The following is a 72,089-nucleotide window of genomic DNA, read 5'->3' on the forward strand; positions in this document are numbered from 1 at the left end:
TCACCTCGTCTAGTCAGACCAGCTTTTAAAATTTACGTGTTTTTTTTATGATAGGGGCGAAAAGCGAGAACGTCCGTGGGTTCGAGATTTCAGCGCACGTTAAAGATCACCATGTGGTCAAAATTAATTTGGAGCCCTCAGCTACGGCACACCTCATCGCCTGTTTAGCGTCGGTGCGTTAAACCTCATAATCAATAAAAATTTACAGGGTTAAAGTTACTTGAATTATACTTCGCGAAACAGCTAAACCGTCTAGTAAATGTGTATGAATATTGGCTGAAGTTTCGCGAGTGATTACACAGTGTGTCCACTGTTCTTGCCGCCTGCAATACCGACCTGTTACTAATAAAGGTTCAGGATGGCGGAAAGGTCTGGGGGACGTCGAGGTAGAACTCAGGTCGATAATTTGGGAAGCCGAGCGCACGCGCGGCGACTACGACTTTGGAGGGATTCCACCGACAAGCCCCGAAGATAACTCTAAGGATAGTGCTTTCGTTTTGAGGCTAGAATAGGTTGCTTGAAACGAAGAGATTCGTGAGGAAGTTGTCATGACCTCAGATTTAAGGCCGCAGATTTAAGGCCGCAAAATGACCGCAGATTTAAGGCCTGCGGAATAGAAATAGAAACAATTCCAATATTGCATTGAAATATGTTCGCATGCATCCAGATTTGTATGCGGTAAATATTCGGCTTCCCAATGCGCTATTGTTTAAAGGTCATACAAACAAAGTGCACTAAAATACTCTAGGAACAACTGCAGAAGATTTGACAGCTGGTGGAAGAAAAGCAAATAGGGGAATATAACATAGGACAGCTACCGCCTGTAACGGGCAACATTCTGCCGCTAAGAGTAGCACGAAAATGTAAAGAGTAGTATAAACGAGATACCGTTTACGTGCTCGGTACGATGACACATGCCATCCCCCCTACATAAAGTGGGTATCAATCAATCAATCAATCAATCAATCAATCAATCAATCAATCAATCAATCAATCAATCAATCAATCAATCAATCAATCAATCAATCATCAGTCAATCAATCAACCAATCAATCATCAGTCAATCAATCAGTCAGTCAGTCAGTCAGTGAATCAATCGTTCAATCAGTCAACCAATGGGTCGATCAATGAGTAAAACCGGTTCCTATTGAGCCAAGTTTTGAAGCAGTTGAGGCACGCAACTGGCTGGCTGAAAGCAATGACGAAGTGCAGCTGCAGGAGTGGCAGCTGCAGGAAATGTAGTTCATTCATGCCGCCTCGTCGCCGACGCGGCGGTGAGACAACGAAAGCGCTCTCGTGCCGCGAACTGTGTACATCGCCATGGGGCCATTTCGGAATATCGGAAAGAAGGAAATAGCTGTAACTCCGAACGCAAGAATCAACGTCAAGCGAATATGTTGGAGCGGGAGGGAGAAAGGTCCCTTGAAGCCGAGCCCAAGTGACGGCGTCGAGACGGCGGTGACACAGCGGCCAGAAAAATTCAGCAAAAAGGTGACCTAAGCGCACACGTATGGTCGTACCATCGTGTCACCAAAATAGCTTCGCTGTTTAGGCACATTCACTGGGTGGAGTGAAAGATGGATTTTTTGTGCCCTTTTGGCCTACAGGACGTCCCGCCCGCCAGCCGCTCAAAACTCCGTTCCCTTCCTGACATCCAGTCTCCCTCCGTCCTTAATGACGATCACCGCAGAAGTAACTCTGATAAGTAAAAACGCTTTCAACCACAACAAGCATGAGAGGGCAGTCAAGATGATAAACAAGCAAGCAGCAAACGGAGCGCGGCTTAGTTATTTATTATTCCGAAGAAAAGGAGCGGAAGGAAACCAAATGGGGACTGTCTCCACAAAGGACAGAAAGGTATGCGCAAAAAAAATCTAATAACCATTTACCTTTTCTTCAGTCTCAAAAAAACTTACCGAATTACGAAAAGAAACAAGATTTTCACTTTGAACTCCAAAACCGTTGTCCAGATTGGCCAACTCAAGGCAAATGTTTCTGCAGCTAAGTCTGAAATGGGAGGTGGGATTACAGGATGCTCTAAAAGCAGGTCTAAGCGCTTCGGAACGGAAATAAGGGCTATTTCTCGCACTTCCCTAAAGGCAAAGGTAGAACGCTCGAAAGGGCATGCAGGCGTTATTGAAAGGAAACGACGGAGCCATGTTTTTCTAGAGAAAAGCTCGATTCATTCTGAGCCGCCCCTCCAATTTGTTCTTACTTTTTCTATCTCCCCATTTCTTTCCCTTTCTTTTCGCCCCCGCCCCCGTAGGGCTTCGTGTGCGGAGTGGCTAGTCATATTCTCACACTTGCCTGTGCTGTAGGCACTATTTTCTTATCGCCTTCGGTGTTATAACTTTCTTTATCGTCCATCACCTCGTAGGTATTTCGCGATTTATTTATTTATTTATTTATTTATTTATTTATTTATTTATTTATTTATTTATTTATTTATTTATTTATTTATTTATTTATTTATTTATTTATTTATTTATTTATTATACCCTCAAGGCCATGGGCATTGAAGAGGGGAGTGGGTTTAACAAGATGTACAAATCATAAAAGCAGTGCATGTGTTCAAATACAAAAACATAGATTATCCTGATTATACAATGCTAGCTAATGCTAGATGAAACAGATGATTATCGCGTATGGAAACAACATCGGCGGGAAGGTGGTTCCAGTCTCGGGATGTTTTGGGAATGAAAGACTCAGCAAAATATTTTGTGTTAGATGAATCAACTCCAACTTTATGATTATGGTCAATTCGACGTGATATGTACTGAGGCTGTGAAAGCAGTTCAGCATGGAGAGAAGCATGGTAATAAACTTTATGAAACAAAGTTAGGCGAAAAATGCGACGTCGTGACGCCAAAGATGGGAGGCCAATACTACTTTTCATTGTCGTTACACTTGCAGTCCTGTTATAATTTGATAGAATGAAACGGCCTGAATTATTCTGAACAAGTTCAAGTGCGGTAAGTAAATTGTCATGACACGGATCCCATACTGGCGTGGCGTACTCTAGTTTTGATCTGATCAGTGTTTTGTATAGAAGAAGTTTTAACGAAGACGGGGCCGAGGAAAAGTTCCGCCGCAAATATCCTAGCATACGGTTTGCCTTGTTAATAATGTATTCGATGTGTTGCGTCCAAGTTAAACTGTTAGTAATATGAACACCTAGGTACTTATAAGAGGAAACGATTTCAAGTGGTATTTTGTTCAGGTAATATACAGGCATACAACTAGTAGTTCTTGAAACACGCATTACTTTACATTTAGTGACATTAAGTTCCATTAACCATTCTTTGCACCAGTTACTGACGCTAGTTAGATCTGATTGGAGAGAGTAGGAGTCGTAATCAGTAGTTATTTCCCGAAAAATAACGCAGTTGTCGGCAAACAAATGAACACTAGAGGATATAAGAGAAGGCAGGTCGTTAATGTAAATAAGGAACAAAAGAGGGCCAAGAACAGATCCTTGGGGGACCCCAGAGGAAACCTGGCTGAGTGAAGAGTTATGATTATCGGCTGAAACAAATTGCGAGCGATTATTGAGGAAAAATTCAATCCACTCCATAATGATGTCATCAAGTGGCAGTCGATTCATGGGACTCCCCCTGCAGTTCTAAGTTGCGAAACCGCATAACGGGCACCAACGTTCAATGCTTAAAACAGGAGGTTTAGCCTACAAAAATACTTAGCTTGAACACTTTACTTAACTTAAAAATACTTAACTAACACGTGAACATCGCTTCAAACTTGTGATTTCCGCATTCGGCCGCATCTTGGCCAACTTCTTAATGCTTCTGCGGCTCGGATCCAGGATTTCATGGCGACCTCCCACGCAGAAAAACTCAACGTGGGAAAGCCACCTTACAAGGACAAGCTTATTGCCAAACCAAATGCATATATCCGCTCGTGTGGGAGCGGGAACTCTCCTCTAGGAAGTGAGATTGAAAAAGGCAGCAGCAAAAGAAAATGCATGACCCCGTTCGCGTCCGAACTATGTGCGCTGTGAATGTATGAGTAAATGTGTGGCATAGGCCGCGCCTTATAAGACGGCCAAGCGCGTAGTGTAGGGAAACGAGTTTTGCGGTGTATGGGCAATTGGAACGCGGTCATCGCCATAGTTGCACTCCGTTCAAGAGAAGATGTTTGACCTTAAGCTGATACGTGTCATCATTTAACGTGCATTTGGAGGAGATTAGTTATCATTGAGAGACACCATATTCGAGATCAGTATTGCCAAATAAAAGTTTGTGCGTAAGACCGCCGTAAGCGCGACAAGGAAAATTTCCTCGCACGTTTCAGCTAATTATTTTGTCGGCGTTATGTCGTGTGGCAAAAAGCTTCGCTGGTCATTCATGGTAGGAGGGCCGCAATGGCGCCTTTATTCTTTATTTACCTCTCATCCTGCGTTGGTACCTCTACAATAGTGAGAATTTTTATAAGAAGCTGTTTCTTTGCAATCTCCATGACAACCTGCTGCTGCTCTTGTTAAAAGAAAAACGCCCCACTTTGAATGAAGTTCGGCAAAAGATCAAGAAGACTGACATTGGCCGTAAGTATGGCAGTGCGCAGTCGAATTTGGCGACCATCATCAAACATTCCAACAAAAGTGAAGCCGTTCTGGATAGGGATATTGGCACCGGTGACCTGAAACGAATTCGCGCTGATTCTTCTGCCGAGGTAAAGAGGCGCTCCTCAAATGGTTTGTAGATGCCCGAACGATGAATGTCCCTCGGAGTGGGCTAATCCTGCTACAAAAGGCCAGTAGTTCGGGTATCGGTCTTGGTCTCGACAACTTCAAGGCGGGCAACGGATGTCTGCAGTGCTTCGGAGAACGGCATGACATCATATACAAGAGCATTGAGGGTGACGCTGCGTCCGTCGACGAGGATGGTCTCCGGCATTGGGCGGAGCGTAAGATGGCCGCATCTTTAAGACATACGCTCACAGGGACATATACAACGCTGATGAAAGGGGGCTGTTTTTTCAGTTTCTGCCAGCGAAATCTCTCGCTGCGAAGACGGACAAGTGTGTGGGAGGAAAAAAACAGAACAGCAAGAAACACATCACGGTGTTGGTGTGCGCCAACATGGACGGCTCAGACAAGCCGAAGGACCCCTTTGTCATTGGCACGCCTAAGAAACGGCGCGGCTGTGCGAAAATGCTGCCACTTCCAGTAGCGTTTTCGCACAACTGCTAGGCATGGATGACAAGGGAGGTCTTGTGCAAGTGGCTGGCTGACTTCTACGAGAAGATCTGAGCGGAGAAGCGCAAAGTTCTCCTGTTGGTAGACAATTGCAGTGCAAACTATGTCAACGCACATTTAAGCGTTGTCGAAGTCTGTCCTTTTCCTTCCTCCAAACGCAACCACTAAGCTACAGCCGATGTGCCAGGGAGTAATACAAAAACATCGAAATACCCTATCACCGCCGTTTCATCTAGCTCTCCCCATTGCCATACGGACCGATTACAACTCAGCAGACCTGAAGGCAATATTTTTTGCAGGCGGGGCCTGGAGGGACGTGCAGTCGCGCACGATACCTCGCTGCTTCCGCGAAGCCGGTTTCTGGCTGTGCGGCAGCGCGGTCGGAGATGAAGCAGCAGTGGCGAAGTAGATGGTGCCGCGGCTTCCATGAGCCTAGTACAGCTTTGGGAGTCTGCTAGCGCTGCAAACGTTGTACCACGTGGCTTTAACTGCATGGATTTCGCCCTCGCAGACGAAGACGCAGTCTCAACTGAGGAACTCTCCATCGATGAACTGGCCAGCGGTGTTTCTGAAAAGGAAGCAATCGTCGATGGCAGCGCCTCGGACGCCGAAGGCGACGCCGGTGACGTACCTCAGCCAGTGACATCCTGAGCAGTTGTTGCAGCCTTTTAGATGTTGCATATGTACTTGAGTGGAGAAATGGGCATCGGATCACATTTGGACATTCTTGAGGCCGCTGTTCTGAAACGCGATCACGAAACGGGTGCAGGGTAGCTTCGACCACTTGTTTGAGAAAGTGTAAATAAAATTTTCCGCTCGTTCTACTTAAAACTCGCACACTTTTAAAGTCAAGATATAGCGAAAAAGCGGTTATAGCGAAGCAATGTCCTATTCCCGCCGATATCGTAATAACCGCGATACAATGTATTGGTTAATTTTTGGTATCTTGTTGAAAGCGAGAATTTATTCCCGTTCATAATATCGTTCCGTGCTTATGAGCTTAAGGGAGCTTTTTGTTTGGGACGTTAAGGAAGGGATATGCATGATGGGTAGAAAGGTGAAGGAGGTAGGGGAACGGAGGGAAGGAGGAGTAGGGGCAAGAGCAAATACTAGAGTCATAGGGAAGGGAAACGGGGGACAAACGAGACCTCAGCCAGGTCTAGAATGGCAGGAAGGAAGGGGTTAATCGAGGGTAGAGGAGGAGTATTGGATGTGGAGAGAGGGGGTGGGAGGAGCTGGTAGGGACGGTGGTATTGAGTAAGGGGTAGTAAAGGCAGCACAAAAGATGGACACGGAAAGGGGATTAGTGAGAGATATAGCAAACAGGACGAACGTGAAGAGAAAAAAAACGGAGAGGGGAGACACTGTTATTTGATAGGGGTGGCCAGAAGCTGTCGTCTTTACACGCTCTTTGCAGAAAATAAACAAATGCGTTCCCAATTTTCGAAATTCCACGTGATGGTAATGCTCTCATATTTCACCACGATAGCGCGACCGTGCTTTCATGCACGCCCTCCTTTTTGAAACACAGGGCAGTGGGACAACGAGGAGTGAAATTTCTGGTGAATTTTTGTTCTCAACACCGCTTCAACAATGCGTGTGGAGTAAAGTAAAACAAAAAAACCAATATAAGGCTTTCTAGCCCTGGTAACACTATTTTGATTTCATATCAAAAACTTTGAATTGATATGAGGGGGCCCTGTTGACATTTTGATTTCACGTCAAGAACTTTCTTTCGATTATAAAGGGCGCAGCTATTCTTTTTATTGCTTCCGGGAACTCTCTGAAGGGTGAAACAAATAATCTCGCTTATTTATTTATTTATTTATTTATTTATTTATTTATTTATTTTTTTATTTATTTATTTATTTATTTATTTATATTTAAAATAGATCAACATTCGACGACATTTTTATAACGCCTCAATGCTCCGATACACGTTACCACAATGACTCTGAGCCTTGTAACAAAACAAATGTTAATAACTACAGAATGTCAGAGTTAGAACGCGGCACACACGCGGAGTTAAAAAATACGAGAAGAATCTAGTGGTATTTATCGTACTATTCTGTCGTTATAAAACTCCTTGCTTGAGCGGGTGGCAGTAAGCAGAAGCACACCCACAGGGTATTTACTTCATTTTCATTCTGTGACGCAGACGGGATTGATGTGCTGAAGAGCAGGGGTTTTTAAAGATAATGTTGCTCAAAACATGGAGCGGCTGTCCCTTAGATGACACCAGCGCCTTTTTTATTCAAAAGGACCTCGATCACATACGCTGAAAGCCCCGGCGTGTTGAACTTCTGTGATGCAAAGAGAGAACAAAAACGTTGATTAAACTGCCCATTTCTAAACACTGCCCGAAGCTTTCTATTTCATATTTAGACACGTGGCCATCCGGTTGAAAAATGAGCCCTCCATATTCAACAAACCGTAAACCTAAAAAAATGAAAGAACAGAAACTCATCAAAACACTGTCCCAATATCGACAAATTTCTTCAAGCCAACGGCGAAACACACGAGGTTAATTATGGCTCTGGTCGTAAATCGCACAACAAAAAAAAAGTAGTGCCGAGTGCCGTATATGTGGATGACAAAGTACCTCGGCGTACGGAAAAGAGCAAGGTTGACTTTTCGTAATTACGTTAGAAACTCACGCCCGCCCGAACAGAAAGCCAGCAGTCACCCACTCCAAAGAGGCCCGAAGGACATCCTTGAGAAAAAGGCTTCAATGACTTTCTTGAGCAAGGTCTTAGGGAACTTTGCGTATTAGTGTGCAGAAAGCGCTAAATGTTCTTTATAGTGGAATATCTTGGGCACGGAACTTCTGGATCAAAAAGATTGTTTTGTTCTTCTGGCTCGTCTTGCGTTTGGCTAGCCATATTTGTTTTATCTTCATTTTATTTGCACCACATAACCTAATTTCTTATCGATCTGTTCGTATCCGCCGGTTCTAATTAGTCGTATACGCATCGTTAGCCACAGTAAATGTGGCTACTTATACGTTGGGAAAAATGGCACATTCGCTTCTCTTTCCAGTCCTTGCTATTTTGAACGTGACATTACCTGAATCCTCATATTTCTTTCTACCTGTCTTCTAGGTGGCGTATTTGCATTATCGAAGTGCAAAAGAATTTTCAGCTCTTTTTTTTAATTTAAGTTATTATTATCAAATTATTATTGTATTATGTAGGCCAATATTTTTGGGTCGTGTCTAAGAGATATAAAAGGGCCGACGGATGGTAGTAAAAATATCTGTTGTTTCAGAGAATTATCACGAACATAATGCCAACAAGTTGGTATTTGCATTGCTTCGAGCTGCCAAAGCTGTCTTGCTTACGTGGTTCCGTAGGCCTCCGGCACTACCCAGGGGACGCTATATTGAAGGAGGCTAAATCGGTCCCCTAGGTAGTCTGCGCTTCCGCGTTCACCACGCATTTTAGGCTTTGTTGACCAAGGCTCATGATGAGCGCTGCGCTCTCCATATTCGAATGGCTTGGGCTTTATCCCATCACATGGCGAAGGCCATTGTATAGGCACTCCATCTGGCACAGAATAGTGTAGAAGCCTGCATCCTGGTTTAGTGTTAACACAGCCATATTATTTTGCACGCCTTGGGTCAACTACTTTTTTTGTGTTTTTAAACACTAGATACCAACTGCATACATCGCGGACAGAGTAACTCTGCCCATTTTGTTGACTTTGTCAGTCAGTGATGCAGTAATTTATATCTGTTGCGCCGCACTCTAAACCGTTAGTAGGATGACTCATGAGAGTGTGTATACAATCACGGCAGCAGAAAGTTTCACGTCCGTAGACATTCTCATGAAAATATGCGTAGCTTCAACGTGTGACCGTGTGGACGCTTGGGACCTTAAATGCTGCTATAAAGAGGACATGAATTAGTACACGTTCTAAATGCTGCGTGCGGCTCTCTGGGAAGCCGCACTTGCACTCTAAGAAAAAAACCATGCACCCCTCCGTGTAACGACGACCATGGTTGAACGGGAAGCTTTCTCGTGATCGATTGTTTGGTTGGTCAATCCCCAACTGCAAGTTTGAGCTACTCTAGAGGTACGCACCCATTTTCTAGAATACCCACAAAAACTCTCGGGTGTGCGAGAGAAAGGGAGAGATAAACGTTTATTAGGAAAAAAGGAGGTGTCACGATTGTCCTAGGTGTAGTGCCTTCCTTCCAGTGCCCCAGACTCTTCTGCTCTTCTTCGGTCTTCAAGAATCAAGTCCTTCTGAATCCCAGATTCGGAGCTGGCCAGTGCTTCCTCCCATAGCGCTGACGTATGCGTGATGGTGATTACTAAAGGCGAGATGATAAGGCAGGCCCAGATTGCATGAAATAAGCTGGAAGGGTTCCCGCATTTATTGCATGCGTCTGTGTGTGTTTGAGGGAACATTTTCGACAGCCGGGATTTGTTAGGGCAAGTGTTCGTCTGGATTTGCCTCAGCGTTTGAGCTTCTGCGCCAGAAAGGTTCTTGTCCGGGTTGGGAAAAAGGGCTCGTTTACCTCTTCGGACAGTGAGGAATTCGTCAAAGCCACTTGGGAGGGGCTGCAGAAGGCTAGGACTGTTAGCCGCGCGGTTTATAAGATCTCGCACATCCTGGCCGACCTTATCGTTTCCCTCCAGCTGCTCGTGTCCTGGAGTCCATACAATGCGGTGGAACTGATTCGACATTTTTGCCTATAGTTTTTTTAAGACGCTTGTGAATGCTTCCATTTATAATATTTTGCATAACCTTTTGGGATCTGTGACTACTTGAAGGCTTTCGTTCTTGTGCTGCCTATACCTCATTGCCAGGAGGAGAGCACCAGTTTTGGCTTCTTCGGCAGTGTCTTTTAGCGTGAGGCAGTATTTGATGGCTCCTTCGGTATCGAGTATAACGATGGAGGCATTTTTCCCGCTGTGGAAAGCAGCGTCGGTGTAGATGACATTTTTTATTGTTCTGAAGTTGTTTCCGTGGGAGGGCTACTCGTGCTATTCTTCTCTCTTTGTGCAGGTAGGGGTCCATGTTTCGAGGTGGGGGGAGCACTTTTAGTCTTGTTCGTACTTCTCTGCTCATGTCCACTCTGTCAATAATCGAGTGTACGTGCGCGCGGGAAACCCCACTCTTTGCCGGATAGCCCTGCCAGCTTTTGTTTTTTGTGTGAAACTCTGCAGGCTTAACGTTTGGGTTTTGGGGGGCACGGCCAGCTTGGCGTTCAGTGCGAAATTTTTTCCGGGGGCAGCCGTTCCCGATGTTAAGCCCCATGATGTGACGTTAGGCCTAACGCCCTCAACCTCAAAACGGGAAATTAGGCCTATCATTTTTGGCTAACCGCCTTATGGCACACAGAGCGACACCATTTTCATCCCGCGTCGGCCAGTGGGTAAGGGCTGTCGATGTTCTCCTGACAACATGACGTCAGGATCATTCACGGCCCCCAGTCGCGCGCCTGCGTCGCCTCCTGCCCATGCTGCACATTAACCTTTAGCGGAGGGGTCGCAGCGGAGGGGTCGCCAAGCTTCGCAGGGAATTGTTTCAATAGTGCTACACGTCACCCGCGATCACCGTCATCATCAGAGAAAATTGGCTTTCCTGCAGGGCGTATTCGCGTTACAACCGCGAGTAGTGAGAACACTACACCTTCGCTGTAATAATGCGAGCCTTGCGATGCGAGTGCAATCAAAAATGTTCAGCCCCTTGGATAGCTTCCCACGCAGTGTGCTGTCTCTGTTAATGATTGCAGCTTGCACGAAATCGTTCTCCGCAAAATTAGCACAGAAAGCATCAACTGAGTGCAAATTATTGCTGTTGAATTCATACCTTCTCGTGAATCACGCGCATAACGCCGACGGTACCATGACTGCATTGATTTGTAGGCCAAGGTCCGTCGGTAGCGCCCGCTGTGTGCAACCATCCACATCCCCTTGTTGCATAATCCACCGTCAGAGGTGCGGCTTCCAGATATATCCAAGGGAGACAGCAGGGCCCATCCATTCCTTTTCTAATTGTTCTATAGCAAGCCACACGAAAGAAGAAGGGATTTCCGAGCAACAAGCGGGTGGCTGTACTCACGATATTGGCGCGCCCGCAGACTGGCTGTGCGGTTTACCGGAGAAAATATCAAAGCCACTTTCCAAAGAAAACCGTTGTTAAATTGCGAAGCTTTCTCCCATACAAAATGTGGGAATGTAAAAGTACAAAATCCTCGACCATGTCGGAATGGCGCAATCGGATAGACGTCGTCCTCGTTACGAGAAGGACCCAGGTTATATTCCTATCACGGGAAGAGTTTTTTTTTTAATGCAGAGCATTTCAGTAACTCACGATGTCACCCGCGTTGACGTCCGTAGTCCGCACCATCGTTGTCCCTACTATATAAAAAAATGCTATCCGGCGCCCGGTTTCGATCCCTCGACCCTGCGGGCGGAACGCAATGTACATGGTGCTCCACCCACTGCGCCACAAAGCCTACACAGATCTGGACTCTACGAACGCGCCTTATATCGTTGACTCATTCAAATTACTGCTGACGACCGCTCTCTCGTCAGCAGTTGCCACAAGTGCAACAACATTAACGTAACGCCAACTACTTAACGTCGTGCGCCCCCGGAAAAGCTCTGCATTTGATCGTGCCCCTCGCGAGGGGGATGTTTTACTGCGTCTTCTCTCGGTCGCGGGACCCGTGGCGCCATCTGGCGGAGGCGCGCCACAACTCGTAGCACTTTCTTTGAAAAAGCGGCTCGAAAGCGCGGCAAATATGAAATAGGGATGACGCGCTTTCGAGGCAATCCGCCGACGCGGCTGCTTTGTGTACAGACTCGGCGGCGAGCGTCCCGAGATACTTTTTTCTTGAGGCGCTCAATGTGCCTTTCCTTATTGTCTTCATCGTTGTGTGAAACTCATTATGCAAAATTCACCTTCCTGCAGCGCTTTTGGGCGCGACGTCGGACGCAACGAGTGATTCGTAGGAAAGCTTTGCTTTAACATAAATCGGATGCTTTTGGGCTTTGTTTGACGATGAAAGCAGGCTGTTGGACTACTTTGCCATTTTGATACCGATTAAACTGCGTAAGCTTCTTTAAAAGGCAATAAAGCGTCGCAGTGAAGGCAAATATGCGTAGCCAGTCTGCTTTTCTACCACACACGGTGGCACAGCACGAGATAACGGTACATACCGCAAAACTCTCACCACACGACACCACAGGAAACTCGTGCCGTGGAACGCACCCCTGACTATTGCCACCGCTGCAGGAAATTCAAAGAGCATTTAAACAAAGTGCGAAAAGTGGAAGAGTTAATCAAATTGTTGTGCGCGGCGAGCGACACCTGCGTTACCATGGCAGAATTGGCAATGCTTGCTTATGAACACGATAGTCTTTCTTGGCCTACTTAAAACCAGAAATTTTGATCTGTCTGTCTGTCTGTCTGTCTGTCTGTCTCTCTGTCTGTCTGTCTGTCTGTCTGTCTGTCTGTCTGTCTGTCTGTCTGTCTGTCTGTCTGTCTGTCTGTCTGTCTGTCCGTCTGTCTGTCTGTCTGTCTGTCTGTCCGTCTGTGACTCGATTCCGCCACCCGGCCAAAGTAAAATGGATAGTGCGGAATAGTCTTATATGTTCACATTTGCTAAGCCCGGTTTATATATTCATGCTTCTCAACTTTATTGAACAAGAACAAGGCATTACGCAAATATAAGACAGGAAATTAGTACACAAAGGATATTTACAGTGTTTCTGTATTAAAATATTTATGGATGCTTGGTTTTTCGATAGCAAATGATATAAGAATCCGTCCTTTCACTATTGCTATTCAACTAAGCTATGAAAGATCTGCCGCCGCTTCTCGCCGCAATCCCAAATTTACGCCATGCACTTTACGCTGACCTCACCTTGTGGGTCCCCGCCGGCTGCACCGGCGCTCAACAAGACGCACTTCACGAAGCAATGTACGTCACTAAGACATACCTCCGAGCTCGTGAACTGGAATGCGTCCCAGAGAAGACCGCCCTCCTCACGCTTTGTGCCCGCATATACAAAAAACGAACAGACCAAATCCCCAATCCGGAATTTCGATCAACAACCTCGCAGTACCCACAGTCCCCCACCTCCGCATACTCGGTCTCAACACACCCAAAAATGGAAGCGGCTCTGAAACCTTACCTGCATTAAAACGCACCCTTACACAACTGCCGCACCTCGTGCGACGCATCGCCCACCGCCGCTACATCCTTCAGGAGAAGGACACTCTGAGAATAACGCAAGCAATACTGACCAGTCGTCTCAATTACGGCACACCATACCTGGCTCTCAAATCCGTCGAAAAAAAAACAACTAAATTCTTCTTTCCGCCAAGCCGACAAACTCGCCCTTGGCCTACCCCCCTCAACATACACGCGCAAGTTGCTCCAACTAGGGGTACACAACACTTTGGAAGAATTGCACGAGGCTCATCGCTGTTCCCAAATCACCCGTCTCAAGCTGACACATACTGGACGAGACCTCCTGACACGCCTCGGATACCCGGTACCGCGCAAAAAAGACCAGCCCCAACATGTCCCCCTCCACATCCGTCAACACATTCGTGTAGCTCCCGTGCCGCGGAATATGCACCCCTTTACAACAAAGCACGCCGCAAAGCACGGGTCGATGCATTTACGAATAAGCACGCAGGGAACCCTACGACACGCTACGCGGACGCCGCACGCTACACCCGCAAAACCGCCCACGCAGTCAGGGTTATAGACCACCAGGGAACCGAGGCCACAGCCGCCACGATATCCACCACCTCTACAAACGCCACTGAGGAAATCGCCATCGCCCTAGCAGCCACAACAAATAGCGAATACGTTACAACCATTACGTACTCGCAAGTAGCATGCCGCAGCTACCAGCTCGGCCGCATATCACCATTCGCCCTCAAGATCCTGAATGCCGACATTTCATATCGTTTGGGCTCCTGGACACGAGTATCCCGACGGAAATTTAGCGACTTTAGCGACAAATAACTAGCGAGGCATCAGTGCGGTGACAGCGAATTTACAGGAATGGTCCAGCTCGGCAGACCGCGGGTGGTCGCGGCGGCGGCCGGTGTCACGTGATCGATAGCCTGCAGATCTCGGCGGCGCCCCAACTTCGGAGTCAGAGCAGTCGGAGGCGCTCCGAATCGGAGGACGGCGCTCTGAGACGACCACCCGAACATACTCTGAGCACTTGACTTCGACCACCTGCACGCGGAGCCAGTTTTCAGAGTGCTTCAGAGGGCTCTAAAGCGTCCACCCGTATACACCATTAGAGATGGTTTTGTTTTTTCGTAGTAGCATTTATTTTCTAAACATGAAGTCTTAAAACCGGAGTAAAGTTATCAGATGAATTCCAAAAGGGGCGCGTCACAGCTTTTTTTCTTTTTTTTGTGACACAGCCTAACAGTGCAACCACATTCAAAGGTTTCTGTGCGGCGGTTGGAAAATATAAGTAGGCTATAAATGAGGACAGAAATACATCATATTTTTGTACGCTCGCGAGTGAGAGAGACAGGAAGGAGAGAAGGCTGTTTAACAAAGTTCTAGGCTAGCTGGGCAAGTATTAAAGAGGATAGCCTTTCTGGGGTTCCTTAAACGAAGAAATTTTGGTCTGTCTGTCTGTGACTCGATTCAGCCACCCGGCCAAACTGAAATAGAGTCTGGGTAATAATAGCCTTGTATACCCACAGGTCAATCTAAACGTTCAAGTCCGGTGTCAGTGATCGTACTTGTCGATAAACATTGTTGAACAAAAACAAGATATTACGCAAATAAAAGGCATAAAATCAATACATGTGTGATATTTGCAGTGATTTTCAGTGAAAAATTTATGGATGCTTAAATTTTGCGATAGGAAATGAAACACTACATCAAAAGCAGAAAACTCGCCTGCTGTTACCAGCGCTACCTCCTGGCGGCATTTGATAAATCAAACTGTAATTACAACGAAAGGTTACCCTAGATGGGATCCAAGTTCCGCTTTGAACGCTCGTGCAGCAGGGCATCGTGTTTCTATAAATGCTGTAGTAGGGTGTCTCAATTAACATCCGTCTCCGCCGTGCGGAAGCGCTGGTATCGAGATACCCGACTTGGAGCGGTAGAAGGCGGTAAATTTAGATTGAATTGAGCAAACCTCTTGCGTGTTATCTTGGGAGGAATGAGACATTAAAGGAACAGCCTCAGAGGTGAGCGGGAAAAATAAGGGGGACCTTTACTTGGCAGGGGTGCCAGTCGACTATCGTCTTTCGGCGACATTTACGAAAGGAGCACATGCGACCATTTTTATTTAGAAGGACCTTTTCCTGTCGCTAGGCATATACGTGTATAGAGTAGTACGCTACTTTTTTATGGTTACCACTGTGCGGTACCCACCTTATGTGAACGCAAATAGCCAGTGCCTTACCATTTATGTTAAAACGCCCATTTTGCGTTAAGCTTCCGATCTTGAGATACACAACCTTGCTGTAGTCTGCGCCCACGCACGGCTTCGCATCTCGTCAGCCATTTGACGGCTAAAGGACACATTTCTCCAGGTATTCTCGGTCTGGTAAAAAAAAAACAGATATTAGGCAAATTATTATTTCTGCTGAAATAATTAAAAATACATCATCGCCATCACGACCATTATCATCATCATTATCATCAGCCTACTCGTTCCATTTCATTTTGCATTGGAAGAGAATATTCTATCCCCGACGCCGTTTTACTGTGCAGGGTAACGCTCGATACGCCCCCACGCACTTCAGACCGGTTTTAGGCGGCGTTTTAACTACAATATAATAATGAGGTCCTCACTTATTTCACCAACCGATTTTGCCCTGGCCAATTCCGCCTTGTGCTTACGAGGCAAAACCCTTGAGGGCATCATCATCATCATCATCACCACTATACTGCGCGCTTTCACCCTCCATTCTTATGTTGTGGCGACAGGCAGGTTTTCCTGCTAGCCAGCTAAAATTTTACACATAGCTCATTTTTCTTCCTGAATCTACTTTCATATTATACATATTTAAAAAATTCTGTTGGGTATTTCCTTTTCTAAATTTGGGATCTAAAATAATATTGGTCACATCCTCATTAGGCACAAAACGTCTTGGCCAATCCCCCGCGTGGGTATGTGCCATGGTGGGAGGCAACCAACCAACCAACCACCGCTGCATTTTTTTAGTTCCCGTGTTCCACCGCCGCCGAACGCACGAGCCCCGCCGTGCAGCGCTCCTGACGTCTAGCACTAATACAAGCGCCATACGCTTTGCCTTCCAGCGTTCGAAGCAACAGAGCGACATCACTTTGTGAGGAAGAAGGCTACACGTGGCACGTAAGCGTTCTAGTAGTTCGGTCAGAGGCTGAGGTATTCCTTACAGGATGGTGATGTTCATTCAGTCTTTTCGCTGTGGTGACGCAGCGTTCTCGTTCTCTGGACACCAAGAGCGGCGAGTGCAGTGGAGGCAGCGATGAGTGGCCGTGGATGGCACGACGGCGCTTCCGTTGTTCCGGTCGCGGGCCCGAAAACCGAGGCGTCGCGTGCGTACCCGGGGCTGGACAAAGATCACAGATTCCTGAGGACAGTCGCACAGAACCAGATGCAGCGGCTGCGTCAGGTGAGCGGAAAGAAAAGCATGCTCAGGATTGTGCAGCCACCATCCAAGAGCTGGGCGCGGTGTAGAGCAGTTGAGAGCAATGCGAGAAGGCTCGTGCTGGCTGGAGGAATACACTCCGAGCCGTGAAGTTCTTAATTTGCATTATGAGGTGCCTTCGCCTTTTGTAGCGGGAGGAAGTTGGGTGTGAGGTTAGCTCTGGAAGACAATAATAGGGATCGTATTCACGTAGATTATCGCGGTTGGGGGGCCTTGTCGTTATTGTAGTAATTATTGGGCGCAGTAGTACATTTACCGGATTGAAGGGCGAGTTGAAGTCATCGAACGTGAAAGTGATATCGGGTACTTTCTTACTGCAGCCCTCTAAAAAAAACGAATTCAAGCGTGTTTCGTGGCTCCTAATTATCAAATGAATGTATAATAGCCCGCCTTATTAGTATGGCTTTCTGAATTTTTGCCGCATGACTGGGCTGTAAGCAGCGAAAAGGTCTAAGCTACATAACCTACCCTGGCAATGCAGAAGATACGCAACGCCTAGTGTGGCCCGGCACTGTATTATTGTATGCTGTTCGGCGCTTGAGAAAAAAAATCAAATGTGATGATGCATGCATGTAATGTATATTCACTTTGGACTCAGCCAAGCGGCTGTCTCGAGATTTAACGGTTGAAGACGCCACTCTGAGTTCAATCAATCAATCAATCAATCAATCAATCAATCAATCAATCAATCAATCAATCAATCAATCAATCAATCAATCAATCAATCAATCAATCAATTAATTCCACGGTGTTTTACTATTCACTGTAAAAAAATATAAAGTCATATATTCTGTTGTTCCCTCTGGCACGATTCGAATTCCGCCTCCCAGGACTTATTTGGATTCGTTGATTTATTATGACGTTTAAATCGCCCATTCTGCGGATGGGGTGAGGCGCGCCGTAGTGTATGTCTCCGGATTAATTTTGAACCTCTGGGCGTCTTTAAAGTGAGCCGAAGTCTCGAACACATGGACGTTTTCTGTCGTGCCCTGTTTAGTGCACCATTCAGTTATCAATCCCGCACACATGCTCCGTGCAGTAATGTCCCAGCACAAATGTAGTGGTCGCTACACTGTGGTGGTCGCTCCACCAACGAATCCACGACTGCCTCCTTGTTTCTACCTGTCACGGCGCCTTCCCTCTTAGAATTCCCACAAAGTCACCTATACATGCACTCTTAGCATTTTGGTTTTACGCCTTGACGGGAACGGGAGCGTAGAGTTGGGGAAAATTTCGCTTAACCTGCTTCACAGTATTCGCTGTAGGGGCTGTTCGGTATAAGACAGAGAGAAAAGGAAGTAAATCAGCCGTCGAGCATAGTTACCCCCGTAAGTTTTAAAATAAATAAAAAAAACTGATAAAAATGTCAAAAGGTGGGATTCGACCCCCAGGCTATTGCGTGAAAAGCTTGTGCTGTACCACTGGGGTGGGCTTTGAAGTTTTGTGGAAGCAGCTTGTTAAACAGCAATGCACGTGTGTTTGATCAACTCTTGTAGTGGAAGTTCAGGCGTTTTAACTGTTGTGTGTTCTGAGGGGTAGGGTCCAGGCTTCATTTTGGGCCGATTACGGTACTGGTTTTTCGTTTGTGTTTTCCGCAATAATATGATGTTTTATTCAACAGAACATATCACACTCTGAAAAATTACAAAATCCTAGGGATTTAAATGGGCTTACGCTCCTAATATACTCGGTTCAGCAACGAGCGTAAGTTTAAAGTGCACTGGTAGTCTTTATTTGTGTGTTTATTGTTTTGTTATGTTATTTGTTCAGGCATTTTATTAATCAATTATAATTAATTAATTAATTAATTAATTAATTAATAATTAATTTAGTTATCTATTTATTATTTCAGTACCCCTCACAGCCCCCGGAAGAGGGTAATATTTTCGGGGGAGGGCGACTGAGACATATAGCCGTAACACAAGTACATTCAGGTAGCGCAAACAAGCAGGAAAAGCTAGAAAGAAGAAAAAAATGAAGGAATCTTAAAAGGGACAAAAAACAAAGGAGGGGAAAAGAATAGAATTCATTAGAGCATGTAGCACTAAGAGGGGCGACGTACAAAAAAGCGCAGGGAGCAGACAATGATGTACAGGCCATCAGGACTAAGAACAAAACCAATCGATACGAAAAACCGTATGCCTTTAAGTTCGGGACACTGCCGTAAATTAATTTCCGAAGCTTTTCTGCGTCAATTTCAGTTGCTATGCGTAATGGTAAGTCGCCCGAATAGATTGTCGTCAATCGATTAGGTGTGAAGTATAGTTTTTCAGAGCCAGTCATTTTCATCTCATTGTTTTCAGCGCTGTTCTTGATAACAGTACTTTGCTTGCGTGCACGTTTATAGCAGCGTGCAAAGTAGTTCCAGTTCGCGCACTGATCTTCTACAGCAGCAATGTAGCTGGTGACTTCGCCTATAGGAACTATCGTTCAACTCAGCTTCGTAAACGCTCTCTAGCGGGAACAGAACGGTCGAGCCGCGTGTTAGGCACATGTATCCACTGTCGTCATTTATTATCTTCGTCAAATGTTCAAATGTTCGATTGTGAAATGTCTGCGTCCCGGCTGTTCTGATGCTTTGACGAAAGGGGTTATAATAAATGCTTTGCGAAAGTTTAAAAAAAGGGGTAATTTTTTGTTATTCTTTTTTCGAAAGCACGAAGAGGACGAAGCGAGAAACCCTAGAAGAGAAAAGATCTGCGTGCGGGAGTTCGTTAAACCAGCCAATGCAACAATTGCCATCCACAGGTCACCAGGTAAGTCAGATTATCGAGCGATTTTTTCCGTGGGTCGTGAACGCCGTCGTATTCGCAAGAAAAACTTGCTGGCTCCTGCATTTCGGAACCTTGAAAACATTTAAATTCGCACTGACCTAAATTGACGTTTTGTGGTGTTTACAACAATTTATGGGCGTACATTTCACAAGAATGCTTTTGGAAATGACAGAAAACGTTTTTAGAAACAAATAAAAAGTCATGGCAATTCTGTAGAAATATATTAGAATACCTAAATTGTCACAAACACTGTGCTCCTTTCCGTGACGCACAAAAACCGTGCCGCTACATTGCGAGATTGTTAATTGAGATCCTAAACTTTCAGTCTCGCGATGCCGGAAACATTCGGCATGTCAGTACATGATAGAAATGAAGGGGACTGAGGTGGCGTGGCTTTTAATAGCGCAAATGAACTTAAATGAAAGTGAATGCTTGGGCAAAAGTTTAAATATAATTTGATCTTTGATGAGAAGTATGCTTCACCTAGGCTGTAAGACGGGTTGGAGTGTTAATCTCATCTATTGGCCTGTCTCCGGAATGTCGTTCGAAAGGCGGTTCTTGTTTTCGCATTCATCGAAAGAGCAAACAGCATAGCTGAAAAACTCAACGCTCGATTTTATTTACAGCTCAAGGGGGAGTGGGGTTGCGGCATCAAAGGTGATAAGGTTATGCCCTAATTAGAGACCACGCTTTTGTTAAGCCCCGCTATTATTTTTTGCAATGTATAGTACGTCTACAACCACTTTGTGAAAAAAAGTGGGCGGGGCGATTGCAGACATACCCCACTATGTATATTTGGAGCGGGCTATGCTGGGCATAATTGCAAAGCCTAGTCGAATAGTAGAGTACACCTAACCGAAGGAGCTATGGGGACGGAGTGAGCCAGCTTACAATGTCTGCCGCGCCGCTACGGCTTCCTGCACTCGCGCACATTATTTCCGTCTCTTTCTGGTGGAAACCCTGGCGAAAAAGCTATGGCAGACTTTTTTTTTTGTCTTCGCTCATACCGCGCTCCTTGTGCATGGCATTTCTCACCACCGCTTCGGCCTTCAAGGAACCGACACATTTCGCCTGTAAAAGCCATCCTTCTCAGACGGATGGCATAGGGTGCTCCATGCCAAATGCCAACCCCTAACCGCACGGGGACTGTTAAATATGCCATAAAGACGAAATACAAGCTTGCTGTATTCGGAAGAGTTAGTGTTTTATAGTGACATCAGGCCTTATCTGGCAGGAAACGATATTTTATTCATTGAGAAAATAAAGAATTTCAGCCAAAATTTTAACTATCCCGGCGCATCGTGTATTTCGTGACGTCGACAATTACGTATCCAGGATAGGTTTATAAAACAATAGTACGTTCACTGCTAAGGCCACGGCCGAAATAGATTTTTTGGTAGGCTGGTTACCATCTGCCTTTCTAAATTCTATAACAGTACCGTTGGTTTGAATTGTGTAACAGTAAATATGTCCGCACACATTTATTTTTCCTAACCGCGCTTGTACCTGGCCTATTGTTACGGTTGATAGTAATTGTCTCCTGAAATATTGTGTATCACTCGACAGGAAGGGTCACTTAAGTGGTAATGTCAGTTATGGCGGTTGGCCAGTGTCGTGTCAGATAAGACAAACGCGCTGGACGGCTGTTCAGCATCGGCCGGCGTAGTGCACGCCGCACGCACCGGTGCTTCAATGTTTACGCACTCATTCGCAGACCTCATTGCCTAGCCGGACATTCTTACTTATATATAAATACTTGTGCACTAAATTCAAGCGCCAATAGCTCCTTCCGCGTGTCATAATCCCCGGTTAACTTACTTAATTTGCGTTAGATTTTGTCGGCCTGAGCCAGTCGCAAAAAAAAAAAAAAAAACTGCCCATGATACATCGTATGTTCAGTTCGGAAAAGTAGCCATAGTCGCATGCGGATTCCCTATTTTCCTCATTATGCAGCTTATTCGCGCTACGTCAGCGCTAAAAGTTGGGTTAGTGTTATTTCAAGAATCAATTTTTCTAATGGACCAAACTTGCGCTTTGTCTTCAAAGCCCATTTACACTCAACTTAGCCGTTCGCCACCCCTCTAATGCAGAAATCAGGAATCTAACAAAACTCAACACACACAGTAGTTATAATTGTATACACCGCGAGACGAAGGCTTCTTTCAATTACTTTCATCAAGTTCGAAGTTTGTCATTCGGAGCATTGGGCCGAATCTTTTACTGGGAATGTGAAAGCGCTTGTGGCTCATAGCCTTTTCTATCTCAAAAAACAAACTGCGCGCAAATTAACGGGGACAAGAACACATCAAGACAACAAAAGCGCAGACTCGCAACTAGTTTATTATTTCCCACATCAAAGCTTAAAATGCCCAAGCGCCGAATTGACGCGTTCCACATGCGCCACTGTTCTCGTCGCACTCAGCCGCACGTACAAAAAAAAAACCGTAACAACAAAACCACGAAACAAGCATTGGGGCGCAAACTTTTTGGGGCGCAAACCACAAACTTTTCTAGTTTTGTTACGGTTTTTTTTTGTACGTGCAGCTGAGTGCGCCGAGAATTGTGACGCATGTGGGGCGTGTCGATTCGGCACTTGGGCATTTAAGGCTTTGTTGTGAGTAATAATAAACTAGTTGCGAGTGTGCGCTTGTACTGCCTTAATGTGTTCTTGTCTCCGTTAATTTGCGCGCAGTTTGTTTTTTGAGATGCATCATTGCCAGCTCGCCCCACTTTCAACACTTTTATAGCTTTTTCTAACATGTTTGTCCCATCTAGCGCTCCCCTAATTAGTATCCAATGAAGGTAACCCTTTTGCATGAAGAATTACTCCGCACTTGGAAATTTGATGTTACGCCGGACCTGCACTGAATATTCAATACATGCAAGGACACAATAAAAACACCAACCGCCCCCCCCCCCCCTCCCGCCCCTCCAGGCTTGTCCAGCTCCGTGGAACCGTAAATCAATAGCTAGGCGAATCTGTCAAACGAAATGTCCCAGCCCTGCTTGCCTAACCCCTGTAGCGGCCCGCCGTTGTCGTTTCGCTTGGTGTTACAATCGCCGAAACTCAGGATCAGATGGCCGAGAACGCGAATGTTCACGGACGGTCCCGCTCCCGTTGTCGTTCGTTCACGGCTGCTTGAACTTCGGCGGAGCTGACCAAGCTCTGCCTATCCATGGCGCAGTTAGTCACGGCTTGAAACGGCGAGCGCAGCGAGCTATCCTGATTTTCCCTCCTTCGGAGGGACGGCACGCCTGTGATTGGCTGGTAGTATGGCGTGATCCGACGGCCCACTTGTGGGAGCGGGCGACCGCCGGCAGCGTCGGGAAGGGAAGAGAGGGGGTGAGGAGAGATTTTTGCCGTACAACGCCAACAACAACACCGATGCCGACACGAGTCAGCCGATACAAGCTTCGCTTTGAAATTAACAGCCAACGGAGTGGTGCGCGCACCATTAATAAGTATCCCTGGAGGGCATCCGAAATACATGGCAAGAAATTCAATCGGCACACCTCGTTTTTACACCGGTTCAATCTAACCCCCACGTAAAAACCGTAGGTCCTCTAAATCAGACACTACACAGCGCCCAACCACGACCAAGCATCCTGCCTATCATAGGCTATTAGGCAATAACTTTGAGTTGCTCTCATCTCAGGAAATATTCACCCCACTTACAACAAGCTGCGCCAAACAGTCAGGGGCCGCAACATTCAGAGACACCGTCACCATCTTCCATGTACCCGCCACACGTGCACAATGCCATACCCCATGAACAACGACGTGCCGCCAGCGTCGTGAATACCCACTGAACCAAGCTAACTGCAGTGACTACGAACACCAGTTTTAATGTCACCACCATGCGCACGTCTCGTACTTTATATAGCTTCTTTATATAACTTGGTTATATTTTAGGATCTTAAACACTTATTCCTTTATGGTTCATTCCTCGGATATGTAGGCCCCCACGGGATTTCAGTTTCAATCTCATTTGGATAGCGCAAGGTTATCGTTTTCTTGGTGTGTCTTTCATAACTCTTGAGAGGTTCATCTACACCGACAACATAGTACATATTATTGCAAGAAGGAACAAGAAGACTTGGCGTATAGCCCAAGATAGGATCCTAGATGCAGAAGAAGCAGGGCGCCGCATGGAGCCGGTATCGGTGCTGTCACGGCCATGGCCACCATCTTTGTGGCCATAGAGATAATATACTCTAGACGGAAAGCGCGCCGCTGAGCCAATGCATTGGAACCGTACGACACACAGTGGCAGACATGATAGAACGATTTGAAGGTTGCCAGCTGAATTTTTGCTTACTAAAAACGGCAAAAGTGATGGGTTGTAATATGGCAACGGGCTACTGTGGCGTTTCCGCGTCCGGCTAGCGAAGCATGCCGGGATTAATTGTAACATGGCGGACCGCTGGCCAGGCGGATTTTGTGTAGGCGGCGTCGACAGCATTGCGTAGTTTATCTCCTGTGGGTAGGTAACCGACGTGTTTTCGGTTTAGCATGTGACTTATATCTACTGAGACTATTTGAGCAAGATGTGGCAACGCTCGCACAACACTTGCGCGCAAGTTCGAATGCGACTAATCGCATTCAGCTGATCCGTACTGATCCGTACTGGAGCGCACAGAAAAAATGAATCTCCGTCATGATCTCGGTGCATTTTTGCGCTGTGCTGCTTTGTTTGCCATTCTGTGACATTTTGCGAGTCGCTCAATGCTTTTCAAACGAAGTGCAGTGAAGAACTGTGGCTTTGTAGCTGAATCTAAAAGCTTTATTGACACACACAAAAAAAGAAAAGCGTTATCGCATGGGCCAACGCTGATATTGCCGGTGAGTCGCGTCCCTTCGAAGCATAGGAACGAAAGAGCGCGGTCGATCGCAGGCCAACGGAGTGTCAGAATGCATTCCAAGGGAGTATGCGAAATACAGTCAGCGGCGTGTCCCGTTTTTCTTTCCGTCTGTATTCCTCAAATTCTAGCTGCTTTCCGCCACTTGAAAGGGAAAGCTTGCGGGACTGAATGGGCAGTATTGAATGGGCAGTAATTTGCCGCACAAAGCACGCGAGGAGAGAACATTGACTTGTTGACTTATTGTGATTGATTAAAAAAGAAACCGCATTTAGTTACTTATTTTTTCGTTCTACCTTCACGAACGTTTGCGCGAAAGTTCGAAGCACGGAGAGCTGTAAGAAGTTCCATGAATAAAACAACTGGAACCGAACGATTACAAAAGTTCTTTTTATTTCTCTTCCAACGGGAACAATCGCTGGCTGCCACTCCGTAGCCTGTAGTGAACTTGCGGTAGTCAAGGTCAGATCGGAATCGCTGTTCCGGCGTCAGTTCAGGGGCAATAGACAGAGTGCTTAACGTGAAGAAACGAATGACGGCCTCGCAAGCGCCCGGGGAGGCACTTGCTCAGCGCGTGCATCCGAGTTGTACCAGTTGTACGCGTTTTGCACGCGCGCAGATCTGAGCTGGATACTGCACACACACACACACACTGCTCAAGTCAGGCGCAAGGGCCTCGCCACTTCCTGGCACACTTAAAGAAAATCGAAACCAAAACTGAGCTACGCACTAACTTTTAGGGGTGAAGCTCCTAAAGCCATGGGTCTGTCCACCCCTTGTGTCTCGTGGTACGTGACCGCCGCATGCTTTCGGAGATGTCGCAAAGTGGGCCGCGTTGCACTCGCAAGAACCGGCTGCAACCAGCAGCGCAAACTCGGCACCGGGAGCGCGAGCTTGTCTGTGTTCGCCAACGGAGACGCGAGCGCACGTGCACTGCAAGGGGGAGATCACGCAAGAGATCACGCCACGAACGCAGGCAGTCGTTCTCGGAGATCTAACGAGACGCAAGGACCTTTGCTCGTTTCCTCTCGTCTTGTTCGGGCACAAGTTCGCCCTAAATAAAAGTTCTTTCTTTACCGTTGTGTCCCATCCTACGTGACAAATTGGGGTGGAGGTGTGGGGTAGTCCTCGATGGCGCGGGGTCTTTTACCAGGTCTGGGCCTGGGAGCATTGAGTCCGAAAATAAAAGTTGATTTGTACAATGTACGCACACAGTCTTACGTCTTTCTTAATGATGTAATGGGCGAACTTTCACGGGAGTGTTACGGTTACCAATGATCTCCCCCTTTCGAGCTTCGCCCCACTTATCATCATTCATTCCGTGGATATGGCGTGATTTTTTTTGTTCACTAATTAGAGCCTAATTACACTAAAAGTTCTTTGTAGACCTAATTTTAATTACTGAGGCAATTATTTGTAACTGTTTTGCTTCTGTTCTTTGTTTTAGTTAAATAATTAGCGAACAGCGTTTTACAAAACTGAATGCAATTGATCTGGCAACCATGGGAATTGTGTCATGTCAGCGCCCACGATTCGTACGGTCTCGGAGCTCGCTTTACCCCCCTGTTTGGAGCTTGCCCTGCTCATGCCAGTTTCGTAAAAGACGTATTCGCACCAGGCCAAGGATCGGCTGATATGAAAGTATGCCCTCTGTCCGCAAGCTGTCGGTGCTTATGGCTACAGCACGCCAATGAGAACTTGCTAGCGCGTCACCCTCATGAAAATGTTTACCGAGATTTAGTAAACTTGTTATAGACATTGCTCAAAAGAATCCTATAAACATTTTGTCAACATTCTATAGAATATTTCTATTGAGTTTCCATTACAAATTGGCCACCGCGTTGCAATTAAAAGTCTATAGAGCCAAGTCAGTAGGCCTTATCGGTTCTGAATGTAGTTTCTGATGAGTTTCTTATGGGGTTTTTATAAAATATATTCGATAGGTTTTTTATGCAATTCTTACTGAGTACAGTATCAACAGCCTGTTGCGTGGAAATCAGGTTTGAATACAGTTTTTGACGGATTTTTATTAAATTTGTGGCAATTAATTTTTTATAAAATTCCTATTGAGTATAGTCGTAACATCGTGTTGCGTGTAAATAAAGTTTGAATAGACTTTTTGATGAGTTTTTATTCAATTTGCCAGGACATTAGCTTTCTTAAAATTATTATTGAACATGGTCGTATCAACCTGTTGCGTTTGAGTTAGTTTTGAATACAGTTTCTGTCGGGTTTCTATTAAATTTATCTCAGTTAGATTTCTATAAAATTCTTATTGTGCCCAGTCATCACAACCTGTTGCATATGAGCTAGGTCTGAACAGAATGTCTGGTGAGTTTTTATTAAATTTATCTCTATTACCTTTCTATAAAATTTTTATTGAGTGTAGTCGTAATATCCTGTTGCCTGTGAGTCAGGTTTTCTGGCAAGTTTTAGCAGAGGAGCTTTGCAGGGGCTCGAACTCTCAGTCGGTGATGTCCGCCATCCAAGGCGCCACCGCTCCCAAGTGCTCCCAAGACGAAGTGACGGGACGTCCATCGCGCGATCTCGATTGATGAGGCGGGGCAGGCGGCGCTATAGCACCCCACATATATGCACCGATAAGCTACCAGACCTCCGTGGGTAGGCTATAGAAACGCAATACAGAGTCTATTGAAACTCAACATAATGAAGGTAATAAGATTCTTGCTGCGTGTTCGTTATAAAAAGTTTATTGCCTGTCTAATGACCACAGTCCACACATTCGGAGTTCAAACGACTTTATAGAAAGGCAATACAAAGTTTGTTAAAACTCAATATAGTGAAGGCAATAAAATTCATGTTGCATTTTTGCAATAAAAAGTTCATTGATTTTATATTGGCCGCATTTTTAAGATGGGAGATTTGGTTCACTCTATAAAAACGCAATACGAAGTGTATTAAAACTCCATGTCTTGAAAGCAATAAAATGTTGGTTGAGGTTTTGCAATACAAAGTTTGTTGACTTTTTAACGAGCACAGTCTATAAACGATGAGTTTTAATTGACTTTTTATTGACTCAATAGAAACACAATAGGGGGTCTATTAAAACTCAACGTCCATTTTCATGAGGGCAGTGTCAGTCTCCGGGCGTTCTGCGAACTCTCTCGTCGACCAATGAACATTACAGCGCAAAAATAGTGAATTCAGTATAAAAAATATCGGTCAAAAACGGAAAAATCAAATTAAAAAAAAAAACCTGCACTGTCGGGGATTCCAAATTGCGGCTTGCAAAACAACATACCTAGCGCTCCAGACCACTCGGCTCAGGAGCCAGCGCTGCCAGTATAATTATAGTAAATGCAAAGTACGTAATATATGGCCAGTTTGCATTTTTATTTAGTTTGAGCATTTCAACCAGCTTAAATGATTATTTCTTGTATAGCGCTCGTGTAGTAAGCGTCCTGCAAGTTTCCACAATAACTCATGTCTAGCGACTGCATTTCTTAGGCCGAAAAACATTTGCAGATATGTGGTCGTGCTGCTGACCGCTGTGTTTGTTCACCCAGATTAAAAAAGTGCTTTCTGCACCCTGGTTTTACGCTGCACGGTGAAAGTCTTGGTTGATTTTATTTCCTTAGTACTTATTTTAACTTCGATTACTGTTCTCCCGCTTCAATTGGCCTTTGATGTTTCTCTAGCGCACCAGTCAGCGAAGCGTGGCATGTGCGCTTGTGTGGAGCTACTAGGACATAGGGCTTGATACAGATTACAAACTAACAAACTAAAACCAGCCAGGCGGATATCGTGTCGTGGCTTAGTTTGAGCTGAGCGAACGAACTGCGATGACCCGCTTGCGGCCGACGGAGTAGACGCTGGGGCGACTGATTCTGTGGGAGGATCGGCGAGCTGGGCAATAGCGCAGTGAAGCCAACCCATCTAGTTGTGATGTCATGCGAAACGTCATAGAAATCGGCAAGGAGGATGCAGAGAGCAGGACTGCATTTTCGAATAGATTTTCTACGGGAGAAAGTCGCGTAAAAGCAGCGAGAGTGGTCGAAACACGGCCTAGAGACTCCAGACTACAATTTTCGCTAGTTATCCCGCAATGTTTAAAAATCTATTCCATGTCCCTATAAAGGGGCCTGAAGAAAAGAAACTATACTGTTTAATTTTTGATGGTTATTTATTTATTCACTTAATACTGCAGGCCTATCGTGTAGCGGAAGCTGAAGGGGCATAAAACAGTTTAATATGGACAACAAAGTTCGCAATATGGAAAGCAAAAAATATTTAGGGCACAAACAAAAGTGAAACAACCCCCTAAACCAAATAATATAGCAGATTTACAGTATACGTTAAAATAAAATATGGCCGCTAGAGTCGATACTATTGATTAATAATGCTGGAACTATGTTCTATTTGGTTACAGTCTACGGGAAAAGAATGATTTGAAAACGTTGGTTCTAGCACTGAAGTGCGTTAAGGATTCGATAGGCCGCTGTCGTGTTCTGTGAACCGTGAGGGTTTGTATGCATCGTTGCGGATTCGTTCACAATGTATTGTTTCGATAAGATGAAGAAATTTTAATCTCTGCCTTTCCCGTCTAATTTCTCAGATTGGGATGATATGGTCTCTCATTATATGGGTTGGCGAATCGCTCGAACGATATTTCGGGAAAATGAACCGAACAGCCTTACGCTGCATCATCTCAAGTGCGTGTATGTTACATTTTGTACGTTAGTGTCTATTATTGCGGCAACCCGGAGGATTACCGCCAGAAATTTCACGGTAGTCGCCTCTACTTGGCTAAGCACGCCACCTGGAGATTCTGTGACATAAATATTCCCGGAAAAGTGGTTCGTACATGAACTTCGTGGCGGTGTAGTATAGAACCTTATCTCATACGAGAAGGCTGATATTCTAGCCCGGGAGAGGGAAGCGTTCTTTTAGCTTCCGGAATTTCTGAAGTTTTCGCTCATCGTGATTTTTATATGCTTTGTTTCATTCTGTTTATTATAATATCAAGCGATCGACGTGCAGGAGTTGTAGAATGGGTTCTATTACGTTTAATATAGGTCGTATTCTGTGTCGTTGAGCTGGGTTAGGCTAGATTCTTTGCAGATCGGTTGGATTTGGGTAGGCTATGATACGTTCAGTAGGGCATAATACTTTGCGTAGAATAGGTTAAGGTACGTTAGGTTAGGTTCTGTCAGGTTGCGTTCAAAGGTAACATTATTAATCGAATATCAGGCGAGTCAGCATTTTTTTTTTAAACGCCGTGACTATTTCGCGTGTGTGAATATCATGGCTGTCGCGAGATTCACGCACCCATTATGTATAAGAATGCCAGTTTTCGGATATCTTCTCCAATTTTGGTCTCACAATAGGCCAGCATTTTTACACTTAGAGGAGCATTTTAAACTTCAGCTTCAAAGTACCGAGTTTACGAAACCGGGATTGGTGAAACAAGTTTCAGCAGCTCAGTCAAGTATACTGCAGTCCCGAAAGACGTGTTAACCCACAAAAGATAAAAGTACCAAAAAATATGCCAATGTATCGCGCTTCATGACGAGAGCAGTGACACAAAGAATAAATTATAGAAACAGAGATATCAGTACGCTTACTTCTCGGAATCTTTCACATACCACGAACAAATGAGACTAGACGCGCCACTTTCACACCACAGTCTGTGTGTCTTGGCGTTGGCTATGGTTCGCGGCGCGCAATCACACTAACAATTAAGTCAAGTCGCTATAGCATCCTAAGGTTGCGGCGTGAAGGTGGCTTGTGGAAGACTGCTGTTACATCGGTTTTTCCCAAAATTACAGTATTTTTGGAATTCGGATAAGTGTTGGTGTCATTGTAAGTGGGATAAAGCAGATTGGTTTATGAACCCCAAACTTGTAGTTGCCCTAACTGTCCTGTTTCAAGCTAAATGGGACTGGGCGCTGTCTGTGCCAATCTCTTATAATAGAAGTTCCAAAGCCTCTTTTCGAAAAAAGGAGAGACCTATCCAGTATCACCCGTACTGCACTCTTACTGTGCTGCCTTGCGGCTCACTTTCATATCTTACATTAGGGGTGACTTTAAGCACAGCCTGGCGTCTAGCGTATCAGGGCCCCGCCTCGTGTATTGAACAGCTGAAAGAAACGCTTAAGTGGGTGCCAGCTTACTGGTAGGCGGGCGGGAACTTCAAATCTTGGCCTGCAAAGGTGACCCACAATTACTATGATAAATAGAAAGACCGGGGTGATGCAATTGCAATCTGTAGAGATGTTATTTCAGATCGCGAACGTATAGATGCTCGAGCAGTGCTATCTGTGTGCTGTGATATTTTTAGCTGGTTCCTGCACTTTGTCCTTTATTGTACCCACCTCTGCGAGTTGATTGGCTTTCAGTTTCTGTTGAGAAAAATGGCCAGGATTACCCCGTCACGAAGGGCTCATGTTTCGTTATGGATTGCTGCCGTGTTTCAGGTGTCATGAAGCCGCCAAAAGCAGAACCCAGGGGGACCTTGTTTTTACCTGCTAAAAGTAAATGGTATGCAGATGATGACTTCACACCGTCGTCATTCACACCACTTCACACCACTCAGCATAAAAATGAGGAATCATTGGAAGAAAAGGCGCTGCAAGGTGAGTCCGGGCTTTTCGGCAATACTTGTCTTGGGACCTTCTTGCATTATGGCGTGTGAAAGTTTCTCAAAATTTATCCGCCTTGCGTTAGCTGATTCCGGCAAAATTCGCAGACGCGAGGTGCAATTTCAAGGCAGTGCGTATGCTTGTAGCCCATAAGGCACTGGAAAAGAACGGTAAACTTTGCAATAAACACGGCAGTGAGTATTACAGTGGTCCACTAATCGGTCTTGTTAAAATGCTACAGGGAGAAGAGTCATAGAGAAACCTCCAATTAGGTATCTCTTTGACACGCGTCCTGTTTTGCAGCTAATAGCGCACAAAGAACGGCGATGTTAAAACGTAAGCCCAAGAATAATTATTTTGTAGAACATGACCACAATCAAAAGCGACAGGGCGCCAGTGCGAGAACCACGCTTAATTTTTGCAATGCACTTTAGTTGTTTTTCTTAGAGTCGTAAACCATTTCCTAGAGAAGTGCTATTCTGAAAAGAACAAAGAGCTGAGCAATAACGACATATAAAACAGAAAACCGCGACAAGTAATAGCACACAAAACACTAGAGAATACCTAGGTCGGCATTGCTCCTAATGTGCGTCTTTGTTCCATTTCGCCTGCTTCTTACAATCTCTGCAGCCTTAGCAGCGTTAACATGGAACCCGTTTGCGTGATTGACAAACCAGGTCGCGTAGACACACCGCCACTAGCGCCATTTCCAAGTTCGCCCTACGACACTCCTATTCTCTCGATCTAATGCTAAACGGAGTTGCCTGTTCGGCCTCAGTTGCCTAAGGGTAGAGTCAATGGTTTGCACCCTAAAGGCGAGGGTTCGAGTCCGAGTGATTTTTTCACACATCAAACCCGCAACGCTTTTTCTGCAAGATGTTCTCTTAGTTCAATTCGACACATTCTTTTAAAAATTAAGTAAAGGCTGGTGCAATTTGTGCCTGTTAAGCGCTAAAAAGAGGCATACCGGCAATGTGTCTGGGCGGCCAAGTTTCTCAAATGCTCTATATAAGCAACGCGAGCGGCTTCAGGGCAACTTTTACGGCAGGACGAGGTAATCAGCGGGCAATTTTTTTTAAAGAGAAGCCTTTTCTCCTCTTTTCGGCCGTTCAAATGGCCGGTTCTGGCTGCCGTTCTCATGGCCGAACGCCCCGCATGCGCCCAGTGGGTCCCTATTCGCCCGCCGCTCCTGTGGCGAGAAGAACCATCCTGAGGTCCTGACGAAACCATCTGATAGCATGCTGATCCTCGCGGTAGTTCACACGGCGGAACTTTTGCCACCTTCTGCGTTGCCGCGCGCTTAGTGGTTGCGTGCTGGCAAAGAATGCAATAGGAATACGTGGATAGGCGCCAGTACAATTACTCGGAAACGTTCCGCGGAGCCCTGGACATGCAGGTATGAAATAAGTGCCACCCATACGAGGAACGTGTACGTTAACAGCGAAACGAGGCGCAGACCGCAAATGCATGCTGGGCATGCTCTTTGGAAAACGTGAATCAAGGCAGCAGCGCAAGGCGGCAGTCTAAGACGACGAACTTCATGACAGCTAGGTCCAGATGCGACGAGCGAACAAAAATGCCACCGGTTTTTCCTTCCCAACCCTGTTTCACCATGAAGCGCATACAATCATTTCGAACGGCGCTACTTAAAATCCGTTGCGCTGCTCAGAACAGTGACATCAATTACGATGTAAACATCGCTGCAAGCTTCACTTAAAGTTGATTCGCACGCATACGGGGAAAGAGCATTTTTTTTTCTTTCCATTTCTAGTGCCACGAAAAATGACTCGCGTATATGCCTTTGTTTGCCCCCATCGTTCCAAAGACGCAGTTGGAAGAGAAAGTGCGATTTTTGAAAGGCTAAGCGAGTTGACGTTGTTGGTCTCGTGCGCAGAGTTCGGCTGCATGCGCACCGATCAAGTGAGCAAGCTCATTGCGGCGATTTGTCTTCAAGCAATGAATGGCGGTGAGGAGACCGAGGCAGCCTTGAACCGCTGCATCATCATCTGTCAGGTGAGGAAACCATACAAACCACATTAGCCCATCAAACGTACACTGCGCACGTATCGCCAATTTAAGGAACCTCTTGATACGAGGCATACCTACGCCTACTAAAGTGATTGCGGAACGAGGGAGAGAAAATGCTTATTCAGAATTGCTCGGGATTTGCACTGGAATATCCTTATGCGTAATTTGGATACTTAGGGAAAGCTACTGAGGGGATTAACCGGGTATAAATTCAATATTTTCTGTGCCATTCCTTTTGTCTGCTATAGAAGTGCGAGAGCTCTTAGGCGAGCCACAATGCATCTGAAAAAAGGAGCATCTAAAGCGGAAGCCTTTTCGGCTGAATACGGCGCACTTCAAAAAATATTTGGCCCATCGCTCTACCAGTATTGCATTAATCAAGGTCATGCACCAATGTGCATATATATATATATATATATATATATATATATATATATATATATATATATATATATATATATTTATATATATATATATATATATATATATATATATATATATATATATATATATATATATATATATATATATATATATATACACACAGGTGCTGGGTGCTTTTTGTGTCTGCGTGAGTGCATGCATCGTACCGATGTCTCAGGGGTGCGACTCGTATGGGGAAGATACCAGGTTCAAATCCGCGTACCGCGAAGCACCTACCGGTTTATTTTATGGGTAAGGGCGTTACCGAGTACGTTGCGGCTCTTGAAAGAAGATTTACACCAGGAAAGCTGCCTGTAGCCTTGCAAAGGACCCCTAATCTTTGTCTTTCTGGTCGCCAACTCACCCCTGTATATTATGGCTGCTGGAAAATGCAACCTTGCGTGTGTGTGTATATGCATGTGTGCATGCGTGTCTGTACATGTGCTTCCGAGCCTCTGAATTATACATCACAATAAATCTCAAAAAAAGACATATGCAGAGCCCGTTTGCCTAGACGCGATAAGTCGGGAGTGGGGTTTTCATTGCAACATAAGCGCTTCCTAGTAAATAAGCCGTTTGCTGAAGTCGGAACAAGCGCGTGGATAACTTGGCTTTTCCGTCGGCACATCCGGCAACAGACTTATTTTCCGTGGCTGATATCGATTTATTGCAGTCAACAGTCGCCATCTTATTGTAAGCGGGAACTTTTGCGTATGGGCAAACAGGTTCAGGATTTCTTACTATACTATACCAACGACTGGAATCAACCCACATTTTCACGATTCCAAAGGACGATGCAGTTGTCTTCAAGGGAAAGAAGTTTATTTGAGCGAACTTGTGCTTCCCTTGCGACTCAAAAAATACACAGGCGGCGAAGTAGCAGTCAGCAGAGTGACGTGCGCAGGCGAGCGTCGGCGATAGTAATACTGCGGCGTCTGCTCTGCAGGCTTTTTATCTTCCGGCGGGCGTGTTTTTCGAACCGTCGATTCATATCCAGAACATTGCAGATCAAGGAAGATTAGCCTACGCTTGTGACGTTAGGGCGAATTAGTCTCCTTATCTGAATGAGATAACCCGTGCGGCATAACAATAAAGAATGGAACACGAACTTCGCATGGGACACAGATAACAGAGATTCTGCCAGTCGTTACCTGGAATTCACTGTAGCGGAGTCCCGAACTCAGCAGCGTCGGTCACGGCATGACTGGAACGGTGGACTCCGCCGCAGTAGCCCCGCCATGCATCGGCAGAAAGAAAACGGACAGGAGCGTCTTCCGAATGGTGAGACAGCGGAACCTAGCCATCCTGACGCGCTAGCTCGCGGCTACACCATCGCGCGTCAGAAGCTCAGACACCGAAACAATTCGGCATCTGAGCTTAGTGATTCCCATTTATGACCCGCCGTGGTGGCTCAGACGCTAAGCGGTTGTGCGGCTGGGCACGAGGACGCGGGTTCGATTCCCGGCATCGGCGGCCCCTTTTCTGATTGCGACGAAAAGCAAAAATGCCCGTGCGTACGAGATTTCGGCGCACGTTTAAGATCCTCAGGTGGTCCAAATTAATCCGGAGCTCTCCACTACGGCGCCCCTCACCACCTGCATGGTGTCGGCGCGTTCAACTTTACAATCAATCAATAAATCAATCAATCCATTCCCAGTTATGCCGATTAAACCTAGTTAGTTTAGCGAGTTTGAGAATTGCATGAAAGCTGAGGGAACTTTTATAATGGCTATGGATAAGAACCAGTTGCTTCTTGTGCCTTGGTAATACTTCTTAAAACACAACCGAATTGGTATTCACCAATTTAGAAAACGGAGTCCCATTAGTGCCAAGAAGAGTGCAATAGATGGCGTTTCTCTAGTGGCCGGATGTCTGTATGTAGTCTCTACGTTTTGTTTTCCCGCCCTGTAAAGCAAAGCATAACGTGTCTTTGCCGTGCGATCACTGAATTCCGTCGGGTCAGGGTTACCCAAGAGGTGCTGTCGAACACGTTTGAGAAGACTCGCGAAGGAAGCGCGCAATGAACGCGAAGCTGCCCCAAAACAGACCGAAAACAACCGTCGCTAAAGCAGACGACAGAGCCGTACCGCCGACGAGCCCGCTGGCGATCAAACACTTCCGCGCGGCCGCGGCTCGGACTTGAGCTGCAGAATAAAGTTTGATCTCTCTCTTTCCGCCCGGAAAATTCTGGGTAAATTCGCCGCACCATGTAAAGTGTGTTCCGAGAGTGAAACTCTCCGCTCCTCCCCCCCTCCGCGCCACCGCCTCCGCCGCGTTGGGAGTGTATTGTCCAACACGCCGCAAAGGAACCGTTGGCTGGCAGAGGTAGAAAGCTTTGCTTTAAAAGAAAAGGAAAAAAATACTCACAAGATGGCTCACTTGTGCTTGGTGTGTACTTTCGATTTAATTGAAATTTCCACTGTATTCACTCTGTCCGGTCGCATTTCGCGAGGGCTCACCTTCGCAGGATGACATTGTTTCCCCTACTTCCATCACGTTGTGCAGGAACAAAATGGGATGGCTTTCTTGGACGGCCTCCTACAAAGGCTTGGGCAGTTTTATGAAGACCGAGAAGATTTTGCCGAGCATGTTGAGGGCCCCGAGGCAGTTCCACGACGATGGACCTTCTACGTAACGTTCCTGGCCCGCCTCCTCGTCGGATTAGATGGGCATTTCGGAGGGGCAGCCCACTTTACTGCGGCCCAGCACACACAGCTCTTAGCTCGGCTAATCTGTTGCTGCTGCCTCTACATGCTAAGGCCGCCTTCGTTGGGGCACCCGGCCGAGGTAAGACTCCTTGCTGTGATTGTTTACGCTGATTTGGTATCTGTTAAGTTATGGGAAGATGGGATCAGTTGGCGGCTGGTGAAGAACGCCCCTCCACGGGAACACTATGCGCAAATCATTATTGAAAGGAACCCACCGCATTGGCAGTGGTTGGCGGGTTTCGGCGAGCGCGAGCATCAAAGTGACTCTGCAGTTATGCCATCGCTGTCGGCTTCATTAGCATCGGTATCAGCTCTATCAGCCAGCCTGTGCTCGGACCACTCTTGGCTCCTGGCCTGAAGCGGCGCGCTGTTCTGGGCTGCTCACCTGTGGCACAGACTTCACAACCCAAATAAACGTGGGGTTAACCACCCTACCTCGTCGGCTGCCTACAGCTCAAATGGTAAAGGCACTTAAGGTGCTTAACTATTGTTTGGCACCCACCGTTCTCTCGATCAGAGTATAAAGCGAAGCATCAAACGCTAATGTATTATAGCATTTCAATGCAATTACTGCCTTTCAGTTTTGTGGTGAAGTGACTTAGCTGTATAGTCTTCGGGTTTGAACTAAGCTTTAATGTTTGTTCGGACGAAAACTGAGTTTAAATAGGCGTTTTTTAAGAACAAGAGAACGGCGGGCGCAATGACTTGGTATAACCTTTTCGTACCTTAGAAGGAGAATCGTTCCAGAGTAATCCCAAGTAAGATATAGCAATAATACTCATTTCTGTTGTACAACATGGCGTTGTGAGCAGGTGTAGTTTTCCTCGATACATGGGAGCAGACTGCTGACTGAGGGGCCGGGCTTCGACGCCACGGCCATCTGTCGTATTGCCGCGTAGCAAAGATCACTATAGATCTGAGTCTTAGGCATCGCCAATTCCAATACAAATTGCATGTTCTCCCCTTTCCCCTTCTCAAGAAAAAAAGAAAGAAAAAATGTGGGGAACGAGACCTGCTCCTGCTAGGGTATGAGAGGTTCAAAGCCAATAATAAATAAATAAATACGGCGAAAAGCGGAATAAACATTTAAACAAAATGCCAATTCGAAGAAAAGAACGGAGTCCATGACGTCCGTAACAGCAGGACGTCCAAGCAAACTTTAAGAGGAAAACTAAGCGCAAAGGGACATAAAGCGAAGCAGAAGAAAGAAAGAGCTTAAGTCAAGTCGGCAAAAGAAGGTCCCACAACGCAGCAGTTTCACTTCAAGCAAACCCATATCGCGATGCACCACTCACTGTATGTGCAGAATGTAAAATAGAAATAAAGGCCACGTGCAAGCTTGTAATCCCCGAACCCATAAACATGGGAAGAGAAAAACAAAAAAAAAAAGTCGCGCATCAAGCTAAGCAAGGCAATCAAATAATATTACACGAATGCCGTAGATTGGGAATAAAGCCCTAAAAATAAAATATTCCCACACAAAGATAGCAAATTTCTTACATGGCGTATCGCGAAAGCAAACTACATGTTACATTTTTTGCAGAAACAGTACCAGAAACGGTAATCTTTTAAAAAACTAAAACTTGGTCCGCTCTTTTAGCGGACCAAGTTTTAGTTTTTTAAAAGATTACCGCAAGTGTGTGTAGTACTCCCAAAGGAAGGACGAGTCATAGCTGAGACCGCATTATCCACATCTCCCAGTGACCAAGTAACACGTTGTAGCACTGGGACCTTGGGCACACAATATCGCAAAGGTGCAGCTCATGGGTGGCACGTATCAAGGTGTTATCTAGTTCAACGCAAATTGCGGCAAGTGGGGTTGAAGATACAAAATAAAACGCTGAAACAAACACCCTCCGCAACGCAGACATTATAGAGAGGTGGAAGCTAAGGGCCAGCACGGCATGTGCAACAGGGCTCAGATGCAAATCACTGTAGACACGTAGGCGCCAAACTTCGGGCATAGATCGAGAAATGGTGTCATCGAGCTCCATGCGATTCTTCATGGCCGTTGAACTTCCCAAAAGGTGACGAAGTTGCAACGGCTGTAGTGGTGATCTCGAGATCCGACGAAGCCTCTGAATGTAGCTGGCCATTTTAGAGCATTCCGTTGAATAATGCAAACCCAAGTGGCAGACACATTTCAGAAGCACTGACACTTTGGCATGAGTCGTAGACGGCGGAAGTAATGAGGAAACCAGCCGTGTTCGGTTATCAGGTGAGTAAGCTTCCTGATGGCGGGAAATAGGAAGGTCAAGTACAGTGGGCGTACATTGATATAGTTCAGTGTCGCAGTTGTTGGTACTCCACGTCTCCTGCCATACCAAGCGACCGACCTTCATCAGCAAAGAGCACACCCTCGTTTTCGACAGCCTTCCACGAACCTAATCTTTCTTGTCACAGCACTGCGGGCGACAGACAACCTAGGGTACGATATGCTGGTTGGGTGTTTTTAACAGATAAGTTATCAGTCCCCCTCTTTTCCACGCTTGCAGAGTTGTACAGTCCTTATCAGAATTTGCTACATCACACTAAATGTTCTTGCCCCACAGTTCAAAGCAAAAGCTTAACTTTTAACTGCGGCATGAATATTTCCTCACAGTAAGAAAAAAACGTGCTCAACATTCCTGCCATAAAACGCTTCATGCTGGCTCGCTTATACTTTGAAATATTTTGGCCTAGGCATTTTTTACTTGACCTGGAAAATTTTGGCAAAGGCTGTAGAAAGATTGGGCTCCATCACTGGCTTCTCCACCTCCCGCCAAAATTACTATTCGGCCGTTCGGGTTAGTGTAGTGCAGGCGGCCACCTTGCTTGTTAAGAAAGAGTCCTGATTACAATTGTGACGCTTAAGCTTATTGCGCGGTTGTACGAACAAACGAACGAACGGATGCTTACTTGAAGTTGGAGCAGGGAATGTGGAGCTGGGCGTTGATTAATAAATTTAATCCGAGTAATCGGCTAGCAATAAATAATAAGAAGGAATAAAAAAATAAAACAAGACTTCTAGTTCGAAGGCTCTTTCTTGCTATCAGGTCATCAATCTCAATACAAATTGTCACAGTTTAAGGTAATATGAAGAATGTGTGCGGGTGTTCACAGTCTGTCCAGGTGGGCTAAAGAGACCCTCCATGGAACAGGTGTGACAAGAACGCATGCTTCTCGGAGGAATGACCATGGCGCCTATTGTCTTCATTTGCAGTGCATGTGGTTCAAACTATGGCATTATAAGAATGGGTTGTTGCTATGTAGGGTGATGCTTTATAGTAAGATACCGTAGACTTCTCAGGAGTTGGGTATCTGGTCGACTAGGCTAATGTGAGTTCAAACGATTAACTGGTTGAAAAATGTAATTCCAAACAATGCATAAATAAATTTATCAGTCGGTAGGGTAATTGACCAATCACCCACCCCTACCAAAAGGTGAACTTTTCTAGTGCCGCCTGTACCGTCTCTATTACATAGGAGTTCAAGGGACGCTGACAGCCTGAAGAAATGTCACTACCCATGCTTTCACTCGCAGATACAATGCCTGAAAATGGTCCTTCAGTTGGCTGGAGAAACCATATCCAAGCAGGCTCATAAACACATGAAGAATGTGATGAACCGCATTCGAGTTGCCTACACAAGTCCGGGACCTTCGCCGACGACCAACATGATGCTGGCAGAGCTTATGTTGCTCAATGCTTCCCCTTCAAAGATCAGCACCCGCGAAGGCTCTGACACCACTGCCTGAGTCTACGGAAGACTGTCTTTTGTGTGCTGCTTTTTGCTTTCTTTTTGGAAGTTCACAATACACGAGAACAACAGTTGCATACTTAACTGCGTAAACCTTTTCTTTATTCCTTTGCACCTGAACTCCTCTGTCTGTCTGATTGCGCGTTTGTAACGCGTGACGGGGTGCGTCCTATGGACGGGCCATAGTGGCACACAAATGGCCATTTTGATGGCACTCCGCAACACTTCCAGTCACGTGATGGTGAGGCAGTTTGTGGGACCAAGTGTGGCAGTGTGCCTGCAGGTGACAGGTTGTGTGGTGCCTCATTCGAGAGAACAGCTTCAAGATGTGGAGCGAGGCCGTAAGTACACTGTCTGTCGTCTGTGGAGGGTATATGCAGAGGTGAGCCACTGGAGACAATTCACTCGCCACGCACTCGCCACTCTGTCGTAGAATCCGCCGCGTGGCGAGTGCCACGCGGCAGATTCTATGACAGTTTTGTCAATTTTTACCAGGACCAACAATGTCTTAGCGTCCTCTCGAGACAGTTAAAGGGGATGCGAAAGGTGACCGTTGGGATTACCCTCGCGGAATTACATTCCTGCTAAGGGATCTGGTTTGTTGGAAACACACAAAGCGTGAAATGCCGCTGGAAATTGCCATTTATACCTGAAGTAAGCGGAATTCGCAGTTGCCTTCCGTTAGGCGTTCCTATGATTAAACCTCACCATAATGTGTATGTTTACGCTGAACGAGAAACCAATAATGGTTAGCAGACGGCAACTAAACGGCTCGGTCATTGCTGCTGACGGTCGCTTCAACGTAGTTGTTTGCTGTCGCTTTTACGCACAATCAACTGCATAATAGCGGAAGCTCATAATTACTTTTTCTGCCTTAGAATTAATCAGTACTTCATCAATGCTCTAATTGTGGCACCAACACGGAGAAGCATGCGAAAAAGCCCGACTTACAACATCTTCGGTGTTGCAATAAATTCACTCAGAAACATTTTGCTTAACATGACCTCTTAACAAACGTTATAGTGTCATATTTTGCTTCCATAAACGTGTTTTGGTACCACTTGAATTCCATTTTCTGACCCACCGCAAATGTAGATTACCCGCCGCGGTGACTCAGTGGCTACGGCGTGGCGCTGCTGAGTCCAAGGACGAGGGTTTCATTCTCGGCCGCGGCGGCAGCTTTTCTGATAAAGGCGAAAACCGGAAACGCCACTGTGCTCGAGATTTGGGCGCACGTTATATCCCGTGGTGGTCAACATTAATCCGAAGCCCTCCACTACGGCGCGCCTCATCGCCTGTGTAGTTTAGGGGCGTTAAACATCATAATCAAATCAATGGCCGATTGATGGTCTCAGAAATGGTGGGCGGTAGAGGCAGAATACAGGCAACAAAAAAAATTGGGTGAACGTCTTTAGCAAATTTCAACGTGCGGATAACGGAGTGTGAGTCCAATGTGCGAATAAAAAGAGGGGCTGACCAAACCTCTGAGCTGTAGTAAGAGAAAAGCAGAGAACACAATGAAAATTATATTGATGCTAATACAAGGCCACCATCGCTCAAGGGGACGTGTCCCTGACTGTCTCGACTGTGAACACTGTGTTATAGGGACCTCATTTCTGCTTCGTATTGGAATGGATATCATGCCGTAATAGGCGTTTCACGCGTTTTTTTTTTTTCATTTGTCACTTCCCTACTTTGTGGGTGTACGAACGTAGATAAGACATTCTTCGTCATAGCGAGGCGTGCGTCATCTGCTGGGACGCAAACTAGAACAAAGAAAAGCAGGCCTATTCATCTCGTCGAGGTATCCTTCAAGCCCGAAAGAATAAAAATGAAGGAAGCTCACACTTATGCATAAGAAGAGAAGTAAGCGAAACTCTACGCAACATCAACGACCATCATGACGGTTTAGAATGATGTTGATAAAGTGCGCGATTGCAGCCGATTTGCTTCTTCGCAGCCGCAACGACGGTTACTCCATGAGTGTTGCTGTAAGTGTCAGCGTGTTTAATTTTATTGGAAGTGATAATCATTGGACGTCGCCTTGGAAGGGCGTGCCCTATGACGCAGCTTTCTCTTTCCCAGAAATTGTAGCCACGATTACGGCGAGCGCTGGAGGAGGAGGAGGAAAAATTCCCCCGCACCTCCCCGAGGGGGATTGTGAGGATGCAGAAATGCATTGGGTGCACCGATGAGTATGATGCGATTAATGGCGAAGAGAGAGGCGAGAGTGTGAGCGTAATCATTTATTTCTTTCTTTTCCCACACCCGTAATTTCCGCTTCGTTATAGAGAAGCGTCTTCGAGACCGCGTTGTGCGCAACCGACAACTGCAGAGGATCGTTCTCGTCAAAGTCGTCGGGAATCGTTTCGAACTCACCGTCATCATCATCGACGTCGTCTTCCAGCGGTTTCTCTCGTTCGCCGCCGTCATCGAAGTGATCGAGCCGACTCCAATCGACCCGAACGTTGATGGCGCGATACAGCGGGGTGTGTTCCAGGTGCTTGAGCCAAGCCAGGATGTTGCCGCGCTACACCAACCCGCGCTTGTACGTTGCCGGACTCATCAGCCTCCGCTTGATGTGAACGTAGAACGCAACGTCCTCGGGTACCATGCGAGGAAGGCACCGCACAACCTTCGATACGTCGATGGGCACGTTCACCGCCTGTCCCTTGATTCCAAACTTCCCGTTGCCTCGAGTCAGCCGCCTGATGCTCATGAAGGGGAGTCGAGGCGCGATGAGCCGCTCTTCGACCGGGTTCAGATCGGGAAGATGCGCCGGCCGAGGAGGATAACGGTAGCCAAAACTCACGCAGCCCTCCTCTTCGCAGCTTTGTCTTCTTCTCCTTCTTCTTCTTCAGCGGTTCCCCTACGGGAAGATGACGATGGTGGTTGAACGCGAAGCTATCTCGTGATGGATTGTTTGCTTGGCCAATCCCTAGGGGCATCATGCCACAATCATCATCAGACGCGCTGCGTACGCTGGCCAACGGACGCAAGACAACCCCCGGCTCTAATGCATTTCTGCATAATAACTTTATTTAGTCCAAAGAAGAGGCCTATTCAGGCCCGTGGCGCCTTAGACGACGGCCAAGATATCTTTACTCCTGGCGGCGTCTTAGGCCCTTTGGACAGCCCACTGCTGGATGTCAGGGTTTTCGCTGTGTAGCACGGTCTCCCATTGCTCTTTACTAGTTATAATAAATGTGCCTTTGGTATTGCTAAAATCTTTCTTCTGGACACTGGGGCATTCCCATAACATGTGAGTCAAGCTCGCAATTTCGGGGTAGTGCTTGCATTTGTCGTCGTGTATATCCGGATGGAAGTGCCTGTAAAGGCCTGGATTAGGATACGTGTTCGTCTGGAGGCGTCTCCACGCGACTTCTTGCTTCTTAGTGAGCGAGGGGTGGGCAGCCGGGTAGGTTCGTCTTTCCCCTTTGTAGTGTTCGAGCACGTCTCGGTAAGCACAGAGGCGATCCTTGGCGTTGTCCATTGATTGTGAGCCGGGTTGCAGGGGCTCTCGGTGGGTAAGATCTCGAGCAGCCTCGTTGGCCCGTTCATTGCCTTCTAGTGCCGCGTGTGCGGGCGTCCATATCAACGTGGTTGTGGCATTTTGGTTTGTCTCGCGGCGGGAAAGAACCCTTAGCGCCGCGCCGGAAATTCTTCCTCGTGCTGGAGATTTTTTTTTTTTTTTTTGGGGGGGGGGGGGGCAATTTCTCGAAGTGGGTATGCTAAGCTTGACAAAAGTGCGCAGGGGACCATAGAGTTTCTTACAGTATACACTAGAGAGCAATCTGGCGCTAGCGTCTATGCGGCTCACATCAAGGTCATCTGTGTCGTCTTCGACCGCCATTATACATCGCGCTCGCCTTAATTTCATCATTGCCTTGGATTGAAACGTTTTAGTGACCGGAAATTTAAACAAAGTGCTACAAAAAGGGGAAGAATAGTGTGCAATTACGCAAGTGGAAAGTAAAAACAGGCTGTTTTAAAACGAAGAAAAAAGAAAGTAAAGCGTATTTTTGCCGGAATGGTTGTGTCTGCAATTCCGCAGGCCAAGGTTGTAGTTACGAGCAATGTTCTCATTAAAGACTGTGATTTTATTAATTTTACCATTATTTCAAATAATAAATTGGTTGAAAAGTTTCGAAAGTTTTTTGAGCGTGCCTATGAAAACGTTGCCTTCGTGGTGAACCGGAGCACCGACCGCCAGCTAGTTTAATAAGGAAAAAGAAAACGTGGCGTTAAGCAGTCGTGGACGATGACAAGATAGGACGCTTACAAACACCCGTATCTGCCGTATCTTGTCTTCATCGAAGTACGTGTTGTTTCTTCTCTTCGTCAGATACAAATTTCGCGGCGGCATATAACCCGCTCAGCCATACGTCGTTAGACTGCGGCATGAGCAACGTCAGGTGCGATCACGCATTGCCTGCTGTTTCACTGAACACGGCTACCACAGAAGTGGAAAGATTTCGGATTCCTTGTAGCTCGTAAACGCGTTAATGCATAGTGAAGAAAGCAAATCTGAAAAACTGCTTCAGAATCCAATTGTCATGCCAAACTCAAGCCAAAAAGAGGGGTCTTCGCATGAACGCCCACGACGACATGGGGTACCAGGCGCAGTTTCCTCTCTAGTATACTTACTAAGAAACTCTATGCAGGGGACGCTAGGCGGTCATCGGGAGGCATGCACGCGCGAGTGCATAGCATTTTCTTGATATTTTTAACTGCGGACACGAAACCTACGTCTTGCTAAACAGCTTCGGTGTTAAAAGCTACATCCTCACCGTGGCTGCTGAGGTATGCAGTATGTGGAGCTGAAGACCGCGGAGAAGGGCGATGCTGTACGGTGGCAAGCTTTTGTTGGAGCAAGTTTTGAAGGTATTCAGTTAGCTGCTTGGGGCGTGAATATGGCATTTTCAAATAGACGACAAAACGCCAAAGGGCACGCTTTGGCCAGCTTCAGTAACACGCCGGGATGCACTGAGACGCGGAAGGAAAAGCTTGAACTGAGAGACCGCTGTGCTGAACTGGATGAGCTTCCTCTAGATGCCTAGAATAAAGGCACAAAGACCAGTGAAGTACTTCCCAGACACTCGCAAATACATTTATATCGTAAGTTGCTGGTACACCTTGCATGACTTTAAAGTAAAAAACGCATCTCGACTATTGCACGGCCACATTTTCATGGCGCCAGTATGCGGCATCTTAATGTTTATTTTGAAATAACCGTGTTGAACAAAAACTTTACGACGGAGCTGGTCATAATTATGGTCCATTCTCAGTAGAACTTGTTGACGGTCGGAGGAAGGAATATGACGCTACATTCGCTGTACAATGTTAGCTTCATTTGACCGAAGAGGTCAGTCTTGAGGTCTCCAAATGTTTGCAATCTGTACACACATAACATTTAGAACACCTTGATAAAGGCAGGCGAAAAACATAAGCATATCCAATATTGCCTAAGGCAGAGCGCTGCATTGCCCAAAGCCTGTCTGGTTTAACTGAGTAGTATCTAAAAACTCCAACTTTCTGCTGTGTCTACAGTTCTTAACTTCGTTACAAGAATTTAAGAATATCATACGCAGTGTACAGGAGCCGGCATGGACGGTCAAGGTTGATGGAACACAATCCCGCGAGAGCGTCCAGGTCCAGCGAATAAACGGCCAGAAAAGTAGGCAGTTAGGAACGCAAGATAACCCTCAGTACGGCTTGCACTTTCGGCACCACGTGGACCGTGGACTCGAATGTAAAGAACAGCTGGCCAGTGTAACCGTACATCGCTTAGACTCGACGTGCAGCCGCACGCTGGTCAGCCTGCAGAAGGTCGCTAGCTTGGCCAGCGTCCACTCCGTACACCGAGCGCCCAATCGCGGGATTCCTCGAGGCACATGGAAGACGAGCACGCCGGCCTGCACGGAGATGCAGCGTGGCATGGCGACCAGATCCACGTATCGCAGGGCTGGCTGAGCGAGGAAGGACGCTGCACCTCGGAAAGTCAGACGACCTTCTTGTTGTTCGAAAAAAGGACCACGCCCCGTCAATACGTCGGCAGTGCAGTGCTCGCGTGGGGTTGGCAGGTGCGTCTCGAGCACAGACAGACTCAGCGGCGTGACCAGCTGATCCATCAGGTCGGTTGGAACCAGGCGCGAAGCGGAGCCGTCGTGCAGTCCGTGAAAGGACACGCCCAAGGCCAGGAACATGCCGGGGTTGCCGCGGGCAAGCGATCTCAAGGTGGCGGTCAGGACGGGCACTTGGCCCACGGCTATTCGCACGTTGAAGAACGCCAGGCCCGTCATTCCTAGATGGAGCAAGGTCCTGTTCACAGAGCGCGCATCGAACGACATCGGGCTGACCTTTCTCCAGTCTTGTGAAGGAAGTAAGCGAGTGGCCGTGTACTGCGGCCTTTTCAGGAGGAAGAAGTTCCAACCAGGCGCGGATGCTGGCGAGCTGGCAGAGAAACTGCTGTTTTCTTCCTCGTAGCGGACGTGGGTGTAGACTATAAAGAACACCATCGGGTGGGTAGGCGAAATTATGCGTAGCGTCCTTCCCCAAAGTGCACAGCAAGAGGCGCTCGGAACTGTTACCAACCACAAACTTCGGGCGAACTGGGGCATTCGAAGTGGTTGTGGATGGCATGCTTTCGTTCAAGTGAAGAAATATGAGCGCCAGTAACATTGATATGCATGTAGAGGCGATGGATAGAATAATGGTTCGCACGTACCGTGACGTGCCTATCATGACGGTAAACCGACTCCACGTCGTCTAGAGAGTCGCCGCTTGACGTGGCACTCGAACAGTCGAGGCCTTCAATGCTCCGGGAAACGGGTTGCGATTTACGGTGAAACATAGCAAAAGGTTGCCGTCGGGCACAACGTTCAGAGTCAGAGTGCTTCTTTTTCGTCGTCTTTGGTTTCTGGTGGTTGATGTGTGGCTGGCTGTTTGAAGACAAAAATATTTTTATACGATTGAAAACCTTGCATTGCACACAAGGTTTGGATGAAGAGAGTTTACAAAACGAGTATTCCAAACCCAACAAAATTATATCAAAGAAAGCCAAGGTCACTTGTGTTGGCTGGCCATGAGTTGTGTTATGGTCATGAGGTGGCCACAACTGGAACTTTCGTGAAATCCGCATTAATGTGGAAATGCAGGGCGTTACACGGTTCGCCACTTTTAGTAATTTTCTTATATTTTTCTATTTTTTCTAATATTTCAAAATTTGTTTCTACCGAGTATCTCATTTACGCTAATATAAACGTTATAGGGGAAACTTACGCAAAATCTGCATTATTGTAGAACTGCAAATCGTTAAATATTTTCCACTTTCCGTATTTTTTAATACTTTTGTTATTTATATTTTTCAAAATTTCATCGGACCAATCACCTTCATTTACGATATTTTAACTAATAAATGGGGAACTTTCGCGAAATTCAAATTATTGTGGAAAGGCAGGGCGTTACACGGTTTGCCATTTTCGGTAATTATTTTATACTTTTCTTTTTGTTTTTAGTTTGCCAAAATTTCGTTCGACCAATTATCTCCATTCACGCTATAAAAACGATTACAGGTGGAACGTTTGCGAAATCTGCATTATTGTGGAACTGCAAGGAGTTACACGTTTCGCCCTTTTCCTTAATCTTGTTACATTTTTTGTTATTTTTTGTTTTTGAAAATATCGTGAGACCAGTTATCTTTATTTACGCCATTATAGCGACCAAAAGTGGAACTTGCGCGATATCTGCCTGTTTGTGTGAAATGCCGGGTGTAGCGCGCTCCTGGCTGGTGTAGTACTCGGCAAAGAATGCTACGCATTAAAAAGTTTTCCCAAAATTCGTGATGCTGTCGCACGCCAGTCGAAATATCCAATTGATGTGTTCTGATATAGGTAACCCATAAAAATGCCTGAAAGTGGTTTTGTAGGAATCTCCTAATCAAACCCACAATACGCTTAATTTGCATTTGGGGAAGTCGTTTTTTCAGATTTCCCAAGAAGTGTTCAGCCCTTAGATATATCTATTTGGTTTTACTCAAAATTGCTAGTACATAAAGTCTAGAAAACCGCTTCCGGGACTGTGAATTTAAGTGTGCTGAAGAACAACTAATATTTTTCACACTTCACCCCTAAAGAAGTAAACGCAGCTAAGGTGTCATATCAACACGCAGACCGAAATGCCGACCTACAGACTTGAAATTTATGGAGCACATTCCTAGCGTGGCGAAGCTCTATTGAGCAACATTTCACTGCGTAGCATGATTTGCCGGGTACCCCCAGAGTCAAAACCGCGTAATGCCATGCATTTGTACAAACATGCAGATCTCCCGGAAGTAACACCCGTAATCGTTGTAATCACGCAAACGGAGATAATTGGTGGAACATAATTTTCCAAACTAGAAAAGTAACAAAGTAGATGCAATAAGTACTTGAAAAATGAAAATTACGAAATTAAAAATACCTATCATACACATCTCGAAAAAACGAAGTCTGGAATAACAAACGCGGAGAAGGACGCCCGTAATAGGAATAAAAAATACCACAAAATCAGCAAAGCGTTTGACGCCCTGCATTCCCACACAAATGCATAACTGGATGAAGTAAAACATTTAGTGGTCATAATAGCCTAAATGGACAAAATTGGTGGAACAAAATTTTGAAAAACCATAAGATAATTAAAACAGAACTAACAAAAATTTTGTAGTGTGTTTTAATAAAATCAAATGTATGCACCTTGCACATCTCCAAATAACAAAGAGAAAAATAAAAGAGTGACAAAAGATCTAGGAAAAACACTGATCAAAATGTGGCGAAAACAGATTAACCGTGCACTATGCCTTACGGCTGAACAAAAATAAAGTGTTGGCGATGTTAAGGTAGTTACTGTATTTGCACTGTTCTAAAGCGCACCTTTTTTCACTAAAGGTAGCTTCTTCCCATTCGTTCGCACTACAGTCAGGCTTAAAACGGAAATCGGCGCAAAGTAGCTCGCAGGATTGCCATGGACATGCATTCCTCCAAACATTCATCTCAATCTTATCCAAAACAGTCGATCAGCATCCCGTGGGTAAATTTTGGTCCGCCCATTCTTCCATGTAAATGCCTTATCCAGTTGTTTCACATATTTTTGCAGTCGTAATAACCTGTTAGCTTCACCCGAACAACATCATGCATGGAAACTGGACATCCCGGAGGCCTTCTTCCAAACTCTTCGCTGCACAGCGCCCTCACGTGACATGTGTGATGTCACTGTGCGAGCTATTCTATTGACCTGCTTCTAGAAGCAACCCACCATTCCGGCTCTATAGCCCATTGGTAGAGTTCTGGGTCTTGGCCCTGAGAGTCTGGGTTTGAGGCACAGCGGGTCTACTATTTTATTGCATTTTTTTCTAAACTGAGTTCTGTGCGTTTGTTTTGTTAATAATGGTAATTTGGTTTGTTCTTGGTAGATTTATGTTCAAGGTAGCTTTACGTTCGTTCAAGGTAGCTTGGTAGCTTTACGTTCGTTTAATTAATTTCCTGCATCACGCGAGGACAGAGGCAACGTGGGGTGCGGTGCCGCAAAGCTTTTGGGAATACATCCCGGAGACATGAGTGTGCCTTGACGTAAACAAACCGGAGGCATAGTTTCACGCAAGGCTTCACCTTCCCGGAGTACAGACGTTTTAAGGAACATAAAGACTCCAATTAGGAATTTATTAATTGGCAGCGAATGAACAAACAACCTGTCACATCTAGAATTCTGAAGTCAAGCGCTTCAAATAGCAAGCACTTCCACAGTTCCCTGCTACCTTTTATGGCCGCAGCAGCTGGATAAGCAACTTTATGAAGCGCTAGAGATTTTTGCAGCCGAATTTTTGTATGTGAAATAAAATTCCTTCTCCTTGGTACGCGGTGACGTGTATTTTACATCCGCGCGGTAGAATGCACCTCAACTCGTTTTTTCGATTCTTTCTACGTAAACTTAACTACGCGTTATCATTGGAGGCGCATTGGAATCATGAAAATACGGTATCTATTATAACAGCGTAGCTTTGGCGTCAATGTCGTAAATAGAGAAAACGAAACGCTAACAAAAAAATAATTGGGCCATTGATCATTGTCCAAGAACAAATGTCAATAACAACAGGGCTATTCTGTTCAATCCCGGAATAAAAGAAGTGAGTTGCATCTTATAAAATCAAGTGACACAGAAATTGGAGTCTCAAAATTTCTATAACACATGGCGTATACTTAAATAAAAATATTATGCGGGGTTACCGTATTACATATATGCGTTCAGGATGCATTTGACCATGCGTTTTTGAAATTGACTGTGAATAAAGTACAGCATTTCAACACGCAGTAGAAATTTTTTCTAAGTGTATTGCTCAAGCTAGCGCTATCACCTTTCCTGGATGCATATCTTAATGCACTTCGCAGTGTTTCGCTGTGTCTCGTGTAGGCCCACTCAGATACTCAGATTAACAGAACTGTTACTATTACCTCCACACCTGTGGGAATAGACTACTGTGTTTTGGATATGCGCCAAGGCCGTTCAGCTTTAGTGAATTGACAGCTCGACTAATTGGAAGTGGTTCTTGAATATAGTGTGACTTGGCACGGATACAAGAGAAAAAACCGCGTCGATCGAAGTTTTTCTGGCGATGTCATTTCCGTGACGGATATGACGTCAGTTAGATCTTCGTGGACTCTTGCATACAACACTTTGGTGTTAAAATTGACAGACGAAAACGCTGCCACCCGTCTCGTCTTTTCTTGTGTCCATGTCGAGTCGGCGCTCCTTCCAGATGTTCAAGTCCAGCTTGAAGTGTCGGAAAGAAGTGTTCCGGTGAAAGCTAAAAGTACTGAAGGGTGGCGGCTGTTCGGCGTTCTATGTTTCAGCCAGATAGAATTCTTCAAATTTGCATAAAAACGAAAAGAAATCTTTAAAACAAGAAATTTCCGTGATTACAGGTGCAGTTATAGATAACACGACGGACATGCAAAGAGTTTTTCGATCTGCGAACATTTTCTTCGTGATCCTTGCCTGCGGCTATTCAGGCGAGTCAATGGCTCCTCAGTGGGTTCTATAAGACGCAAGGAAAGCATAGTAAACAGTGTGTGTTTCTCACCAATTATTTGAAGTTACAAAAATAAAAAAGCATGTGGGAGGAACTTCCGCAGCTTGTCGTGTTGAAGCGCCACCTCCCTAAATGAAGCCGCCACTTTCGAAATACGGATTTAGTATGCGGGAGGATGTTCAGAGGCTTCAAAGAACCACTGCGAATTCTTCGAAAACGTCGAAATCCGAGGAATTTTTCGTATCGTCGCACTTGGCTACTACCACCAAATGGAAACAACGTTGTTGGTGTTCCCACTCTAGGAGAGGGTAAAAGGATACTGCAAACTGTAAAAAGTTTTCAGGAAAAAAAATGTGATTGAGTCTGATTGCAGCGCACGAGGCAGCAACCGAAGCCCCAACATTATAACAATGACGGTCGACGAACTTGAGACGTGCAAAAAAAAAGCGCCCTACCCTACTAACCCTGTAGGGCGCGGTCGGTGCTAAGTGCCCTTGCAATAGAGTACGAGGCCACAGAGAAGTCAAAGTTGTCGTAGACTCAAGCTTTCAGGGCGCACATCGTTGTATACCAGTTGCAAGAACCCCAGTTTGAAGCGAGTTTGAGTTACCTGCCCGGCAAAGGGAATGCCTACAGTCACAGGGCAGTCGAGTTTGCCGGGGAACACAACACCAGCCGCGGCAGACGCACACAACTCTGGGTCGGTGCAGCCGCGCTCACCGCCTTCAGCCCCCGCGAACGTGCGTTCGCAAAGCCGTGTGGCATGACGCTACTGGCGCGCATACCTACGAATTACGGCAAGGATGACAGACAGAAATGTTATAGTAGTGGAAGCGATCCATATAATACAGAGCGCTTTCCTCCTGAGCCGTAGGCCGACATAACTGTGAATGTGGCTTTCAAGGCTTTGCATTTCCCCGCAGATTCATTCTTTTGCAAGTACGAAGCCCAGGTTACTACATTGGTTAATGCATTTTAGAAACAGAGTAAGTGAGTAGGGGAGAGAAAGAGAAAGCTTTAATGAATACTGAAGAGATTACCTCCACTAACGGCGGGCCTTGCTACTTCAGATAGAATGAACATAGTGAGGCAAAAGAGAAAGGAGAAGGGGGAGAAGTATGCAGAAAGAATGAATAAGAGGGTGAAGAGAATGAAATCAGTTTAGAGAGTAGAGAAATGTACAGCTCTAAAGGAACAGAATATGAGGGTCTCAAGGCTAAAGAACCTCGATTAATCCAGAGTAATACAAAAAAGTTAAAAGCGCCTTTGTCGCTCGCGCCACATCTGTGTGATTTTGCTACGGACCAAGAAAGTGGTGCAGTTCTAAAGAGCCTCAATGTAGCAGGCGCCTGAGAGTTTTATGCAGAAATTCATTATAGTCGGGGGTGGTCGTGCGTCCCTTGGCCGGCGTCCGCAGCGCGTCTGATGATGATTGTGGCATGATGCCCCTAGGGATTGGCCAACCAAACAATCCATCACGAGATAGCTTGGCGTTCAACCACTGTCGTCATCTTTCCGTAGGGGAACCGCTGAAGAAGAAGAAGGAGAAGAAGACAAAGCTTCGAAGAGGAGGGCTGCGTGAGTTTTGGCTACCGTTATCTTCCTCGGCCGGCGCATCTTCCCGATCTGAACCCGGTCGACGAGCGGCTCATCGCGCCTCGACTCCCCTTCATGAGCATCAGGCGTCTGACTCGAGGCAACGGGCAGTTTGGAATCAAGGGACAGGCGGTGAACGTGCCCATCGACGTATCGAAGGTTTTGCGATGCCTTCCTCGCATCGTACCCGAGGACGTTGCGTTCGACGTTCGCATTTATGCATCCTCACAATCCCCCTCGGGGAGGTGCGGGGGAATTTTTCTTCGCTGTTTCGCATTGAGTTGTATGCTGCGGGGAGTAACACAAGACATGCCTTCTGTCTTTCCCATAGCACCGAGATCACAATGGCGAGTCCACCCAGCCTATCATGGAAAAAACTGCGAGTCTAGGAAACGTGAATACTGGATCATTTGATGCCGGCCAAGCGCTGGGGGCACTATAAAACACGAACTCTTTCGTATAAAGCAAACTTGCATTTTGTCTGCCTGACCCCTTTAAAGTATTACTCCTCCATTCTTTTCATTTCTTTTTAAAAACAAGCCCGAAAGCGTTGCGCAATGAATGACTCGCCCATTGAAGATAAACACACACACGCCTCGCGCTTCAAAGGCATGTAGAGCCTCCGGAGTTGTTAAAGACGACAGTCGTCATTGCGCTACCTAAACACGAAGATTTTGGTCTTTCTGTCCGTCTGATCCTCAATTCAGCCTCCCGGCAAAATTGAATGACATATTGAAGGACAAGTTTACATAAGCGAAACTTTCCCAACCAACCAAACATGGAAACACACTTCACACCTGTCAATACTCTTCAGCAAAGAAAGCATATCTTAGGCAAAACATTCATTCATAAGTGGAATTTACCGTGTTCGTTTAATAAAGAAATTGGCTCCAATCCACCATGTCAAGGTGGTTGGAAAGCAAAGTTTAATATACGCACGCCCGCAACAATTGCCCATGCGACATCACGTGAATTCTCAGCCGTGGCTCTACAAAGAGTGAAACCAGAGATTCCGCAAGCTGTTACTGGAATTCGCGGGGGCGGCGTTCCGAACGCAGCAGCAGCGTCGGAAACGGCTGGGTTAGAGCGGCGGACAAGGCCGCCCAGCTGTGAGTTCGGAGAAAGAAAATGGAGAGGAGTATCGTTCGAGGGGTGAGACAGCGGAACCTAGCAATCCTGATGTGCTAGCTAGGGGCTACACCACCGCGCGACACAAGCGCAGGCACCGAAACAATGCGGCATGTAAGGTTAGTGATTCCCAGTTATACCTACCTAAATTAGTTTAATAAATGTGAGAATTGAGAGAAAGCTGAGGGAACTTTTATAATAGCTATTTATCAGATCCAGTTGATTCTTTAGCCTTATGGAATACCTGTTACAACACGACCGAATCGGTATTCACCAGTTTAGAAAACGGAGTTTTATTCCTTACCTGAAACTCGGTTTGATCGTACTACTCCATTGCTAATGCGCACTAGCGCTCTGATAGCTGGTTTTTCAATGTTCCCTCTATAGCGTTGGTGTTAGCGTCGTGTAGAGCGAAATTGTAAAGTTTTTGTGTATTTTTTGTATTTACATCTTGTCGGTAAAAAAAAAATCCTTGTGTGAGGGAATGAGTTCGGTGAGTTACCAAAGCCCAGTTATTTCAAATTAAATTGAATTGTACTTTGCCTTCATAGCTCCTTTAAAATCCTGAAGCCTCACTCCTACGTTCAATCACTAATGTCTGTTGGCGCACGCACGTGGTAAAGAAGGACCACTAGGAAAGCCATAGACACGCAACTTGCTACCGCATGGTATCAATACAGTTTGTGGCAGGAAGGGTAGAACTGCTGGCCGCCCTCAGGGAAAGGGCTTGACCCTTACAACAGATTTTGTGGCCACAGGGCAGTGCCGGGGAGCCAGACGGAGTGCAGGAGGACATGGGATGCTACCTGGACGCCTCGGGATTCCTTCCGGCGCTCCGTGTTCTCTCCCAGTAGCGAACTATACTGGGGCCGTGTTTTTTGTGCGTGTTCGTTGTCTTGTAAATACGTATATATTTATCCTCGCTCACTCTTTATTCTCGATTTCCTGCCTGCTTGTTTTCCCAATCCCCCACACTTCTACACCAGGAAGCATTTTTTTGTCCACCCTTAAGGGAGACAAACTACGCGTGCTGGTGAATTTTCCCATTTATGGCGTATAAAAACCTATTCGTTCATTAGTTCATCAAAATTCGGTCATAGTCAACGGCTGCCACACTGTCTACAGGGGCGGCTTCCGAACCTCTAGTCATGCCAGTGGCGTACCACACGTGACTGCCAGCATTTGTTGCCAATACAAGCCGATTCTCCGTCAAGAGTCTCGCTAGTGACATCGGTGATGAGTTGTATGCATAGCAACGTTTTTCCACGAAGGCCGTCAGTCTCTAGAGTGCCGTCAGACCACACCGCAGCTCAGCGCCACAGCTATGGCTACAGTACTGTCCGCCGGCATTCTAATATTTAGGACAGGGCTGAGAAAAATCGGAGCGTCTGCCGTTGTAGTGTAGAGGTTTCGTCTTAGCACCCTGCTACTGAGGGCGGTAGTTCGGCTTCTGCACTTGCCTCCTCCATTTTTTTACATCTTAATCCTTAATTACAATTTTCATGGCTTGGGTAAGTTTGTCGGTATTTAAAATGATCTTTTTGTGTTCGTGAGGTCATGTTATGCCAGTTTACGTTCCATTGCGTTAATGAAGGGTGAAGGAGTGCCAGACACGGCCTTTTTGATTGAAACGCGCATGGATGTCGCCTTAGTGGAGTGCTTATAGTACCGTCGGATGGCTCTCTAGAGACAGCCTTCCACCAAATATATACCTCCGGTACGCTTGGAGCGACAAGCCACTCCATAATAGGGATGAGAAAAAAGTCGTAGACTACAACTACAGGTGGTCATGGTGTACAACAAAATTGGCGCAGCTTTCTCTAGTGGTGCGAAACAGCGAAGGTTGAGGTCTACGTAGCAGCTTCCGGTTTTGCTAAGTTTTTGTAGATGTTGCTAGGCTTTGCTAAGTTTGTGTTAGGTTTTGCGATGTTCTTGCTAGGCTAGAGAAAGTGTTGATGGGTGAGGCCAAATTTAGCCGGATTTTACAAGGGCGTTCGGGACTGTCCCCCACACCGACAGCGGATCCAAGGGGGGAAGAAAATAGGCCGACTCCCATATCCGCGGTTTCTCTAGCCTTACACCACTAGTGCAAGCTGCGCCAATTTTCTGCGCTTTGATATCCCAAAATACACGCTCACCCAAAATACACGCTCAGCTAATAAACCTTTTAAACGCAGATGCCCCTTGTGGTCAGACTCGAGCAGCCTGAAAAGCGGGCTTGGCTGTTATAATAGCCTATCTGCTGTGGTGCACCCTTTACAGGTGCCGTAGTTTTAAAGCGAAGCTTAGTGTCTTCACTGACGCCGTTGTACGCCAATACGCCCTGCAGGAAAGCCAACTTTCTCTGACGACGATGATGAAAAATGATCGCGGGTGAAGTGAAAAAAAAAAAAGCACTTCCCGGTGCCGGAATCAAATCTGAGTCTCTCACGTCATGAAACCAGCGTCTATGCGATTGCTCCATTTCGACACTTTTTTTATTGCCGGTCTTCGACATAAAGCAAGTCATTCAACACACTACATACAAAGGAACACACAAAAAGCAGCCAGTCGTGACTCCGACTTGCCTTTGCCATTGGTTCATTGCTTAAATTCAGTCAATGTTTCAACAAGATCCAACCGCTCTGGAAGCCGTTATAGCATTCTATGCCTTTCAACAAATTATGTAACGCTTTCCCGAAGAAACTACAGCGCCGGGCGAGGGCCTGCGTCGCCATGGAGCCACGCCAGGCGTGCACGCCAGATGCAATGAAGACCCAAAAGCATCACTAAGTCGTAGGGGACCCCTTCCTCATTGCCTACGCATAGATACCGGATACTGTGTGAATTATATAGGAAGTCTTTGTGTAGTGTTCTTTGCATCACATCTTCAAAAATACACCGCTATCCAGCAGTGCATGAAAACGTGTTCAGTGTTCTCTGGTTGTTTGAAAATTGTGCAGTGTGTACCCCATGCTCCATTTAGAACCGGTCGAAGCGAACGCCAAGCAGCAGGTACCGATTCACGCCGTACACCCCAAATCCAAACGTAAGGCCTACGGAGGGCACATCCGAGTGTTGCTGTGGGTATTCGAGAAAAGTGTCGCGTACCTCCAGAGTAGCACATGCTCGCCGCGTGGGATTGGCCACCCGAAGTATTCATCACGAGACAGCTTGGCATTCAACTATCGTCGTCGTTAGACGGAGGGTGCGGGATTTTTTTTCTCGGTATTATTTTTTTGCTAATGCCACCGAACCAAACTCAAATTTAAACAGCTCCGCTGCCGCGTCCTTCAGCGAGCGCTTCGAACGGAGGCAAACCAACGGCACTGCGAAAGCAACCAAAGTTTGAGACAGCCGTTAACATTAGAATGCTTCCCTCTGGCGTGAGTACTGAACTGGTAGCCGCAGAGACTTAAAAGTAAGGAGAAGTGGAGGGTAGCGTGTCAATCGCTCGGAAGGGGTAGCTTTATCCTTCCAGCTTGTGATCTGTAAACTTACAAATAGCAGCTCACATGGTTGTGAACGATTGTTTGCATTCTCACAGTAGTGACATTACTTGAATCATATCTTAACGCCCGATATACGGAGCGGTAGTATTGAGTAAGCAATGAGAATTTAATTAAAGTTTCCAGGTTATAACTACCTCAGTTCCCGAAAGTTCCACAGACACGTGCGACCATGAAATACTTCTGTCTATGCCATGCAGGAGATCTCGTCAATCTGCGATCCGCGGGACAGTATTATGCGGCTTCCAGCGCATCATCAGGCACCCCCCCCCCTTCCCCGGTCACTTTCTATATCTGAAGGCCGACCTCAAATTGTGTTATACGGGAGACAAGCACAGAGAAGTGACCGCTTGCAGTTGGCATAGTCTCGCACCCTTACACTTCGCCAGAATATTTTCAATTATAGTCAAATATTATTGTCAATTTGTTCAATTTTTGCTCGTTGTCTGCAAAGCCCCGCACCGTATTTCCTGTGCGGCTTCCCGCCGCGTCGACTTCATTCAGCTCGGCCCTCCACCTCAAAAAAGAAATGATTGCTGACCCCTGCCATACAGGTTTCTATGACTTAATAAGGCAACTTATAATGATCCCGGTAATCGAGACTGAGTCAGCCCTTCCTGTCGCACGCTTCTCAAAAGAGTGTGCCCTTTCATAATTTTTTTAGTATTTAAGTTGTTCAATACGCTCTGTCCTCACAAAGGGCGGGCTCACTCGAGGTGTTCTTTTTTTGGCACTCCCTGGCGTCATTTTCGCACGGCTATGACTCCGCATTTAGGCTGCGCGGAGCGGGAGCGAAAACATCAAATAAACACTGTTTGGATGCCAGGAGCAGGAATCGTGCTCGATTCCTGCTCCGTCATCTGTGTCTAACCTTGCACCACTTATGACACAGTCGAAAGTTCCCAGCAGCTCTGATGCAGTTATTTGAAAAGTAAGTAAGAAAAGTAAGTAAAAATACCGAGATTCCAATTCGTGAAAATACCAAGCGGCCATGAAGTCCTTGATATTGGGAAATTTTTCATGAAACATAAACACTTAAACGCGTTTTCTGAATCAGTAAAAATTCACCTACAGACCCCCAAAGACATTATTTTTGGAAAAAATCAGGCTGTATAAGTGCGCTTTAAAACGTGCCTTGCAATGCCTTCTACAAAACTAATATTGTGTTACTCCTAGCGCACTTACAGTAAAAAAGTGCTATTGAATTCGCGTATTTACCAATTTGCTCTGAATATTCTTTTCATATTCTCTGAATCCCTCTACATTACTGCAACACTTGTAGATCTAAAGTCAAGCGCTTTAATATCTCTTTCAGCAACCCTTATACCTTAAAATCAAGAGCCTCCTAGCCCCCGTTAACACTTACCGAAAGTCACGTTAAGAATACAAAAAACAAACGCCATCACTTGCTGTTGAAGCCGCACACGCTCGTAAAAACAAGCCGATGTTTACATAGCAGGTGGCCAGAAGGAGAAACAAGCACATTTTTAAATTTTATTTTTGTGCACGGCTGTTCTCGGCAAAAACGTCCTCCCACCGCGGCCGACAAATAGACCGAAATCTCTATTCCCGAACACCGCAATCTCCAACAATCCCTGAAATAAATAATGAGACTCCGCATGACGCTGGCCCGTTCCCCTCGCAAGCGCACAGCCCAGGACCCGTTGGACCCCTGGACAAGTTCCCGTGCGCCCTCCTGCAGCTCGGAAACGAATACAGTATGACCATCTTGTACGGCGTCCCGAAGGGAATGTGGGGCCGTGCATGGTTAATGTATTATTCATCGGCGCAGCAAGCTCACGTCGCTCGCTTAACTCTGTAATTAGGAGCCCTCTGCTCGCTCGCTGGCTTTCACATATAGCAGGGTTTCGGACAAACGGGTTGGGTTTTCTTTGCCGAACGGAGTTTTGGGAGGCATAAAGGAAAGGATATGAAGGTACGCAAGTACAAATTCGTTTTTTTAACCGGACGTGAGAGTTATGAGCACACGTGCTTTTACCAGGAAGAGACCGGTGATATCACTTTAATATTTCTACTTCTTAGTTTATATTTTAGCCATCTTTATTGCAGTCCGCTTGTTTGAGCAGGTTGTAGAAAGCGGCGTCCATTACTCGCGATTCACCGAGACCGGAAGGTAATTGGTTATAAATCAGCGAGGCTCACGGAAACTGGAGACGATGGTAACTGCTCACAGTTAAGGATAGTGTGATATGGGCCGCTAATTTCGCGAGTAATGCTGGTTTTATCTGCCCAACGGCGTAACTGGCAAAGAGCATACCGTCATTCCCGTTTTCAACAGTGGCTGAAGAGTCAGCTAGGCTTACGTAAGGCGGATCAGTTGATTTCAACAACTATACCTATAAAAGCGATGTCGGCTCAATTTCGGAATACGTGTGCGGATTACATGAATGCAATGCGCCTATTGTCAGGGGAGTCAAGAAGCGACCGGGTTTATTCAGCGCTCATAGGCCGTTGTACAAATTTTGAGACACCATAATATTCTCCGCAATCACGACGCTTTTACCTTCACTCTTTATACCGCGAACCGTGCTACATTTGTACCACTCACTAAAGAACTCTTTGTATAATCGAGCGTGAGTCAGCGGTGTTACCCAGAATACTTGTCCGCGATCCTATGCGCATTCCTGCGTGCGGTATTCCCCTACACAAGCAGATTTTCTTTTTGCAGGCTGTTGCTTACTTTCGTTAGTGCCTGTCCGAACACAGCCAGTTAAGCCTGCCTCCAACAGGCTCATGTCCTCTGTGAAGTCAAGAAGCGTTCACGAAAATGCCAGGCCTAGCGACGACGGCTCGAGCTCAATCATGTTATATTTAGCTTTCCGTTCGCTACCCCTACGCATCAACGCTACATTAAACGATTTTTTTGTTTACAATGAATATTCAGGTCAGCGCCATCCGACCAAGCTGCGCATCCATTTCGCGAGCAGCTTCTGGCGGGATCAAATGCTTTTGCGAGCTGCTCCTAATAACCTTTGAGCGATTAGCTACAGACAACAAAACATTTTCCAAGTAAGTGTTGAGTCTTTTTCATGGATACCCACAAAACCCCAGTTCGAGACACGCATTTCTCCTCCCCCGTAAAGAAAGCAAGCTGTAATCTCAAGGGCAGCTATGGAACGTTTGCTGCTGAGATTTCGCGCGCAAAAGCACACGCCATGCGCAAAATTGTACTGGCCGACCTGTCACATCCGCCGCAAGTCAAGCACGTACAAAAACCGTACCAATGAAAAAATACTTTGTTAGGAGTGCCGATCATTAATTTCTCAATTTTCGACACACAGACAAAAGTCCTCCTAATAGTGCAGTTCCTTTTTATATGACGCAGTTTTGATTGTACCAAGTAAACAAAAAATCTCACACCTATGCTTCGGCAGGCTAATTTGTTACAAATATAATGCGAAGTCCACACTGTTCAGGCGGGTCTAAGGGCTTTTTGCCCTTGACACTGGGCCTTTCATTGCCTTATTAATGAATTCTGAATTGGTCCTTAACAGGGGTAGTGAGTGAATGATCAGTTTTAGTCTCCCTGAGGTCATTTTGTGTACCGCCATTTGATAAGAGTGTCCATTGTTTCGCTTGCAATATTTCGCAAACTTCCCGATGAAGGGCACGCGAGCTCACTCCCAGCAGATACTGCCGAAGTCGCGATGTTAACTCATCCACTGTTATTCAAGACCTATAAAAGTGCGCCAAGCGATAAATGGCCGGTCTGTATTCCCCGTGCATGGCATGCATTGAACCGGATGGCGAAATATCTATTACACTTATCTAAAAAAAAACACCCAGCTTTGAAGGAAGTACTCTTCAAAGGACACATTGGCCATGCGTTAATTTTTTTTTGTATTTCCCTAAACACGCCTGTTCACTCGAAGCCCTCTGTCTGTAGACCTTGCATACTACTGTAGCAAATTATATTTCTTTTCCTCTGCGCTTCCGCGGATGTTTTCTTTAAAAGCAATGATTGCATTTTTGTTTTGCTACACCTTCAGTAAAAGATGATTATAGGAATTTTTACCTTTTTAAATTATTAATATTTTCTGCAGCCACGCCCACTCGCTAAAACAGAACTCTCTGCAAGAACTTGAGAGAGCCTCTGAGAATATTCACATATTTATATCAAAAACGTCGCAGTGCTTGTTACATGACCAAAATGGGTGGGAAAGAAGCATTTTCTTGATATGCAAAAAGCACGAGTCCAGCACCACTTCACCATCGTGCATCATCTTTTCACCAGACTTCATTTTGTAATATTGTGGGGCGCACAAACTAAAGTATCTCGTCAGGTAATTAATAACCAACGTTCTGTCAGCAGCAACTGCTGTAGGGCTGTGCTGAAAACAAACAAAAATCAAAGGGTTACGCATATATGCGCATAAAATAGCGAGCAGTTAGTTGTTAGGGCATTAATAGACAAGAACCCGATGTCACTTCCTCATTCTGAAATGCTCCCATGAATCCTTCTCTCACGATGCAGTGACTAAACAGTAACCTAGTTTTCCCACCGATATAGGTAGGAAGGAGATGTGTGTTTGCTTACCTCTCACCCGTTTGCTGTTTGCTAAGACACAAAAAAGATGTTTTGCTTATCGTCAATATCCACAGTCAACAATATAAGAAACGCCTACTCACTCAAGCAGTTAAGACGCTGTGCCTACAAGTTGGAATGAGGAACAATCAGTCGGAGCTTGCTTTCCCGCATTGTTGGTCTTGTCGCGGACGAAGTTCAGAGTTAATTGAAAGCACCGGTATGGCATGAACATACGGAGTGTAGAACACAAACTAAGTAAAAAAGCTAGTAGTCATTCTTCTGAGTTTCGTTTCATCTACCATTTCAAACTACGTTTAGCTTTTCGTTGCTTAAAAAACATTCCGAACAGAGTACAACACACACCACACCAAGGATCACACAAAGTATGAACTGCAGAATTCTCCCGGCGGATTATATTGTTAGAGAGCTTGAGTGCTTCCAATAAAACCCGCCAAACCAAAACGATCAGGTGGTAAAGTGCATTATTTCAGCATGGCACAGCTCAGCACGTTCTCGCACTTGACCCACCTAGCAACCTCCATTCGTCGTAGGCAATATTCCTATCAGCGAAAGCGGGCTATGACAGCAACGAGCTATGACTGTGCGGGCACAAATTTGCATTACGGGATTATTTTGTTTGGATTTCTTTTAAGGGAAGTCAATCGCCTCCATCTGAAATAATTATGAAATCAACTATGCCATTCGCAATATTTTTGGATGTGTGCAACTCGGAAATTGAAAGTTTGTGATAGATTTCTTTGTTAGAAAGTCGGTTATGTTATTTCAAAAACACATTAAATAAAGTGCAAAAATATCGTGAAACAGTCTACGCCTCCCGAAATATTTTTTTATGACTTTGGTGTGGAAATGTTTATATTTAATTAGTGTTTTTGATTTTGTTTTGGGCACACAGGTTTTAAAAGGAACCATGACGAATACCGAATGTAATTTATACAGTTGGCTTGTAGATTTGAGGGGTTGTTAAACTGCATCTCAACTCATTACAGCTACTGGGTAATCGAAATGTAGATGGCTCATTTTAGGCCAAATGTTCATAATAGAAATACAATCCATGCAATAAATCAAGTTATCCCACTTAGCATATTTCACAAATATTCTTTTGTATAGAGGTAAAGTTGCCCGCAATCGTCCTCTAGGTACGTTGGCGTTGCACGTCATATGTCGCCGCTGATGGCACTAACCATACGAGGTGGAGTGCCAGTAAAAATATACTAAAAAGAAAAACGAGCCCCATCAAAGCCGAAGTTCGGCTTATCTGCCTTCCGGAGCCTAAATAAAGTATTTCATTGTAATGACCCAACTATCGATAGAAACCTGAGCCTCAATGCGTGAAAACAAATTTTTGTTCAACATTTACTTATTAAATAGTTATACCAGTCATTTATTCACGTAATTTTTACGGCGTAAAATTCTCGGTCAATATGAACACGTGGTGCTTGCAAACTGACCAGGCAGTTGGTGAAACAACACCCTCCCATTAAATTTAATGAAAAGAAAAAAAATTGGTTGTCTACAATGAACTTCCCAGTTCACGAAACAAAACACACGCACACACACGCACACGCGCACGCACATACACACACGTACACAGATACGCACACGCACAGACACAAACACACACACACACAGAACTTGGACTTTGTTTCACCCGAACATTCATCAAAGTTTTTTATTTAATACCGCTATTTAAATAAACTAGAGTATTATGGTAACTAGTATCAAAGCAATCCAACAATACTTGTCATTTGCAGGACTACAATTCAATGCGACTTCAAAATTATACAGAGATATCAGAACATGACTATAAACAAGTTGAGCACGAAGCCCATGAACAACTCTATACATGCCAAGAGGCATTATCTACTGACTCTTTACTGAGTCTACATGCCAGTTTCTAATTCGTCCAGCTCTCGTTTCGTGTTTATCCTATATAATTCCTCACTCAGTTTACTTAATACTTTAGAAACATGACAGTTCCGTGTTCGTTTACGATAGTTATTGTACACTCGGAGTTTCACATACCTCTCAGTTTTTCGCACCGCCGCACTCTTTTTTACCACTACCCTAAATTCTTTAGAGAAATAGTGATCCTTCTACAGTGCATATTTGAACAGTTGTTTCACTGGTAGTTGTGGCTAAACAGTTGTTTCACTGAACAGTAATCGGTAATTCCCTTTGTACCAGCATTACCTAACGCTGTACTGCACGGTAAGGTCCTATTTCACTAATTACTCGATTAATTTCTTGTATTTGGTTTTCGTGTAATGGAACCCATATGTTAGTAAAGATTCAGCTAACGGATTACACACTGGAAGCTCGGCTTTGAACGTAGGTCTTCCTCGGAGGGGATGTATCATGGTAGCAACTGATGTTAGCTAGCTTGTTTCAGATGTGTTTAACGGGACTTTGGTACGTTAGGCATTGATGAAAACGTATAGCTGAATACTTTACGGCTACTTCCGGTGGCAAATTTGGGAAATTACAGAATTTATAGTCTGAAGAATACTAGAAAATCCCCACATTTATTGATAAAACATTATCTGGACTCCCAAAGCAGATTAGCATCGTTTTATGGTTATTTACCAAACTACAAGTTTGCATTACACGAATCAAATGATGTAAGAGTATCCCTCTGCATGCCTTCAAACTCTGTATGAATGGTGGCAACATGTACAGTTATCGCGGTGTCCACATACTAAAATTTTTTTCAGTTCAATTGTAAAGGCTGAGGTCTGTACCCGATATGTTGGAAAGTAATGTTGCTGACGCATTGCCCTGAGGCCCTCTATATTTTAGTGGCTCGAAACTGCTGTATGTTTCACCCAGCCTAGCACATCGAAATCTGTCAGTAAACTAGCTTGAAAAAACCTAAAAAACCCCCAAAGCCGATATATTAAAACTTGTTAAGCATAATAATCCGGTCTGTGATATCAAACGTCTTTGTAAATATAACACTGAAGCCAGAAAAAGCTACAATAAAATTAAACAGAATTATACTACGCGTATGATAATCATTTGAGGTCATGTTCAAGCGGGCCGCCGACTTGATCTATCCAAAAATATCATCTTGGCGAACGAATAATACAACTTTTCGCGCTGCTAAATAATCCTATCCGTAGATGCCTCGTGATCACGGAAACACATGAGCTCCGCGTGCAGGCACGCAACACATGATTTACGTTTGTTTGATCTGATACAAGAACCCATTTCGAAACGTCTAAAAAATTACCTGTCCTGAACTGCTTAACTTTATGTTTTTCCATACACGCATAAAAAAAAACGCTTTTTGAGCCCCCTTTGAACGGTGCGCGCAACATTTTTTTTATTGAACGAGGAGGCGATCATACGAAAGAAGAAAGGATTGCTTCCACGTCTTTCCCCTTGTGCAATGCCTTCCTGCGGAAGTGATTTTCTTCCAGGACACACCGAGGAGTGCTCCACAATGGAAAGACCGGGGGATATAAAGACCCCCATCGCTTGCGCTGGGGCCCTTCCGGTCCCGCACAAGGCAATCGTCGAGCCGGGCCGGATGTGAATGCGACTGCCCATCAAAGCGTGCTTTATGCTGCCGTCAGCATAAAAGATGCCGACGCGGCAGCGGTGACCCCTCTGTGCCAACAGGGATGAAACGTTATGCAGACAGATGGCGCATCCTTGGCCCTTTCATTCGCATACAAGCACCGGCAGAATTTAGCCCAGCGTACTTCATGGCTTAATAGTATGCGCTTAATATATTCCATGAAAGTGTAACAATCACTACAAGAAAAAAATTGTGCGTCTCATATAATGATGCAAGCTTTTCTGTTGTACGGTACAACTACCAGAGTCGTGGCCTATGTCTACCACAAAGGCTCTTCTGTGGTCGACCAGCACCGCTAGCAGTCTCAAAAGGAGTCGAAGGTGTTCGTGTCTGCTCCAGACGCACCTAACTGGTCACTGTGTCAGTTTACCACGGTCCCAGGCGTCGACGCTTAGACGATCGCAGGACTGTATCGATGAAAATAATGGAGAAAGTAATTTTTCGTAGCAGAAAAGCGTAAAGAAACTTTGCAAATAACGTTCTTGCAGATAGGAAGGAAGGCGAGTTATTTAGCATTCCTTAATATTGCAGGCCGAACATGTCACACTGAATTTTTGATGAGGTTCGCAAAATACCTTTTGATATGATTATGAGCAAAATAACATACACTATTTGGTCTTCAAAGCAACACAAGGTCACTCTGTGACTAGTCACTAAGTTTCCATGGCGCAAGATGCTTACTTAACGGCACAGAAATCAGTGCCAATTAAGAAACCGCCTCAGGAGACAAAAAATCTACAAATCTGGCGTGTGTACTTTTGTAGGTTAAGTGATACCTTTTCACCGCTGAACTGCTTTGCTTAACAAGCAAGTGCATCAGATGGCCTAATCCTTGAAGATGGCGTTGATTCCATGTGGCCACATTGGCTGAGTACCAAGATCCCAAAAACAGAATATACCTTTATTATTTGTAGCTAGCTCCCTTCGACGTATTATAAAGTAGGCCTGGTGCTGCATAATGAGCTCTTTTGGGATGCCCATATAGCTTCCGGATATTTTGAAACTCGTCATCTCGTAGTTAGATCCCATAATGCCAGCCGAAAATACCATTTAACAGGGGTAACGGCAACGTTTCGTTGTCTCAGCTGAACGATCGCACAAATTTCTAATAAGCACGCTTTGCTGCAAACTTCTCCCTATATGTATTTATTTATTGTTCTTTAGAAAGAGATCGCGATCCACCAGCAGGCGCACATTGTCTCGCATAGGGGTTGACAGTGTCCATAACAAAGAAATTGCAAATTCACATAATAAGGGCCAAAACTATGTGTCTAAGTTTAAACTGAAGGCTGCAGAAGAGCGTTTGGGATGTGCTTGTTTAAAACATATGCTTTATTTAAACTCTTCGTCCTGTAGAGTCCTCTTCCACATTACCATGTAAGAACGACACTGAGCAGCTGTTGGGTCAAAAATTTTCCTGGCTCAAGTATTGTTGCAGCAGCGGGAGGGGGAAATTCACGGAATTATTTTCACGCAAAAGTAGTTCATTATTTCACCATGAAAAACACAAACTATGTGACTGATGTCACATAGTCATGTGATGGAATTCGCGCATTGATTAGAGGGTTCACAAAATATCCCATGGCACTGCCCTAATGCATCGCTACTGTCAAAAATTCCTGACTTCAATTGGGCTTGAACATCACAATTACTTTCCTATCTCTATGCAGATTTACTACTGCGGAGACATTGATAGAGCGTGATTTTGGTCCTAAAACTGAGGAATATATGGGAAAAGTCGTCGTTTTAAAAGAGCTTCATGTCTGCTCAGTAAGCAATGTTTTGTTCAAGTTTCTTTCCCGAGACCATTTTGAGGACTTTATTATCCACGTGGATTCCATCTGTGTTTACACCCCTGCCGCTCTTTTAAACAAGTGGGAAGAAAAAACAACCGTTTTACGTTGATATGTATGGTTTGTAAAAGTTTTCTTTACGTTGCGAGCGGAGTTGCGAAATTTTTTTTTGGTTTAGCACTAGCCGGCCACAGAAAAACGTGCAATTCATGTGATCCTTCAATGGCAATGCTTCCGAATCATCTGCATGATCTAGAAAACAACGCACCATGGAAAATAAAAAACCTCCTCGCAGTTCGTTGCAAAAAAATTTGCTAACTTAGGCAAGAAAAGCCACGAGGATACAAATTTTAGTCGTAGGGAAAAATATTGAAGAAACAGCCATGTGCATTCCGTCCCGGAGAAGGCCACAGTAAACCCTTTTACAGCCAAGACACGTGCAACAAAAGTTGCTGACGTAAACAGAGTATTGCGTGGATGATAACTGGATTGCTGCTTGGCACTTTCAAGTGAACACTGCAAAATGCCAAGCTCATACAAGGTTGGCATTTTACCCTTTTCACTTGAGGGCTGCGTCTTTTACCGTGTACTTTTGGAAACGAGGATGGATTGTGGGGAGCTCATGGGATGTCTTAAAAGCTTTCGCTTGTACGTCGGTATGCTATGTTGAGCGCAGTGAACCCTCGGTAACAAAATCCACGCGAACGCTTTGCGACAAATTCATTTTGCTTGTCAGGGCACATGCTGCACTCGAAGGTTTGTGATACGATGCCAGCCTTTTGCTTTTTGCACACAGTAATAAGGATTTGATTTGTGCGTACGCATATAAGTGGGAGTGCGCTTGCCTGTGTGTCTTGATGCCTTACACTTATGTGTGTGGCCATGTGGCCCTGGACATGTGCATGGCCGTTTTCGTGTCTAACGGTACCTGTCAAACTGCTCGTGGGAGGTTCGTATGTCTAACTGCGAATGGAAGGATTCCTTGGTTGTTGTCAAAGTTCGAACTTTGACTGGCATGCAGTTTGGACATCTGTTCGCAGCGGTCTTGAATTTGAGCCATTTTATTTCGCACGATGAAAGCTCCGCGTTAAACTATCGTTGTCGTCGGACGGAGGGGTGAATAATTTTTCTGTCCGACATGGCACGTTCATAAACCCCATAGGAATCCGAACTGCTTCGAACATGGCGCAATGGCGCATCGGCGCAAAGTCGACAGTTAAAAGAAGACATTGTTGTGACGCTCGAGAAACAACTGAGCTCTCTTTCACAGACTTCAAATATGATATAGTAATCTAGGATGCACTTCTACGGATGCTCCAAAAGTACTTAAATTAGCACTCCACAGTGTGCGTTACCTTGTAGCTCCATTCGATGACGTGCCTTCTGACCACTTTCGTACTTGTGGTACTACACAGCAAATGGAAAACGCCCATACTACACAGAAACACTGACTGGATGGTATCTTACATAGTGCCCTTTAATCAAATGATAATTAAACTAAAATTCTCCTATGGCCAAGATTATTTCAGATCTGATTGGTACCCTGTGTTTCACGTGTGTGTATCATGGGCCCCTTACTTACGGGAATTGGCCATATTTCCCCTTTCGCCTTGTGTTTAGCGCCCTGATTTCTAAATGGTTCGTCTAGATATGTTTCGCTATATTATAATAAATGATATCGAGTAAACAGAAAACAAATCTACAGAAATTAAGAGAACTGTCTAATAATGCGTTTCTTCCTATTCTCCTCCTGCTTTAAAGTGGCCCCCGTGGCTGAAAATCGAACACACTTCCTTAAGAACAGCAGCGCAACAACATCGCTTGACCCGCAATGATAGTTGTAATTAACGAATTACACGTAACCTCATCACACTCCGCAATATATATATATATATATATATATATATATATATATATATATATATATATATATATATATATACATAGTTAAGATAATAGGTTCTTGGCTCTATTGTTAACTGTACGAAAGAGAAGTCACATTAAAAATATTATTATACTATAGTTTCGACCAGGGTCCGGTTTTTTGTAAGATACAAATAGTGCAGATCAGTTGGGTGCTAATACATTTCAGTTGTGGGCGAGGCAAGAAGATGTATCAAGCAAAACGTAGGCTCTACGCTACACAGAAGCATGCGAAGCCCCACAACGCAAGGGGTGGGGGAAAAAAGGGGCGTTGGAGTGGTGCAGGGGAGCAGAGGGGAAAGGGGGCGTAATCAAAACAGGCGAGGCTATAGGATAACAGGAAAGCGTTGCAGGGCACTTAAGTCATCACCTGAAGGCAACAACGGGAGGGACTAAGGAGGGCCTCGTTTCCTGGTCGTTTCTTGACCTGCTTCTGGCGGCAGCTGCCTGGTACGGCAACCTGCCGTTATTTTTTTTTTTTGAAAACATTGCGGCCGCGTGTAGGTATCAGGGTACGGGAGTTTCGAAAATACAGAACTATGCAAAGAACCAGAGGAAATTTACTGGTTAGGAGAAAAGCAAGCGTGAACTCAGAGGAAGACTAAGGAAGTGCAACACAAAAACAGTCGCTGGTCTAACAACTCAATTTTAATATCTGAAAGGGTGAATATACAGAACCCAAACAATAAAGTAATAAAAAGACAGTGCGCATGGTCAAAACAAGTTTGCAAAGGTCACGGTGATACCACAAGTAGATATACACATGTTACAGTCAAGGCACACGCAGATATGCGATCTCTTTATGATGGACACACGCGTATTTGGCTTACACACTTATCAATCTGGTTCTGCTATATGGAATGACTCCATGATTTCGCGGGTTGTTTGATTACGGTGCCTAAATAAAATGTTAGTGGCAGGAAAATTAAGTTTGCATTGGCTGCACTTAGGAGAATGCGAAGAAAGATGGAATGATACAGCGCCTTTCAATGACAATTCATGTTCTCTCAAACGCACTTTGATACAGCGGCCAGTTTGTCCAACATAAGTTCGGCCACAGGGCAAAGGAATGCTGTACACAACTCCCGTTGTGCATGCGACATACCGGTAAATTGTGGTTGACACCACAACCAACCCCTTTCTTCTCACTTCCCAGCTGTAATTTTCTGTCAAGCCTTCCACATACAGAACGCAAGTTGTTACGGGCCGTGATAGCCACTTGGACTCCAGAGCGATGACCCACTTTTTTTAGGCGGTGCATGATTGTATAAATGTATGGGGTGACAGCAACTTTTTGGGACTTTTGTGTGTCCTCTGCAAAATTCTGACCGCCGGACTTTGTTTTTATGATTTTTACAAGTTTTTCACACGACCATAATAAGAGATGCTGTGGAAATCCTTCCTCCCTTAACTTTTTAACTTTCTTATTCAAGCTGTTTGTCATCAAGTGTTGGAACCATTTCGAAATAGGCTGAGCTAAAACATTACAAGGCAGTAGCGTTTTTTAAAAGCTTGCTATAGCCCGATGCGTAGTTCATCAAAGGCTTCACCGATCGTGGCGCGTACATCCAGCAGACATGCTCCTTAGCAAACCGAAGATACAGATCCAGATACTGGATGCCATTCTGTTTCGTTGTGAATCGTGAAATTGACTCCCAAACCCCTTTGCTTAAATACTTTTAAAAGCCTTAGCTCTTAGCCTTGAGGTATCCTCAAAAATAACCAGGTAGTCGTCTACGTAACGGAAAACGTTCGTGGCCGTAGGGGGATCACGTGCAGGCTTCACGGGCTAATTATTGACGTACCCGTTCTGCTGGGAGAAGGTTTCAACATCTGAAGGCCCGCCCGATGTTTTCTAACTCCTGTCCTACGGGGTCAAGCAGTTTGTGTTGGTATGTTACACAGGTACTAAGGTGCCGGCGACGCCGGAAGAACACGGACAGCCCCGTGTTATTTCCCTGAAGTAAAACTGTAATCCTTTCAACTTTCATTCAGCTTATTAGCTATAAAGTATGCTCATTCACTGAGTAATACCAAACGTGTTTGGTTTCCTGCATTCTTCCCACTGCGCCCAGCTTTGCGTCATGCTTCACAGAGCGGGAGGGCACTGGCGTTTTCGCGTTATTTTAATTCGAAGAAATTTGCTTTAGTACCCCCCTCCCCCATGTTATTGGGTTCTACAGGTGCGTACAGAAGCGCGTTGCCACCCAAGTTAACGGATACTTTCGCATGAGATACACTCAGAGTACACGGCAATTGTTACACTCCCAATTCTTTTGCAAAATATTATTTAGCAATATAATGCCATTGCATTTCTACAAGAAAATATAATGTCAAAATAAAGACACCTGACCAGCTATCAAAATAGATTTGCCAGGTTTTCAGCTGCCCACCAAAGCTCTCCGGCAGTTGCGTTTGTGTGCCCTCAGGCTGTTTCCCAGATGATTCGACTACGCGCCAAAGAGAACCGTTAGAATGTGACTTCAAACGAAGAGCCGTCTTCTGACATACCAAGCACTGCAATAAAACCAATCGGGTGGTTACCTTGAGGCTGCTACACCACGTTTTTCGGAAGCTTCCACGCAGCGGTGCCAAGGCACATTCCACGCGGGCCTTCGCTGCCCTGCGCGGGCTCTACACCACTGTCTCGACCGGCCAGCGGTTGGGGTCGCGGAAGCACTGGCGTTGAGTAGATATATCCCCTGGTAGCGATTGTCCCCTTGGAGGAAACACCAGATCGTCGTTTAAATGCCAGAGAGAATGGCATCGATATCGGCCTACTGCGCCGAGGCCCCCAGCGCACGTGAAAGAGAAGAATTTCGACAGGGAAGACGAATGAGGGTACGAAGACGTAAGTACGAGCTAGAACTGAAATGTTGGCCACTTTTGTATCCGAACGCTGGCGCACGGCCACCGATCAATGGGGTGTGAACGACCTGATGGGGGCCGTCGGCT

At 45.5% G+C, this 72,089-nt stretch overlaps 1 protein-coding gene across 1 annotated transcript; it reads left to right on the top strand.

Annotated features, from left to right (window-relative positions):
- Positions 1 to 16,678: 16,678 nt before the first annotated feature.
- LOC144179937 (uncharacterized) lies at positions 16,679 to 40,099 on the top strand. The gene is made up of 6 exons (XM_077708352.1): positions 16,679 to 16,825; positions 19,518 to 19,617; positions 30,933 to 31,091; positions 32,992 to 33,110; positions 36,054 to 36,335; positions 39,780 to 40,099. Exons 1-6 carry the CDS (start codon positions 16,679 to 16,681, stop codon positions 39,990 to 39,992), a joined length of 1,020 nt encoding a protein of 339 aa, XP_077564478.1. The 3' UTR covers positions 39,993 to 40,099.
- Positions 40,100 to 72,089: the final 31,990 nt, after the last annotated feature.

This window comes from Haemaphysalis longicornis, unplaced genomic scaffold (genome assembly GCF_048455015.1).
Source record: "Haemaphysalis longicornis isolate Haplotype H1 unplaced genomic scaffold, Haemaphysalis longicornis Haplotype H1 scaffold_4, whole genome shotgun sequence".
In the NCBI taxonomy this organism is placed as follows: domain Eukaryota; kingdom Metazoa; phylum Arthropoda; class Arachnida; order Ixodida; family Ixodidae; genus Haemaphysalis; species Haemaphysalis longicornis.

Excerpts from the sequence above, each read along its gene's own strand:
- LOC144179937 (XM_077708352.1), top strand. The coding sequence starts at position 16,679 with ATGAGTGGCCGTGGATGGCACGACGGCGCTTCCGTTGTTCCGGTCGCG. Across the intron at positions 16,826-19,517 it reads AGATGCAGCGGCTGCGTCAG|CACGAAGAGGACGAAGCGAG; the intron begins GTGAGCGGAAAG and ends TTTTTTCGAAAG. Across the intron at positions 36,336-39,779 it reads CGTTGGGGCACCCGGCCGAG|ATACAATGCCTGAAAATGGT; the intron begins GTAAGACTCCTT and ends TTTCACTCGCAG.